The sequence below is a fragment of the Salvelinus fontinalis genome, chromosome 10 (assembly GCF_029448725.1).
Source record: "Salvelinus fontinalis isolate EN_2023a chromosome 10, ASM2944872v1, whole genome shotgun sequence".
NCBI classification, from domain to species: domain Eukaryota; kingdom Metazoa; phylum Chordata; class Actinopteri; order Salmoniformes; family Salmonidae; genus Salvelinus; species Salvelinus fontinalis.
The window spans coordinates 23,957,118-24,029,206 of record NC_074674.1 but is presented as its reverse complement, the minus strand read 5'-3'; the positions used below and the strand labels follow the sequence as shown (position 1 = coordinate 24,029,206).

General features: G+C 43.6%; 2 protein-coding genes and 1 long non-coding RNA gene across 4 annotated transcripts in view; 1 reads left to right on the top strand and 2 right to left on the bottom strand.

Annotated features, from left to right (window-relative positions):
* The window catches only part of LOC129863845 (histone-lysine N-methyltransferase EHMT1-like), a 28,393-nt gene extending 21,097 nt beyond the window's left edge, over positions 1 to 7,296 (bottom strand). Inside the window, exon 1 of one of the 2 annotated variants that reach the window (XM_055936172.1) lies at positions 7,208 to 7,296. In XM_055936172.1, coding sequence (XP_055792147.1) covers positions 7,208 to 7,228 — 21 coding nt within the window. In that variant the 5' untranslated portion in view covers positions 7,229 to 7,296. Of the gene's footprint in view, positions 1 to 3,972; positions 4,137 to 7,207 lie in introns of those variants that run through there. The other variant, XM_055936170.1, reaches the window with a different exon arrangement.
* A 10,902-nt stretch (positions 7,297 to 18,198) lies between these two features.
* Positions 18,199 to 20,921, bottom strand: LOC129863226 (uncharacterized). The gene is made up of 3 exons (XR_008760948.1): positions 20,542 to 20,921; positions 18,896 to 19,893; positions 18,199 to 18,766 (listed from the first exon to the last, which is right to left on the bottom strand). It is a non-coding gene; the product is annotated as an uncharacterized LOC129863226 (long non-coding RNA).
* A 3,224-nt stretch (positions 20,922 to 24,145) lies between these two features.
* On the top strand, positions 24,146 to 63,577 carry LOC129863844 (rhotekin-like). The gene is made up of 12 exons (XM_055936169.1): positions 24,146 to 24,474; positions 35,921 to 36,120; positions 36,210 to 36,271; positions 45,470 to 45,523; positions 46,328 to 46,445; positions 46,687 to 46,938; positions 47,080 to 47,174; positions 47,255 to 47,355; positions 47,820 to 47,948; positions 53,992 to 54,160; positions 57,258 to 57,362; positions 62,939 to 63,577. Exons 1-12 carry the CDS (start codon positions 24,367 to 24,369, stop codon positions 63,088 to 63,090), a joined length of 1,545 nt encoding a protein of 514 aa, XP_055792144.1. The 5' UTR covers positions 24,146 to 24,366; the 3' UTR covers positions 63,091 to 63,577.
* Positions 63,578 to 72,089: the final 8,512 nt, after the last annotated feature.

The window sequence follows — 72,089 nt, the reverse complement described above, 5'->3', positions numbered from 1 at the left end:
TATAATGACGAACGAGCCATAGGAGAAAGCTTGGGGGTGAGGACAATCTCTGTGAAAAATTAAGCTAAACTATAACCAAATCAAAAAGGCGTCGAACTGTGTGGACTGCCGATGATGTCGCTACCTTTTGGCACAATCATTTTTCTGTTTGGTTCATAACAGAAAACAAATTCATAACAGAAAAAAAGGATCTAATCCAATCCCATTGCTTCAATAGCTTGTTAAACACTTCCTTAGGCAACAGTGACTTGGATCTTGTTTCAGTGGTGGAATCTTTTGGCATAGAACTACGTCAATGCCTATGTCACTACTTTATCCACTTGAATAAAATACGAAATAGCAGCAAGCAAGATTGATAGCAAACTTTGGTTTTTAATCCCAACGTTCTGGCATGTCTGCCTTCTGATTTGTTGGGAGTCGCCAGGATAGTTTTTTTTCTTATCGACATAGGCAATGACGTAGTTCTTTTTGGCCAAAAGAGTCAATCATTGAAACCAGACTCTAGTCACTGTGTCGCCTGGAGGGGGGGGTTCGAGAATATTGATTTACACTGGTGAGTGACTAGTCCACCTCTTCTTTTGAGAGGTGAAATACATTATCTGTGTAGTCAGGGTCTCTCCCTCTCCCCCTGTTTTTCTCCCTTGCTATCTGCACTTCTCCCTCTGAAAGGATGGGAGGTATCAAGGCTTCCTCTCTGACCACTGAATTAATTCCTTATATTATCCTCAGGCTGAAGACCATAGGGCAACACCACACAGTGCCTCCCCAGAAGAGTCAGGGAAACTAGCACACATATCACAATAATACAGGCCAGGGTCCTTCTCTGATTTGATATGCACACATCCACTATTGTTTTCCCATCCTCTCCAGAGTGATGTATTTTAATTTGTTGTGGTAAATGAAAACACAAAAATTAATTGTTTAACTCCAAGCTGAAGTGGCAAGGATATCAAGGGAGGATATGAAAATAGGCTATCAATTTATCAGAGATAGTTTGATAAGGACACTCCAAATCTGGCACATAAGCCTTTCAGAATGTTACGTTTATTAGCTACATAGGATGGGAATCACGCTGCCCTATTGTCAGGCCCTAAACATGGCACCACAAGGCAGTGAGGCAGTCTACCGGGCATGCTCAGTAGGCATCTCAGCCATTTTGAAGCTCTATGAACTAACTAAGTGGCAGGCAATGGAGTAAAATCTGAGAAACCTCAGCAGTCCCTTTCCACAAAAATCAAACAATGATCTTAAACCCACACCATATTTCGAAATCTTACATCCCACAAAGAAAAATCTGTTTCATGTTTTCTGTTGGACAGAAATCAATGTATTTTCTTATGCCACGATAGAGCTGACGCAGGAAGAAAGCGAGAGCAAGAAAGAAAGAGAAAGAATTCAGTATTATAGAAACTGAGGCCATAATAGGAGTTCTTTTAGTCTACTCGCAGCAGTGTATGCTACCACACGCCCACGGAAAGCCGGGGCCCACTGCCAGTGAGACATTTAGTCCTCATCTCTTCTGACTATGGCCACTAAAATTAGTACAACCTATGCACACACACACGACGAGAGGCTATCAGAAGTCACTAGTACTCTACAATAAAATCTCCAAAAACTGGTGACTGGTGTCATGCTAACAGCCTTCAAGAAAAGGGCTTGACAAAGACTTCTACATTCAGACAATTTCCATCCCACTCTAGTCTGCCACCACCCAAGTTAGTTAACCCCTCAACTCCAACAGAATACCTCACAATTGGTTGATTCTCAGGATTACAATGTTCAACAGACTGTATTTGAGGACAGCGTACAATTCGGCTAGATTTGTAAACAACATCAATGCTGTTCACTCGGAACTAAGGCCTTTCCCAAATCAACCCGACTAATACAAAGACAGAATGCCTGATGTCCTCATTAACTAATTCAAAGAGTCAGAGGGGAACACAGGGCTTCCACTTCCCTGTCCCTGCTGAGCTGAGCTCCTGGGGGTGGATATGGATTTGAGGCCCCTCTACATGTACATGGAGCGTTCAGAGGATAGTCCCTCAGTCATTCACAGGAATATGGCTTAGCCAGACACATACTAGTCTACCGCCAGCTGATCAAGTCTTGCCGGGCATCTAGTTCTCCTGATTGATAAACCTGAGCGTTTCTGGTCTACAGGTAAAAGACATGGCCAAGTCTGTGGAACCTTGACACAATTCAATCGATTAGCTTAATTAATTAACCAATCAATCATGGGGCGTAGCTTTCAAAAAAAAGACAGAAATTAAGGAGGCTGTCAATTCCCAAACTATTTGAAAAGACAACTGAGATCCATCTGGGCAAGCCCCATTAGAAGAGACATAAAAAAAAATGGAGATTGTAATAATCCCATCCTTTTCTTTCAAGTTCGCCCCCAGGCAACCATTGAAGTACATGGATAAAGCAGTGAATCACCATCGATGGGGGAGGAGGAAAAGGGCGAAAGTAGAGCTCCACACTCAACATCTAGCTTCCCACACATGCACTGTCCCAGCTCAGGTCACATGACCAACTCTCTGTAGAAAGCTCTGACATGGCCTTTACTGGGCATGCTCAGATGGAGCCCTGCTTTTTTTCATGGTGAAGGAAGAGGGAAAAAAACATTGCAGCCATTTCGTGAAACGATATCAAGAGACAACAATGGGCATTGGGAAAACTGTCAAGGGGTTTACCACATTTCAGAATGTGAATGTCTAGTTATAAAATCATCACATTTTACTGGATGATTTCAATCACTGGCATCAACCGGTAACACAATCCAAAATATTATTTACTGCAAAGGCCTAATCACATCAACAAGATTTAGGATGTCAGAAAATATTTTCTTTGTCGAAAATTAGGGAAACAGTTTCTCTGGCCAAGTCTCTGATACTCGGCCTAGCGTACATTTGTAGATAGCATAAATATTAAATCACGTACCTAACAAGAACAGATTATTTTGGTGCTGCACCGTACTAAAACAGTAAGCTATTACCTTCTTCGGAACAATGATTTCCCTTTAACAAAGCACAAAGATACTAAATTATACCACCCTACGTCAATCTTAATGTAAGAACCACTTTCCAGTCACAAACTTGAACTCCTCACCCACCAGGGGCCAAGAAGTTCCCAATTCTTCATTATTTAAAAAAAAACACTGGATAAGCTGTTCTGAGGTAGGCCTAAAACTAAGGAGTCCATATGGGTCATTGTCTGTTGTTTTGTACAGTTTAACACTAAGTGGATTTATCGCCCACCAACAACCTGAATGGTGTTGGCAACAGCATTATGATCTGTTCCGACTGCATCTAACTCAAATGACATTGATGAAATTGTTTGCATTGTAATACAAATAATCTGTAGAACACAGCAGTATTCACTTTCCATTCAAGTGTTGCACTGCTGCTGGACTTATTTAATCAGAATAGCCTGAACTAAAGAGGCCTACCCATCAAATAAGTGTTCCACCGAAAAGAGGCATCACATGTTTTCCCACCAAGAGTAGGATCTTTGTAGATGATAAGCTGCATGCTCCATCATGACCCAAAAACAAGGAAGATCAGGGTTTTTCCCATCACAGTCTTCTATCCAATGAGAGAGAGCACAAGACACATCCCAAATCGGCCAGTTCACCCACTCCTTCGCCATTTGAGAGATAAGTCAAAGGCACTTCAGCCACCACACTGGAACTAGCTAAACCCATATCTACACATATCCTACCTGCACATCGCAAACAATAGGCTACATACATACAGCTTGAGGCCAGGTGGCTATTCAATGATTTACCAGTTGTCTGACAAATTAAAAATAGAGATGAAAGAAATACTGTGATAACTACAACATGAGTGATGCATAGAGAAATAAAGAGCAATAATTCCCCTATTATACTAAAAAAAGATTCAGAGGCCCAGTGTAAGGTTGCAGTAATGTCGCCCCCACCATGTTACTCCCCCTCACCACAGTGCACCATACCTTTGTCAGCAACAGAGATGCCGTGCCTTCAAGAAGCCGAGCTGACGCCATAAAGAGCCGGTCGTTCCTGTTAAGGCCAGAGGCCTAGTTGTCAGCTCTGCCCAGTACCCTGTCTATCCAACAGGAGCAGCAGAGCTCAGCTCAGTGCTGAGCATGCTCACTGATGCCCAACAACTGACAGAGGGAGAGGGAAGACTGCAGGGAAGAACTAGCTTCCGTGGCTAACGATGAGCAAGAAGTGGAATTTGCCAGTCCAGAGGCATTCACGTTTACCCACACCGCCGCAAGTCAACAGTCCGACCATCTTGTATCATCAAACCGCTTCTCCTTCAAACATTTTTGACTTCTGTAAAGAACATTTGGGTTGAAGAATAATTTGTTTTATAATTCTTTCCACTAATGTTTCCCAATGCTCTCCTCCAAAATGCCTGCTAATGGCTGCAACAACTACCACAGGGTCAAAATAAAGTCAATTTGGGATACATTAGGTCAGGCTCTCCCTTATCTGGCTCAAACAACAAAGCAGGCTGTGGGACTCTTCTTAGAGTGCCATCACCAGCGACTTTAATCACAATTTAGGTCTACACACTCACAATACTAATATTCAAAGAAAAGTAAAAATAAGGCAACACGTCAGTAAACCATGAACTATCTATTTGATTCAGAGGCCAGTATAAACAAACATTAACAACATCCATTCCTCCGTGTTCCCTGCCAAAGCAAATGCAATGGGCATGGTGTGTGTGGTTATTACTGGCATGTGTAGGCTATTGTCTGCAAGAAAAAAACATATGTTGGCTATGTGGCTCTGGAGCTATAATGAATGGATCTTTGGGTGCAGAAGGCGACAACCTCAAATTAGAAGATTCCTCCCTGTCAACAAGCCAGATGCATGTTGTCCCTCGCAGAATTGACATTGGCATTTTCAAACAGATGGAGAGGACTGAGGAGTGCTACCTCTCAATGGAAGGAAGCTGTCAGGGAGTGTTGAAGGAGACTGTCCTCGAGTGAAACATAATTCGAACTCCCTCTGTCGGATAACAGCGGACTGTCACAAAATTGCAAATGAAATGTACATGAGAGTTCTTGAGTAGATATTACCAGTGGTGTAGTGGAGGGTATACACAGGTACAGGCCGTATTCAGTGGGCATTGCGTATACTCACTTCTTAATCCCCACTGATATGTATCAAATTAGTGTAGTGGCGGTAAACACTATCACTTTATAGGGCTGATGAAACCGAGTGGACAGTTTAGCTTAAAAAGTTGATCAAATATTATTTATTCAAATTTTAGGCGCAGCAATGTACACATGGCAGTAGACCTACGCAAATGCAATTTGCGGTAAAACACATTCATATAATGCGCACCGCACATGCAAGCGGTTTCAGGCAGAGATGGAAATGTCCATATGAAAGAGGGGGAATTTAAAGATGCAATAACTATCATGGGTTGCTAATATGATTAGGATAATTCCTTTGGCTGCTAGACAATGAAAGACAGTTGAAAGTAAACCAATAGAACACATCCCTATCTGTCAGAATGATATAATTATTTTCATTAATCCAGTGGCCATTTATTTTTGCAAACTCACTCCAGCTACAAAAACACTGCTAGCCAAACAGTGCTAGATGCCTTCACACTAGAATTAAAGGGTAACTGTACTAAAGTCTAAATGTCTTAGATGTTTCCTTAAAAGTGGTCTCCTGATCTGGTTTAAGCATTGCTATGGACTTAAACCAAATGGTATGTTCTTTCTATAAATAAATAGTGTGACTAAGAACAAAGTCTAAATATTGGGGGGGAAATCTGAAACCGGTGAATTTCTGACTCAGTTTATCTGTTTTAATAATAGGTACTACTATTAGCCTACTGCACAGTGCATCTTGGGTTGGCCTGACTAAGACCATCATGGGATATATAATTTTAGGTCAGTCAGAGTGTCACAGAATTTTTCACACAGTGAAAAAGGAGGATTTTGAATATACCCACTTCTCCAGAGACCACTTGATATTACCGAAGTCTGTTTACATATTGATCAAATTACATTTCTACGACCCGTGAGCTAATCATTCGACCTTGTTGGTTGAGTCAACACCGAGGGTGTTGGGAAGTGCGTGCAACAATGTTTCCAGCTGCAGTCACTTCTGGCTTTATTTTAACAAATCCGTATGCTTATGCTTGTTACTTTGTTTCGTTCCGCAACGAGCCACTCACTGTCTGCTGGACCAAGCAACTTGTTACTGTACTCAAGTTTATTTGGCTACACTGTACATAGCTAGCTAACGAACCCGTATGCTTCCCTGTGCATACTACAAGCGTTGCTCTTCTGTAGCGTTACCTTAGCTATCCTTTTAAAAGCAACTAGATTCCTATCATAGTTGTTGTATTGGATCTCAAATGTACTAGCTGGTTAACTGGGGATTAGCAGGAGTTCCAAGCTAACGAGCTCCATTGTCGAGCTGTAGTCAACTTTTGATGTCTCGTGCAGCCAACACCAGCTATGTTAGTCGCTTGATTTGAGAAGGAATTTGAAATTTTACACTAACCAGAATAATGCTAGCTACTTCGTTAATAAACGTGAAAAACAATAACGTATATCAACGATAACTACATCCTTGGACCAGATCCCTGTTTGGACCCCAATACACGTATCCAAGTTCGATTCATATAACGTTATAACGTTAGGCAGCGCGTTAATATTACAAAAAGCTAACTTGTTAGCTAACGTTAAGCTAAGCAGCTACCTAGCAGCTCACTGCATATTGTGGGAAAATAGATTACTCTCGCAATAGAAAATGCCCCAAAAAAGGTGTAGAAAAATCATTTCAATAGTTATGCAAGAGTTAAACCAATTGAAATAATGTGAGTTTGTGGTTTGCACAGGTAAAACACTAGCTAACTGGAGAGCCGGATGGCGACAAGGCCCTGGAACTTGTATGACTGAACAAAGCTGAATGCATCAACATGCACAATTCAGATTCCGGGGCAGCGCATCCTCCTAGCGATACAAGCACATTCAATTGCCCTACCGACACAAAAGCAGGGTTTCAAAATTGACAGTACCGGGCGGGCAGTTTGAAATTTGCTGAAAGCAGAGGTCTCACAACATTTATCCTCGTTTAAGTTTTTTGTCCTAAAACTACAACATTTGTTGAAACGGGCAAGCCCACACAGTCATACAAAAACACACAGCTGCAGGAAACCATTGATGTAAATATGCCCCTCTTGCTTACCTCGGCTTGCACGGAAGCCATGGTTCCTTTTGCCTGACCAGTCTCCGCCCACTTAACTCATTGCGTCATCACATTCATTTCTTTGACGTGCTCAATAGCGGTCTGCTATAATTGAATTCAATGTAATCGGTATTAGTGATGCTTACATTTTAATCAAGCAGGCTACATATCCGTTCTGGGCATTGCATCCTATGTGTGCACTGTATAGTATGAGCGAGATTTCGCATTTCCACTTGCAAAATGGGACTATAGAATAGTCGTATTGAACCGCTTTTTAAAATGTTCAACATCATGAAAATACGATGAAATGTCATTTGTGCAGTCAAAATACAAAAATAATCACTATTTGTTTATCAACGCCATCAGAAATGTATCAAGGCAATTAAATGCACTATTTCTAGAGGTGCATTAAATTGTGAAATCAAAAAGGTGAAGGATCTGATCTATCTTCATTGTATTGTTCAAACAGAAAATACTACGAAGGTAAGAAACTATGGTCTCTTGGATCCAATAACAACTCAAAGGCAAAGCATCTCTCTCTCTCTCTCCTCTCTTCCTCTCACTCTCTCCTCATCTGCTCTCGCCTCCTCTCGTCTCTCTCTCTCTCTCTCCTCTCCTCTCTCTCCTCGCTCTCTCCTCCTCTCGCTCTCTCTCTCTCTCTCTCCTCTCCCTCTCTCTCTCTCTTCTCTCTCTCTCTCTCTCTCTCTCTCTCTCTCTCTTCTCTCTCACTCTCTCTCTCTCTCTCTCTCTCACTCTCACTCTCTCTCTCTCTCTCTCTCTCTCTCTCTCTCTCTCTCTCTCTCTCTCTCTCTCTCTCTCTCTCTCTCTCTCTCTCTCTCTGACTCTCTCTCTGACTCTCTCTGACTCTCCCTCCAACCCTTGGCAACAATTTTTTCCCCACCTTTATTTAACCAGGTAGGCTAATTGAGAACAAGTTCTCATTTACAACTACGACCTGGCCAAGATAAAGCAAAGCAGTGCTACACAAACAACAACACAGAGTTACACATGGAATAAACAAACATACAGTCAATAACACAATAGAAAAAGTCTATATACAGTGTATGCAAATGAGGAAAGATAAGGGAGGTAAGGCAATGAATAAGCCATAGTGGCGAAATAATTACAGTATGCGCAAATTAACCACTGGAGTGATAGATGTGCAGAAGATGAATGTGCATGTAGAGATACTGGGGTGCAAAGGAGCAAAAGGAGAACAAGTATGCAAGCAGACACAGAGCGACTGATAACAGATCAGCCGTTTCTACAGGGCAAAATAGGAAAATTAAAGCTGAAGTAAACAGCCGGAGGTGATATCTCTACGGGCTGGCTACTCGCTCCTTTCACATTTTCCCCTGTTGCTGCCATTATCATCATGGCTACTGGCCACAATCTTTAGGCCATGCGCCATGCCATTGACAATACAGTATAACTAAGGAAGGCGGCTGCTGTCAGTCACACCAAGGCATGAAGGATGGGAAATGTCACAACTCACTGCATGCACTCACCCTTTCTCCTTCTGAGTAATTGTTAGGCCTATTTCCTTTAACTATTCCTATTATCCTGATCAGAAAGTGTCCTATAAGACCAAACAGACAGCGTATGACTTGCGGACCAAAGACGATTATGAAGGGGATACAGGGCCGGCTCCAAGCATATTTTTGAAATATTTTTATTTATTTAACCTTTATTCAACTAGGCAAGTCAGTTAAGAAACAAATCTTATTTACAATGGTGGCCTACCCCGACCAAACCCGGACGACACTGGGCCAATTGTGCGCCGCCCTATGGGGCTCCCTATCACGGTTGTGATACAGCCTGGAATCAAACCAGGGTCTATAGTGGTTGTCCATTACCAGTTTTTTTCTTGTTTGTCAGTCACTGACAGTCACTCAATTAGCCATGTCAGCTAACAATTTTTAGACTGGTAAGTTAGTTATCTAAACTTGAGGCTAATCATGGCTGAATACTGACCGGGCACACAGGGCATGTGCCCACGGGCCCTAACTGGCAAAATATGTAGATTTGTAGAAAATATGCTTTAAAACTGCACAAACATTATCTCCCTCCCATGGAAAAATGGGTAGAATTACAGAAAATCAGCTGTAAGTTTTGAGGGAGCATGCAATTGGCATGCTGACTGCAGGAATGTCAACCAGAGCTGTTGCCAGATAATATAATGTTAATTTCTCTACCACAACGTTGTTTTACAGAATTTGTCAGTACGTCCAACCGGCCTCACAACCGCATACCATGTGTATGGCATCATGTGGGCGAGTGGATTGCTGATGTCAACATTGTTAACAGAGTGCACCATGGTGGTGGCGGGGTTATGGTATGGGCAGGCATAACCTACTGACAACGAACCCGATTTGCATTTTATCTATTGGCAATTTGAATGCACAAAAATACCTTGTGACCAAGAAATGCATATCTGTATTCCCAGTCATGTGAAATCCATAGATTCCTCACATGAACTGTAACTAAGTAAAATCTTTGAAATTGTTGCATGTTGCGTTTATATTTTTGTTCAGTGTTGACCACTTCCAGACGTATGCCCTCGATCCCAGTCCCATCATTGATATGATTAGTTGAATATATTAAAATAGAATATATTAAAAACAATATATATACATAAGTATGTGGACACCCCTTCAAATTAGTTTCCAACAAGTAACATTTCTGCCCTGCTAGAGCTGCCCCAAGCAACTGTAAGTGCTGTTACTGTGAAGTGGAAAAGTCTAGGAGCAACAACGTCTCAGCCGCGAAGTGGTAGGCCACAAGCTCATAGAATGGGAATGGTTTGTCGAGATCGATGTGGAAGAACGTGAGTGGCCTGCACAGAGTCCTGACCTCAACCCCATCAAACACCTTTGGGATGAATTGGAACACCGACTGTGAGCCAGGCATAATCCCCTAACATCAGTGCCCGACCTCACTAATGCTCTTGTGGCTGAATGGAAGCAAGTCCCAGCAGAAATGTTACAACATCTAGTGAAAAACCTTCCCAGAAGAATGGAGGCTGTTATAGCAGCAAAGGAAGGACCAACTTCATATGAAGGCCCATGATTTTGAAATGAGATGTTCGATGAGCAGGGGTCCACATACTTTTGGTCATGTAGTGTATCACAAAGTATTGGGTTTGCAGTGAGGGAGATGTGGCAGTCAAAACCTGCACCATGATTCCACCTAGTGGTGATTTCACAGAACATACGTCTCATATTCAGTTCAAGACCGGCAGTATTTCTTGACACTGACAAGGACTTATGACACAGACTACTGTCAGGCCAGGACAGAAGGGGTGGATTTCTGAGTTTGTGGCCATACTGATGTGGCACACTGCCCAATTTATGTGGATAGTGTATCTCTTGGGCATAAATCAGATAATAATGACTGACGATAGGAAACTCGTCCCAGAACATTTGGCACTATACATTATGTTGTAGGCTAACGTGATCTCACAATTACACAATAGAAAAGGGGGTTCTCTCTCAAAGCACATATAGAAGAAGCCTGCTTTTTTTTTTAGCAGATATCCAAAATACGGATTCTTAATCCACACATGATTTGCCTCACAAGTAATTTGTATTTTCTGGTGTAAAAATACATGTTTTGAAAAGAATATCAAACAAATATCGACATCAGCTAAATTTACTAGATATAGGCAAAGACACGGAGAGAAATCCTACACTTTGAGACTCACCACGATTCTGTTATAGCTCTCTATCTCTCTCCGGTGTTTTAAAATGACACATAAAGCTTGGAGTCAATCACACTTCTGTGAAATCAAACTGTCCACTTAGAAAGCAACACTGATTGACAATAAATTTCACATGCTGTTGTGCAAATGGAATAGACAAAAGGTGGAAATTATAGGCATTTAGCAAGACACCACCAAAAAAGGAGTGATTCTGCAGGTGGTGACCACAGACCACTTCTCAGTTCCTATGCTTCCTGGCTGATGTTTTGGTCACTTTTGAATGCTGGCGGTGCTCTCACTCTAGTGGTAGCATGAGACGGAGTCTACAACCCACACAAGTGGCTCAGGTAGTGCAGTTCATCCAGGATGGCACATGAATGCGAGCTGTGGCAAAAAGGTTTGCTGTGTCTGTCAGCGTAGTGTCCAGAGCATGGAGGCGCTACCAGGAGACAGGCCAGTACATCAGGAGATGTGGAGGAGGCCGTAGGAGGGCAACAACCCAGCAGCAGGACCGCTACCTCCGCCTTTGTGCAAGGAGGTGCACTGCCAGAGCCCTGCAAAATGACCTCCAGCAGGCCACAAATGTGCATGTGTCAGTATATGGTCTCACAAGGGGTCTGAGGATCTCATCTCAGTACCTAATGGCAGTCAGGCTACCTCTGGCGAGCACATGGAGGGCTGTGCGGCCCCACAAAGAAATGCCACCACACACCATGACTGACCCACCGCCAAACCGGTCATGCTGGAGGATGTTGCAGGCAGCAGAACGTTCTCCAGACTCTGTCACGTCTGTCACATGTGCTCATGTGCTCAGTGTGAACCTGCTTTCATCTGTGAAGAGCACAGGGCGACAGTGGCGAATTTGCCAATCTTGGTGTTCTCTGGCAAATGCCAAACGTCCTGCACGGTGCTGGGCTGTAAGCACAACCCCCACCTGTGGACGTCGGGCCCTCATACCACCCTCATGGAGTCTGTTTCTGACCGTTTGAGCAGACACATGCACATTTTTGGCCTGCTGGAGGTCATTTTGCAGGGCTCTGGCAGTGCACCTCCTTGCACAAAGGCGGAGGTAGCGGTCCTGCTGCTGGGTTGTTGCCCTCCTACGGCCTCCTCCACGTCTCCTGATGTACTGGCCTGTCTCCTGGTAGTGCCTCCATGCTCTGGACACTACGCTGACAGACACAGCAAACCTTTTTGCCACAGCTCGCATTGATGTGCCATCCTGGATGAACTGCACTACCTGAGCCACTTGTGTGGGTTGTAGACTCCGTCTCGTGCTACCACAGAGTAAGAGCACCGCCAGCATTCAAAAGTGACCAAAACATCAGCCAGGAAGCATAGGAACTGAGAAGTGGTCTGTGGTCACCACCTGCAGAATCACTCCTTTATTGGGGGTGTCTTGCTAATTGCCTATAATTTCCACTTTTTGTCTATTCCATTTGCACAACAGCATGTGAAATTTATTGTCAATCAGTGTTGCTTCCTAATTGGACAGTTTGATTTCACAGAAGTGTGATTGACTTGGAGTAACATTGTGTTGTTTAAGCGTTCCCTTTATTTTTTTGAGCAGTGTATGAACCTGGTGATTATCACACAGTACTTTAAAACAACTGTTACATATAGAAATGTTTATTTCGACATTTATAAAGAATAACTTTGATCAACAATAGCAGCTATTTTGACACTGTCATGTTGATCTGAGCCTTGCTGTTGGCTCAGCCATAGGAAGAGGTAAAGAGAGGCCCAACTCATTGGAAAATCTGTCTCCCTCCTGCAGATGGTGAATTTTCGCTCACCAAGCAAGGAGTTTTTATATGGAGGTCAATTTGGTCATCAACAAAAATTTATGGCTTATCTGCTACCTGACATTTATTTGATTGTTTATACGTTTCGTAATGCTTAAGTTGTTACGAGTGTACTGATATAAGAAGGACGGACACGTGACATCCCCGCAACTTTGAGAAAAGGCTCTTCATATTGAAGTTGTATAAAAATGGCTATTCATGGCATGAAGCGAGTAGCATAGCACTGCTCCATTGAATACAGGTGGTCGACGTCGACAACCCTCATCAAATATTCCAAAAAGTATTCAAATACTGAGATGTATCCACCAATCCAAAGAAAGAATAGGCGGGAGCTAGACAGCACGCCATGCTGCTTTGTGGACGACTCCCATTGTTAGTATATTGTCAGTATATGCATAATCTTTGGCTCAGATCAACAGATGTACCTCCCCCGACTTCACTCGTCAACTTTCGTCTACAGTCAGTTTCGTTAACCTTAAAGCCAATTTATGCTTGCTCTGGAAATGCAATCCGGAGTCTCTGTAAGGAGGGTGTGGTGAAATTGTGGAGGCTTGCGTAGGCCACATTGAGCTCCATACCGCATTGCCAAATTTTGTAACAATGCAGAGGGCTCCATATAGGTCCACATTGACATGATTGGTTGATGGTAGGTGGGAGCGGTACATCAAACTCACTTCCTTGACAACAAACATAGAGAACTTTGAGGAAAGGCTATCAAAACAAGTGAACAAATTAAAAAAAACATCTTTATGTCGTAGGGATTTCAAAGATACAAAAATGTGTTTGAACTCCTGGAAAGAGATCAGGGAGGTAATGGGGATAGATGTGGTACTGTACAGAAGTCAATGGTATGCAGACCAAGGGGGATTGAAGGACGCTGGATTGGCACACATTCAACAAATTCGATCTAACAAAGTGGATATTTGTCAAATCCGTCATGATTGATGTTTTGTAACAGGCCCACAAGGTGGTTACTAATATCAAATATGGATATATTTGGCTATTTTTGCTGCCTAACATTTAGTTGTTCCTTTTCAGGTTTAGAAAACGTGACTGCTAAATGCTAACTCCCATTCGTATAAGCTGGTAGCATACAGAAATTGGTGGTGGTAGTCAGTTGATTTCTGAAGATGACATGAACATGTATTGGGGTTGTCATCCATATAAGCATTATACTCCGATGTTTACCTCAACATAGTGTGAAATACACATATAAACAATAGTCTAAATATAGGTTAATTTTGCTATGGGGAGATTCGGAATGGAGCTGCAGGTGTGAAAACGGTGCAGTCTTTTCACTTCATCCTATCTTAGCTGAGCTCCTATGTCAAGCACTGGAAAATGGACTCCAACATCTCAGAATAGGTAGGATCTTGTCTTTTCGTTTAGCCAGTTGCTTGTAATTAGCTGGATGGCTATAGAGATTAGCCCTGAATCACTACAAGTGGTGTAATGCTGACATTTGTTGGATGTGTATGACAGCGCCCGGAAGCCTAAGAGGTATGGATGCTCTGGCTTCTGCTCGAATGCGCCCAACTTATTCTCCTTCTCTGGTATAATATCATTTGCACATTGAATGTGCATGCCGCCACCTGGAGAAATTGTTTTAAAGATGCACTATGCAGATATCGCTCTGTCATTTCCTGGTTGCTAAAATTCAAATAATTCGCCTAATTTCAGTTTGTGACAAAACAAGCAAGTATAATGTAGAGAATCATCGTTTCATCTAAACCGTTGTGAAATATATTTTCCATAACCAATAGTATTCTATTTGTAGCTGTTTGAAACTGGTGTACAAAACTGAAAGTAAAAGATGCAAAAACAAAACTTAAAAACAGGAAGCATAGAAATAGAGTACATAGAACAGATCTACCGCTTCTTAGACTTGCTTTCAATGCAAATTACAGAGTTAGAACTTTGTTGGGTTCCCAAAAAAGTTACATATTGCAGCTTTAAGTCCATTGTGGAAAAAACACACAAAAAAGACACAAAAAGATAGATAAATTAAAACCCATCCCACTCCTTCAGTCATAGTCCAATTGAGATCTCATTCCTACACAGGCTCAGAGACCTGTGAGGGCGGAAAAGTTGTTATCAGGATTCCTTGCAAGGCCTAGGCTGTGAAATCAAGGAGACCCAAAAAGCTTTCAGCAACACTCACAATGATGCTGATTTTCTCTGATTTCTTCTCCGCTTGTGCTGTACAGTTTTTGACCGTTGCAGTAAATTATACAAATTCCTCTTTTCATATGCAATATGTCAGGATCCCTCGCTTGACGAGAAACATTCACTGGTGGCTTTACTACCATTGTTTTTTCAATGCCACTTGCCCCTTCAACCCTTCTAACCAACTCCGGCCTCCTGATAGGACACACGTTGAAGAGCCCTTATTCTTGCTAACTCTGTCTCCTTCACCCTAACAGGTTGCTTCAGGAATTTGGGGCGCATATTCACCACCACATTTGCAGCATTTTACCTCAGCTGGCATATGATACTCTTCCTGTATGCATACACTTGACACATGACCAAATCTTTTGCATTTATGACACTGGAGGTGCTTGGGTACAAAAGCTCTTACAGGGTATCTCACAAAGTTTAACTCTACGTGAGAAGGGAAAGACTCTTCATCAAAGAACAATAGTATGGATGAAGTACCACTCCAGGTACTGTCAAAAACTAAAGGTATATCATTTGCATCCACTTCATGCGCCACCCCAGAGATAATCAGTGAAGGTAGCTCAAAGTGGACTTGTTATGATTTTCTGTGTTGAGGGCGGCGTTAAGGTGGAGCATCTGAAATAGAAAATTCCCTGTGTGTGTGATGCCCAATGTGCGAGTGTGGTGAAACTGAGAAGACACTCTGTCCTTTTTTAGTTTTGAAGCAGTCTTTACCTGACAAAGTAATGGTAGGATATGTCAGGTATCCCGTCAGAGATTTTGTGCCGAACCCACTAAGGTGTTTCAGATGCCAAGCTTATGGTCATGTTGCAGCAGTGTGTAGGGGGGAGATTCCGAGATGTGGGTGTGCAGGAGGGCAAAACTGTGTGTGTCAATTGTGGGGGTGCCCATGTTGCTGAGAATCAGAAGTGCCTGGTGCGAGAGAGACAGGTTAAGGTTGCCAGGGTTAGAGTAGAACAGAAGGCGTTGTTTGCTGAGGCAGTGAAGAGAGTAGAGGATGATGGGTCAAGGGTAAGGGAAGACCCCATGAAATGGACAAAAATGAATGGCAACTTATTGGCATTGGGCGAACCATATACACAATCACAAATACCACTCAAATGGACGGCAGTTCATCAAAACCATATTGCAAGCAGAACATGGCAAATGCCAAGTGTCATACCCCAGAAATCCCAAAGATGGCAAGCACGCTCCACCGTAGATTTTCATATGGCAAATGGTCACAAGTCAGGTCCCAAGGGTGACATTTTGAAAATCTAAAAATAAAACCCCCTTTTTTTTGTCAATTATTCATATGTAATAACTGTATGGACATACATTTGTCTTATTTTGTTGAGTTTGTCCATAAGGTCCATCAGGTCCATAAGGTCCATTTGCCATATATGATCATAGGATGTTGGCTTCCGAACCCAAAAGTCAGTGAACCATGTCCAAATGGCATAAGAAAGATCCACATTCCATACATACGTATTAAAAGTACCAAATAAGGATGTTATGTTCATTTGCCATATTTGATCATAGGATGTTGGCTTCCAAACCCAAAAGTAAGTGAACCATGTCCAAATGACATAAGAAATGTCCAAATGGCATATATAAGTATTGAAAGTACCAAATCAGGATGTGATGTCCATTTGCCATATGTGATCATAGGAAGTTGGCTTCCGAAACCAAAAGTCAGCGAACCATGTCCAAATGGCATAAGAAATGTCCAAATGGCATTTATACTGACCAAATTATATTTATCACTATGTTAAGCCCTGAATCAACCTAGAAGGTCTATTTGTCATGTTTGATCACAGGAAGCCATAGGAAGTAAGAATGTCTCATTGGTTTTGATTTTAGCCTGTCTATTTGGTGATGGAAAATCCCTCATTAAATACATTGGAAATGGACAAATGTAAACTGTCAATTTGCAATGTCTTACAATGGGCATTTACCATCGCGAATTGGACATGGTCTAATATACTGCAGAAATGCCCAACTGACTGGCTCGTTGAACGGACGAGTAGTGATAGTGGTTCCTCTCCATCACTCGTTGGTGCAATGAGAGAGAAGTGGAACTTTGTCATTTGAATCCTACAGACGAAGAACCATATATGTGACAATTTTTCCATTTTAAGATAATCAGTTATTTTTATATTATTAATTGTGTGTACCACATTAGGTGTTTTATGGTTGACAAGTAATTCACCATACCCATATCTTCCAACAACAATTGATATTTTTTTGTTATTTCAAAAAATACTTTTTTTATTGTCGTTTTAACTTTTAGAATGTGGAAGAACTGTCACGTCCTGACCATAGTGCTTATGTGTTTTGCTTGTTTTAGTGTTGGTCAGGATGTGAGCTGGGTGGGCATTCTATGTTGTGTGTCTAGTTTGTCTGTTTCTGTGTTCGGCCTAATATGGTTCTCAATCAGAGGCAGCTGTCAATTGTTGTCCCTGATTGAGAATCATATATAGGTGGCTTGTTTTGTGTTGGGATTTTGTGGGTGGTTGTTTCCTGTGTCAGTGTTTGTGCCGCACGGGACTGTGACGGTTAGTTCGTTTGTTATTTTGTATAGTGTCTTGTCTTCGTGTATATTAAATCATGGAAACTTACCACGCTGCACATTGGTCCTCCGATCCTTCTCGCCTCTCCTCGTCCGAGGAGGAGGAAGAGCTAGACTGCCGTTACAAGAACAGTATATCTCCAGTGAGGATTTCAGTTTGTGGAAGAACAGTATATGTGACATTTTGCATGACTCTTGTAAGATGTCCTTTTTTAACACCTGATATGATGTTTTAAGTACAGATGCCCTTCATGTAAATAACTTAACTGCAATATGTAGTTAATTCATTTGTATGGAGGTTCATTTAAAGGTGGTCTATCAACTTCAGCACTGAGGACTTTTCTGAAAAGTTGAGTCATGAAATCTTAGTCTCATTTAAAATGAAGCCCTCAATGTGAACACCATAGAATAACTACAAAAATAGAATACAATTAAATTAATTCAATCAAAACAAGCACAACTTGTACATATCAAATATGGATCAATGTGATGTGCCAATATGCATGTCCATTATGCAGGTCCCTACGGTCAATATTACAAAACGTTCATAAAACCGTTCACTTTGCGTTTAACACTATGACCAGCAATTAAGTTTTGAATTCCATTAAACCCATGCTAAAGGCAAGAAATGTCCTTCTGTACTGAGGTGACAGCAGTAAATAAGTAGTTAATGCTAAATGTGGTGACAGAGAGACGTACTGTATATTGTAACGAATAAAAAAGGGAATCAAGATCAAATGAATACTCACATACTGTATGTGATGACTTATTTGTTTTTAATTAATTCAGATTTTTTTTAAATCTAATGATCACACGCAAAATAATTCTCAACAGAACACATTGTACATAACATTTTCTACACTAGGAACAACATCTTAAAATTTAATTAATTAAATATATTGTGCTGGTTCAAATCCTACACAAATTGATTCACATAGAAAATACGTACCATACATTTAATTTCCTACAATAGGGGTGACATCTCTTCTGAAATGTATTCAGATTCAACATACTATACAGGTTCAGGGGATCATAAACTCACAGAAAAAAACTGTTAATTATGTAGCTTGGTTTAACAACAAATTATTCACTCTACAGTGATTAATAAAAAGAGCGTGCAGCAGCTGGCAAGTAGTTGAGCATGGTCATCAGATCTTGGTACTTGTTTCTTTTGATGGGCAGAGGACTCTCATATGCTCTAGGGTAGTGGCTTGCAAAATAGGGAGGTTGTGGTGTAGCTCCTTGTTTTGGTTTGGAGATCAGCCACGATTTCCATCCCTCAAATAGACTGTGGCTCTGTCTGGCGTACAGATTCCAAGGATCAACTGAAATTAGAACAGAAACATTTTAAGTTCCTGACATCAATAAACAACTTTCATAGTCAAGCATTAGGATATTTTATTGTTAGAACAACATATTGATGGGATGTTAGTAAACTATTCTCTGTGCAATACCTGTGACTTTTAACCACCTCACTGAGGTGATCTGTAGTCCAGCTGGTCGCTTGAGAACAGAATCTGGGAGGTGCCTGAAGTCTTCACATTGCATCCTCATCACCTTGAATGGTTTTGCTGGTTGTGCTTCAAGTATCATCTTTGAAACATCATCAGGTGTATGAAGGACTGACACCGTGCGCCTCTTCTCGATGGTGGAAAAAGATCGATCACAAGGAAGAAAAGAATGACCAGACCATGAACTTCTGCTCAACTAGGGTAAAGTAACCCAGAGACGAGCATCGACATCAGATTGAGCATCCGCCAGTTGTTATTCTGCCCACAGCATCTGTCACTGAAGATGATCAACTTGCGCACCTCTGGTTTGGTGAGCGGCGTGAATTTTGTCTTCACCCAGTTCAATATGCAGCTTGCCACCTCAATGAACCCTCGGTGTGCAATCCCCTCATGCCAAACACACATGTATGCAGGATCTTCTTTTCCAAGTTCCTGGATGCAAAGGTTAAAATTTGACAGCTGCCGCTGGTAGTAGACATTGGAGTGGGCCAGATTAGGGGTGTACATCACCCCTGTAGATCCACAGAAATGACATGACAGTCAGCATTGGCTTTAGCCCACTCAGTGTCACTTTGAAGCTGTTTGTAGGCCTTTTCGGCTTTTCGATGGTGCAACTCACTTTCAACTGCAATCTTCCTCTTCTCCTCTTCAGATGTTGCTGCTGACATCTTAGTGAAGAATGCGTCACATTTGCCACAGGTGTCACTCCTGGGTTGGCCGAAATTGAGACTCTGCTGTTTGAAAATGCTGTGGTATTCTTCTCTTCTCTTCATATTTTCACTTGCCTGAAGACGGCTGTTGGTTAGCTGGAACACAGACATGAAAGTGACCTTGCACACATTCAATCTCTGGCCTGCTTGCTCTACATGGTATTTGAAGGTTTGTTTCTGTCGTTTGTTCTCCTTTGTATCCTCAGGTTTACGTCTCCGTTTCACCTCATGCTGCAATAAAAATTGACAATGATAAATAAAGAATTGAATATACTGTAGCACATTCAGGGTATTGCTTGATCAGGACCTCCATCTTTCACACACTCCCAACCTATACACAGAATGAGTTTGTATTGCACCATTGTGTAACACTGCACTTTTAGAGTTAATTCATGTACGTATCATTACTGTCAAAGTTAAACTATGCAAATGTTCAATATAGCTATTATAATAATAGGTGTTTTGTCTTATTTCTAACCTGTTCTAAGCCGGAGAGAATCAACGCTTGTTGTTTCTCGTATGGGACAGTGTAGAAACTGTTGAACAGATGCAGCTTGCGCTCATCAGTCAACTTTTCACAATCCTTTCTGCACGTCGTGGAACATGCTCTTCCCTGCAGGATACAGTGTAACGTTACCTATAACTAGCTAGCTACTGTAGCCATGTCGAATCATCCGGTGGATGGAGAAAAATTAGCTAGCTATGTTTCTTCTATAATCTAGCAATAATATTTGTAACGATAATGTATAAGTTAGTAGCCAACGAACTTTAGCTAATATGTTTTCTCTATAGTTACAAATTAGACAACCCAGAACATACATGTTAGCTACTGTACTCTATAGCTAGCTTGATTGTTTGATATACGGTTCTTCCACGTACCTCTTTTGGACAGCTTTTCCCAGTTTTTTCTTGACCCTTACGATTTTTATAGGGTTTTCCCGCATCCCGTAAGATCTTCCTTTGCCTGTCTTTCCATTATTTTAGTTTTGTTTTACGTTTCTTTTCCACATTTTGGCGATTTTCATCAGCAACAGAAAAGTTGTGCGCTTGTCCGTCCATTCTGAGTGGTGCACATAAACGGTTATTCCACGAGAGCCTATCTTGAAATTTAAAATGATTGTTAATTAGCGCATGGAAAGCTTGTGAAACCGGTTCACTATAGAAAAAGGGTGTCCAATAATGATTTTTCATGTATATCTCTTTTTTTTTTGTCACATATATGGTTCTTCGTCTGTAGGATTCATTTAAAAAAACTTATTTTTTTGAAAATGTCCAAAATGACCAGGGGCGACCCCCATTGGCAGGACCCGGGTGCTCCCTGCCTGGCCATGGACCCCTAGCACCTCCCTGAAGCCATTTAGAGCCATATTAAAAATACGCTCCTGGTAACCTGTTCAGATTACCAGGTGCACGGCTGTCTATTTGCAATGTCTTACAATGGGCATTTACCATCACGAATTGGATATGGTCTAATATAATGCAGAAATGGCCAATTGACTGGCTCGTTGAACTCGGGATGGTCGAGCAAAGATAGTGATTCCTCTCCATCGCTTGTTGGTGTTGATTTCAGCATGTTCATTTGGTAATGGTAAATCCCTCATTAAATACATTGGAAATTTACACTGTCCATTTGCAATATGAAATGTACAATGCCAATATATTATACTGCCATGAAGTCAGCCATCAGTGAATAAGATATCATACTGACACCAAACTTATAGATACTGACACCGAACCCACTTTGTCCAACATGTTTAAAAGCCAACTATCACATATTTCAGAGCAGGCTGTCACGCTCGTCGTTGGAATGAGAAGAGGAGGACCAATGCGCAGCGTGGTAAGTGTCCATATTGATAATTTATTATCATGAACACAAAACAAGATAACGAGAACGAAACAGTCCTGAACGGTGAATACAAAAAAACACTGAACAGAAAATAATCACCCACACCACACAATGAAAAACAGGCTACCTTAATATGGCTCCCAATCAGAGACAACGACTGACACCTGCCTCTGATTGAGAACCATACTAGGCCAAACACATAGAAAAAGACAACCTAGACATACAACATAGAATGCCCACCCACATCACACCCTGACCAAACAAAACATAGCAACATACAAAGCAATCTATGGTCAGGGCGTGACACAGGCTCAAAATATGTGGGACGCTAACGTCCCACTTGGCCAAAAGCCAGTAAAAATGCAGAGTGCCAAATTCAAATAAATTACTATAAAAATCAAACTTTCATGAAATCACACATACAATACACCAAATTAAAGCTACACTTGTTGTGAATCCAGCCAACATGTCAGATTTCAAATCGGCTTTTCGGCGAAAGCAAACGATGCTATTATCTAAGGATAGCACCATAGTAAACAAAGAGAGAAGAAGCATATTTCAACCCTGCTGGCGCGACACAAAACGCAGAAATAAAAATATAATTCATGCCTTACCTTTGACAAACTTCTGTTGTTGGCACTCCAATATGTCCCATAAACATCACAAATGGTCCTTTTGTTCGATTAATTCTGTTATATATATCCAAAATGTCCATGTCACGCCCTGACCGTAGAGATCCTTTTTATGTCTCTATTTTGGTTGGTCAGTGTGTGAGTTTGGGTGGGCATTCTATGTCTGGTGTTCTATGTTGTCCTTGTTTTGTATTTCTATGTGTTTGGCCTAGTATGGTTCCCAATCAGAGTCAGCTGTCTATCGTTGTCTCTGATTGAGAACCATACTTAGGTAGCCTGTTCCCACCTGTGTTGGTGGGTAGTTGTTTTCTGTTTTGTGTGTCATCACCTTGCAGAACTGTTCATTTGTCATTTTTGTTGTTTTGTCAAGTGTTTCGTATATTTATTAAAAGTAATATGAACACTTACCAAGCTGCACCTTGGTCCTCTTCTCCTTCTCCCGACAACGTTCGTTACGGTCCATTTATTTGGCGCATTTGATCCAGAAAAACACTGGTTCCAACTTGTGCAACGTGACTACAAAATATCTCAAAAGTTAGCTGTAAACTTTGCCAAAACATTTCAAACTACATTTGTAATACAACTTTAGGTATTTTTTAATGTAAATAATCGATAAAATTGAAGACGGGACGATCTGTGTTCAATACAGGATTAAAACAAACTGTAGCTAGCTTTCTGCTCACGCGCCTCTATCTAACAGTACACTTCAAGTACTATGGTGTTGAAGGCTGAGCTGTAGTCAATGAACTACATTCTTACATAGGTATTCCTCTTGTCTAAATGGGATTGGGCAGTCTGCAGTGCGATGGCGATTAAATTGTCTGTAGATCTATTGGGGCGGTATGCAAATAGAAGTGGGCCTAGGGTGTCAGGTGGTGGAGGTGATATGATCCTTAACTAACCCCTCAAAGCTCTTCATGATGACAGAAGTGAGTGCTCCCTGGTGATTGTCATTTAGTTCAGGTACCTTTGCTTTCTTGGGTACAGAAACAATGGTGTATATCTTGAAGCAAGTGGGACAGCAGACTATACATTGATTGTGAGGTATTCTAGATCCGGTGAACAAAAGGACACAATCACACCTTTCTTCTTCCCGGAGAATTCTTTATTCCTGTCTGCGCAATGTACTGAGTACCCAGCTGGCTGTATGGATGGGGACAGTATATCTGGAGAGCGCCATGAGTCTGTAAAACAGAGTATGTTACAGTCACTGATGTCTCTTTGGAAGGATAAGTCAGTTATCCTGTGAGAGCATTTTTGCCGAACCTACTAAGGGGTTTTGGATGCTAAGCTTATGGTCATGTTGCAGCAGTGTGTAGGAAGGAGATTCCGAGATGTGAGAAGTGTGCATGAGTGCATGGGAAAATGGAATGTCTAGAATTGGTGGAAAAAACGGTGTGTCAATTGTGTGGGTACTCATGTTGCTGGAGATCAGAAGTTCCCGGTTTGAGAGAGACCGGTTGCCAGGGTCAGAGTAGAACAGAAGGTGTCGTATGCTGAGGCAATGAAGAGAGTAGAGGATGATGGGTCAAGGGTGAGTAGTAGTCCTAGGCCAATACAGAGTGATACAAATGTGTGCTTCGGTAATGTTGGCCTCTTAGCGTTCATTGTCATGGTTATCAACTGTACCGCAGCAATGGAATGTAAATCACAGAGAATAGATGTGGTGGTGGCAGCTGCAGAGAAGTACTTGGTTGTATGAGGTTTTACTGCAGAGTTGCAAGGTGTGTTAAACAAAAGTGTCCCATTGTCCCAGGCCGTCGGCCTGGTGTAGGATCAGTTAGGGTCAAAGTAGTGGAATGGGGTGTTTTTTTAAAATGGTATTTTATTTGTAATTATTTTTTATTTTTTTAAATAGTGCTATTATAGGTGTAGGATTAGTTGGTAGTGCCAATTTGCTTTTTCATTTCACAATGTGTAACGTGATCAATAGGTGGCGGCATGCACAAACAAATGTGCGAACGCCCTGATACCGAAGAAGAATTATTCTCCTCCGCGCCCCCAACCCAACCGCACCCCTGGCCCCTTGGATAGTAGTAACGTCACCAACACGCCGATGACCCACGGTCCTTACTATAACTCTTGAATGACTTATTACTTACTTTTTCAATAGCTTCTACTATAAAATAGTAGTCATAGTGCGGGTCTTCGCATTTTCAGGCTACCATTTCTCATAGCTTTTCAATAATCCTTTCGATTTATAACTGTACATGGTAGGTTATTAGAATGTTTTGCCGAAATCAGGTGTCGAGAAGCACGATAGCAAGGGGGTCAGCATTGGATCTGGAAATACGACGACTGGGGCATTTCAACACTCTTGGGGACTTGGCACAGGTGAGTGGAGACCTAACGTTTCACTCCACAAAGTGATCCTCCCGGCCTGTGTTAATGCGTTATACCATATTTTCCTGTTTTCTGCTGTTGGTGCGGTGTATTTGAGTTCTCTATGATAAATTGGATCATCATAATCAGGCTATTTGAAATAAGTAATGTGCTCTGCTCATAACAACTATAATGTAAAGGGCCAACTTGCATTTGAAACAATAACAAAGGGCACCGCCGACCCCTGTTTTGATCAAAAAGGGATGAACCTGGAGAAATGTTAGTCTTAAATTCATAGACAGAGCTATTGATTGAAGGACTGACCATCCAATATATCAAAGTTATAGTTCTAATGGGCTATGTCAGTTGAACTAAGCTCATGAGTCATTTAGAAGTTATATTATTCAAGAGTCAATGAGTGTATATAATTTATAAGCCCCGCAAATATGTATGTAGCAAAAGCGGATTGAAAAAAAAGTTTACAATATTGCGTAGATTTTCTTTTTTCCCTGAGAAAAAAATTATTGTGGCGATTAATACAATGACATCACATACTGGAAATGACATAAATCCTAAATGGTTCTCAGAACTTGTGAAATGACTCATACCTGTGTAATCTAGTTGGAAGGTACATATTGCTTCCTGGCCTTGAAATGATATTGTTTGTCTTGAGTAACAGTAACTCTTTAAGTGACTGATAAGAAGTGATACGATGTTTGAAATAATATATAGTTCATATACACATTCATTCTCTCGCTTCCCATTCCTCCCTCCCATGGGAAATGCAACGCTTTTATTCCGACGTTATGTCATTTCCCCCCCAAGCTCTTTGCCCTCTACTCTTTATACTTGGCACAGCCAGATTTATTATCAGACTCATTTAACACTTTTATCAGCTGCATAAAAACATGGAATGTTTTTTCAGACTCACAGAATCAACTGATTACATAATAAAGTCCCCACCAAGACTAGACCAAGGGGCATCTTCAGGTGAATTGAAGAATAGACGGAGGGGAGAAGGAGATATAGAGAGATGGGAGATGAAGAGCTGAAATCCCAACACACAAACACCCACACACCTGACCTAACACCAGGGAGTGGGAGGAGAGCAGACCAGACCGTGACTCATATCATTGCTCAAGTGCCGGAAGTCCAGACAGCTCCATTTGTCACAGTGGATGATTGATCCATAACTTCTGTTACCTCTCTAACTATGCGGTCAGTCTCAAACAATGACTGTTCTGTCTGAGAGCAGCTTGGGGTTTTCCTTGGATACTGCTCAGTGGGTTGTAGCCTGCAGTATGTGATGCTGCCATTGGGGAAACCACCCTGTGTCCGCCTGTGTAGTAAGCCTAATATTGACCTAATCATGACCGCCCATGTGTGATGTCCACAAGTTGGTTGCTGGCTCAATTATTTTTTGGTCACGGCTTAAGACATGGGTCTTGGTTAAAAACATTGGTTGGGTTCAAATGTAGCTTAAAACTACATCAGTTTTAAGCTAGCTAATTAGCATAGGTAGTCCACTCTGTCTTCCATCTGTTTTCCATAAACAAATGCTGTAACATGGAAATATGGCTGCTGGAACCCTAACCCTATTTATGTTTAATGTAATGGAACTGAGTCATGATCAAGGGCTAAAATAATCCATGTCCTGTCCTCCTGTGCAGTTGACTGACCTTAGATCAGTAGGCCAGAGTGAGCTAGCTTTACCACCCATTAACATCTCTACATAGTGCTGCAGTGGAGAGAGCCTTGATAATACTGTGACAGGTTCCAATATCAGATTGGACAGCATTTCATTGTGCTTTTACTGACCAGTAACCCACTAGGCAGTCCAAATCCTTTTATACATTATTGGCTCCAACCCCCCCCCCCCCCTGGAGTTGAATGGATTTGACAATGCTGTCACACTGCATTGTCAATGCCTGAGGTCTGTAACCATGTGCTCTATGAACTACGAATAGAAAGGCAATTGGATGTAGTACAAAACAGTCCAGGAGAGGGCACTGTTGCCTAAAATGTACTCAGTCATGTTACAGTACAGTACATGCAAAAAGTTTAATAATACTTTGTCTGAGCCATGATAAAATCTGCAGGCTGACAATAGGTCAGAGCAGATGGTGTTAAGATATCTGTTTATATGACTATGGCCTGTATATTACATGTCAGGTAAAGCACATCCAGGTATTAAGTTAGTCTCCCCAGAGGTGGGACTCGTCTGGGACTTGAAATAACAAGGCATACTAATCCATGTAAAATCCCTGCCTCCACTCCCTGTTGACTGGACCTTCTCGCGTCTCTCTGGCTGACTGTAGCTTTAATAACTCAAACTAGACTGGACTGTATATTCGGCATTATAAAACTGGTGGAGTCATTCACAAAGTAGATGGAGCTCTTTGAAGGATCGAGGAACATGAACATCTTTGAAAATAACCAGGTGAGTGTACAAAACAGTGTTCTGCCTCAGAACAGAGGCAGCACAAGACCTTTTTACTAAGGGGTTGCTTGGTTGTTGCGTAGAGATGGTTGTAATATATGGGGTACATGTGTGAATATACTAAGAAAATCTTTCTCAGGAGCGCCCATGATCACGCATTTAGGGTCATGTATTTATGTATGTACAAGATGGCTAGTGAATAATCTGATTAATGTATTGGAAGGAATGTGGACTCTAGTTGGAATTTGGGCTTTGTAGACATCTGTTAGAAGGTAAATTTGGCCTGGATAGGAATTTTTATGTTTCTGTACAGATATGGTAATCAGGGACCCCTTGTCAGGTGTGCTACATCCTGGTAGGTAACTGGTAGATGTTCGAGGAAAGAGACATCAGACATAACACAGTTCATTTGGACATGCTTGGACAAATTATTTTTTTACCTTTTTGGCTCCCGAGTGGAGCAGCGGTCTAAGGCACTGCACCCTGGTTCGAATCCAGGCTGTATCACAACCGGCTGTGATTGGGAGTCCCAAAGGGCGGCGCACAATTGGCCCAGTGACGTCCGGGTTTGGCCGGTGTAGGCCGTCATTGTAAATAAGAATTTATTCTTAACTGACTTGCCTAGTTAAATAAAAATTACTGTCACATGGGGATTTGGTTGTTCAGAGTTAAGTACACTGAACTAAAGGTTAATGGGGCTCCCGAGTGGCGCAGCGGTCTAAGGCACTGCATCTAAGTGCTAGAGGCGTCACTACAGACCCTGCTTCGATCCCGGGCTGTATCACAACCAGCTGTTATTGGGAGTCCCATAGGGCGGTGCACAGTTGGCCCAGCGTCTTGCTGGTTATGGTTTGGCCGGGGTAGGTCGTCATTGTAAAATAAGAATTCATTCATAACTAACTTGTTTAGTTTTAAATAAAAGGGGATCTATCCATGCTTATAGAAACATAACATACCATTGAGGGTAAAGGTCAAAATACTATAATTAAATGACGTAGCAGCAGCACAAAGCATGATCATTAATCTCTTCCAATCCTCCAATCTTAATCTGGTTTGAATGTGTATAGTGATATAGAGTTAAACCAATGTTGCAACAAAACCTAAAATAATACAACACAAGTCACATGGCGAGATAATGTCACCACATTTTGCCCAACAACGTATTGTCTTAGCAGTCTGATCTGATTAATTTATCCTGCCAGGTACCAATGCCAGTGCGCGCACACACATACACATACCCACACACACACACACACACAGCCCAAACCCTGATACTTTAGCTGGGCTGTTCCATGTCATTTCAGTAAGCCATGACACCCACCATCTCAGATTCTTCTGAAATGGTTTTGGTGGTTAAAATGTATAAGTGTAACAGTCCTGACCTATTTATGTTAGTTTTTATGTGTTTTTGGTCAGGGCATGTGTTTTGGGTGGGCAGTCTATGTTACCTGTTTCTATGTTGGTTTCGGTTTGCCTGGTATGGCTCTTGATTAGAGGCAGGTGGTTTGCATTTTCCTCTAATCAAGAGTCATATTTAGGTAGGGCATTATCACTGTGTGTTTGTGGGTGATTGTCTCCTGTGATGTCTTCGTCGTTGTCGATGTATTTCACTTACGGGACTGTTTGGCTGTTCGTGTGTTTCGATGTAACGTTCCTGTCCGTGAGTTTACGTTTGTTATTTTGTAAGTTTTGAAAGTGTTTGTTTTCGTTGTCATCGGTGTTCGTTATAAAATAAAGATGGCATATTTCCCAGACTCCGCATTTTGGTCAGAAGATCCTTCTCTCCTCACCTCATCTGAGGATGAGGAAAGCGACAGCTCTTACAGAATCACCCACCAAAATACAGAGACCAAGCGGTATGGGAAAAATCGACGGAGCAATAAGGACTTTTGGACTTGGGAGGAGATTTTGGACGGTAGAGGACCTTGGGCTCAACCAGGGGAATATCGCCGTCCAAAGGAGGAATTGGAAGCAGCGAAGGCGGAGCGGCGCTGGTATGAGGAGGCAGCTAGGAGACGTGGATGGAAGCCGGAGAATCAAGCTCGTAACCGGAATTATGAGGGGACTCGTCTTGCACGGAAGCCGAAAAAGCCCGTGAGTAACTCCCAAAAATTTCTTGGGGGGGGGCTAAAGGGTAGTGGGCCAAGGGCAGGTAGGAGACCTGCGCCCACTTCCCAGGCTAACCGTGGAGAGCGGGAGTACGGGCAGACACCGTGTTACGCAGTAGAGCGCACGGTGTCTCCTGTACGTGTGCATAGCCCAGTGCGGGTTATTCCACCTCCCCGCACTGGTAGGGCTAGATTGGGCATTGAGCCAGGTGTCATGAGGCCGGCTCAACGCGTCTGGTCTCCAGTGCGTCTCCTCGGGCCGGCATACATGGCACCTGCCTTACGCATGGTTTCCCCGGTTCGCCTGCATAGCCCAGTGCGGGCTATTCCACCTCGCCGCACTGGCAGGGCGACCGGGAGCATTCAACCAGGTAAGGTTGGGCAGGCTCAATGCTCAAGAGAGCCAGTACGCCTGCACGGTCCGGTATTTCCGGCGCCACCTCCCCGCCCCAGCCTAGTACCTACAGTGCCTATATTACGCACTAGGCTACCAGTGCATTTCCAGAGCCCTGTTCCTCCTCCACGCACTCTCCTTATAGTGCGTGTATCCAGTTCGGTGCCTCCAGTTCCGGCCCCACGCACTAAGCCACCTGTGCGTCTCCCAAGTCCTGTACACACTGTCACTTCTCCCCGTACTAGTCCTGAGGTGCGTGCCCTCAGCCAGGTGCCACCAGTGCCGGTACCACGCACCAGGTATAGAGTACGCTTTGAGAGTTCAGTGTGCCCTGTCTCTGCTCCCCGCACTAGTAGGAAGGTGCTTATCATTAGCACGGTGCCTCCAGTTCCGGCACCACGCACCAGGTCTACAGTGCGCCATATCCGGCCAGAGCCATCCGTCTCCCCAGCGCCATCTGAGCCATCCGTCTCCCCAGCGCCATCTGAGCCATCCGTCTCCCCAGCGCCATCTGAGCCATCTGTCTTCCCAGCGCCATCTGAGCCATCCGTCTTCCCAGCGCCATCTGAGCCATCCGTCTGCCAGGAGCCTGCAAAGCCGCCCGTCTGCCATGAGCCTGCAAAGCCGCCCGTCTGCCATGAGCCTACAGAGCCGTCAGCCAGACAGGAGCCGCTAGAGCCATCAGCCAGACAGGAGCCGCTAGAGCCGTCAGCCAGACAGGATCTGCCAGAGCCGCCAACCAGACAGGATCTGCCAGAGCCGCCAACCAGACAGGATCTGCCAGAGCCGCCAACCAGACAGGATCTGCCAGAGCCGCCAACCAGACAGGATCTGCCAGAGCCGCTAACCAGACAGGATCTGCCAGAGCCGTCAGTGAGCCATGAGCAGCCAGAGCCGTCAGTGAGCCATGAGCAGCCAGAGCCGTCAGTGAGCCATGAGCAGCCAGAGCCGTCAAAGAGCCATGAGCAGCCAGAGCCGTCAGTGAGCCATGAGCAGCCAGAGCCGTCAGAGAGCCATGAGCAGCCAGAGCCGTCAGAGCGCCATGAGCGTCGTGAGCCGTCAGCCTGCCATGAGCGTCGAGAGCCGTCAGCCTGCCATGAGCGTCGAGAGCCGTCAGCCTGCCATGAGCGTCGAGAGCCGTCAGCCTGCCATGAGCGTCGAGAGCCGTCAGCCTGCCATGAGCGTCGAGAGCCGTCAGCCTGCCATGAGCGTCGAGAGCCGTCAGCCTGCCATGAGCGTAGAGAGCCGTCAGTCTGCCATGAGCGTCGAGAGCCGTCAGCCAGCATGGACCTGCCAGAGCCGTCCAAACAGGACCTGCCAGAGTCCTTCAGCCGGGATCTGCCCCTTGTCCCGGTGTTGCCCCTTGTCCCGGTGCTGCCCCTTGTCCCGGTGCTGCCCCTTGTCCCGGTGCTGCCCCTTGTCCCGGTGCTGCCCCTTGTCCCGGTGCTGCCCCTTGTCCCGGTGCTGCCCCTTATTCCAGTGATGGTCCTTATCCTGGTGCTGCCCCTTGTTTTTGTGCTGCCCCTTGTCCCGGTGCTACCCCTTGTCCCGGTGCTGCCCCTTGTTCCGGTGCTAGCTGATTATTTAGGGGAAGGTAATGTTTGGGTGGTCAGTGGTAGGGGTAGACAGAAGAGGGGAGTGACTATGGTGGTATGGGGACAGCGTCCGGAACCGGAACCACCACCGTGGTCAACTGCCCACCCGGACCCTCCCCTGGACTTTGTGCTGGTGCGCCCGGCGTTCGCACCTTGGGGGGGGGGGTACTGTAACAGTCCTGACCTATTTATGTTAGTTTTTATGTGTTTTTGGTCAGGGCATGTGTTTTGGGTGGGCAGTCTATGTTACCTGTTTCTATGTTGGTTTCGGTTTGCCTGGTATGGCTCTTGATTAGAGGCAGGTGGTTTGCATTTTCCTCTAATCAAGAGTCATATTTAGGTAGGGCATTATCACTGTGTGTTTGTGGGTGATTGTCTCCTGTGATGTCTTCGTCGTTGTCGATGTGTTTCACTTACGGGACTGTTTGGCTGTTCGTGTGTTTCGATGTAACGTTCCTGTCCGTGAGTTTACGTTTGTTATGTGAGTTTATGTTCAGGTTCCGTTCTACGTCGTTTGTTATTTTGTAAGTTTTGAAAGTGTTTGTTTTCGTTGTCATCGGTGTTCGTTATAAAATAAAGATGGCATATTTCCCAGACTCCGCATTTTGGTCAGAAGATCCTTCTCTCCTCACCTCATCTGAGGATGAGGAAAGCGACAGTTATTACAATAAGATTAGCATTCCTGCAACATTATTTTGTTGAAATATAATTAAACTAATTGATTGCACCCAAATTGGCCATTTTTATTTATTTATAAGATTCGTATAATATTCAGTAAATATATTACACTGAACAAAAATCTAGATGCAAGATGAAACAATTTCAGAGATTTTACTGAGTTACAGTTCATATAAGGAAATCAGTCAATTGAAATAAATAAATTAGGCCCTAATCTATTTGGAATTGTGTATAGATCCTTGCGACATGGGGCTGTGTATTATCATGCTGAAACATGAGGTGATGGCAGTGGATGAATGGCACGACAATGGGCCTCAGGATCTCGTCACGGTATCTCTGTGCATTCAAATTGCCATCGATAAAATGCAATTGTGTTCATTGTCTGTAGCTAATGCCTGCCCATACCATAACCCCACCGCCACCATGACGCACTCTGCTCATAACGTTGACATCAGCAAACCGCTCATTCACATGACGCCATACTAGATAAACCGTCTGTCTACTATCTGCACGGAACAGTTGAAACCGGGATTCATCTGTGAAGAGCACACTTTTCCAGTGTGCCAGTGGCCATCGACGTTGAGCATTTTCCCACTGAAGTCGGTTACGACGCTGAACTGCAGTCTGCAAGACCCTGGTGAGGATGAAGAGCACACAGATGAGCTTCCCTGGGATGTTTCTGACAGTGTGTGCAGAAATTCTTCGGTCGTGCAAACCCACAGTTTCATCAGCTGTCCGGGTGGCTGGTCTCACACGATCGCGCAGGTGAAGAAGCCAGATGTGGAGTTCATGGGTTGGTGTGGTTACACTTGGTCTGCTGTGGTGAGGCCAGTAGGATGTACTGCCAAATTCATTAATTTCTCTGTAACAGCTCTGGTGGACATTCCTGCAGTCAGCATGCCAATTTGCACACTCCTTAAAAAAAAAGAAGAAAAGACATCTGTGGGATTGTGTGACAAAACTGCACATTTTAGAGTTCCCTTTTATTGTCCCCGGCACAAGGTGCACCTGTGTAATGATCATGCTTTTTAATCAGCCTCTCGATTTGCCACACCTGTTAGGTGGATGGATTATCGTGGCAGAATATTTAAATCTTTTGCAGTGACTTTTTCAAACTAAACATGCATGCCGCCTATAGCGAGGGCCAACCACTGGCCGCGCATTCTGCAAGATTGATTGCTTATTAGAGCAATTTAGAAGTAAATGTTAGAGCCTGCACTTCTATGCCAGAGAGGAACTGTTCAATATTTTGTTTATCAATAGATGATTGTGATTTATCTCCTGCCTTGGTATAGGCTGTGAAATTAAATAGGCTATGATGTTGTGCTTCTATCACACAGCAACACCATGCTGTAGCCTTGTATTGTTGTCAAATATTTAAAATAGTCTACCGGTCTATTTCATTTTGAGCATGCTTGAATAAGGGATGGATGAATGGTAATATTTGTTGTCGGCTTCGGCTATAGTAGCGGAAATACTGTAAGTCATGTCAGAAAAGGAGAGAGGTCCTGCAATTTGATTGATTTATATAATGAAAGAAACATATAAGGTCTACACGCCCAGTTATGCGATCTCCTTACCAACGGAGAATGTTCTCAGCTTTTTAAAAAGAAAACAAGGCCCCAGGATTGTGTCTCATATTTCTGTAGCGTGAGGCAGCTTGATGAACAAGTATACACCCTGGACAGAAAGCTAGTCTATAGAAGGGCCTTACCTTGACTCTATCCCCTTAATGCGTGCAAACAGTGACGCACCGGGTCCTATTTTTACAGTCTATGGTATGACTCAGCCAGGGATCGAACTCCCAACCATCCAATCTCAGGGCGGGTACTCAAATCACAAGGCCACTGAGTGGTAGTGTAAGATAGGCATTTTAAGTGTGTGTGTGGGTGTGCCTCTTTCGGATGTCTGACTGTTCTCGGGTGTTCCTCCTGGTTGTCTGACACTGAAGTGCTTGTTTTGGACATTGTGTTTATTATCTGAGTGGACAGGTTTGAAGACTGTGAGGAGAGCTCAGAGACTACATCATGACCGAACAGACAGCGTTCTTCTTGACTTGAGTCTTAATTGCCAATCTGCAGTTCAAACAACAACAAAGCCGGCACCCCGCCACTGTTTTGGAAAACTGCTGAGGAAAGGGGCTCATGAGGCATTTCTAAGTAATATTCATCAAGAAACAATGGATACGAGGTGTATGTACACTGATTGTACCAAACATGAATATTTAGTTCCATAGGGATGCTGACCCATGTTGACTTCAATGCTTCACACAGTTGTGTCAAGTTGGCTGAATGGCCTTTGGGTGGGGGACTATTCCTGATATACACAGCAAACTGTTGAGCATGAAAAACCCAGCAGCGGTGGAGTTCTTGACACACTCAAACCGGTGCACCTGGCACCTACTACCATAGCCCGGTCAAAGGCACTTAAATCTTTTGTCTTGCCCATTCACTCTCTGAATGGAACACATACACAATCCATGTCTCAAGGCTTAAAAATCCTTCTTTAACCTGTCTCCTCACCTGCATATACACTGATTTGAAGTGGATTTAACAGGTGACATCAATAACGGATCATAGCTTTCACCTGGATTCACCTGGTCAGTCTGTCATGGAAAGAGCAGGTGTTTCTAATGTTTTGTACACTCCGTGTATAATTCAATTAAAAGTCCAAAAATGTATGTATAATCACACATCAGTCTGTTTAACCCAAGATGCTATTTTGACTGGGTCTTTCAGAGTGGACATTCCTGCAGTCATCATGCCAATTGCATGCTCCCTCAACTTGAGACATCTGTAGCATTGCGTTGTGACAAAACTACACATTTTGAATTTGGCCTTTTTTTGTCCCCAGCACAAGATGCACCTGTGTAATGATGCTTGTTTAGTCAGCTTTTAATCAGCTTCTTGATATGCCACACCTGTCAGGTGATTATCTTGGGAAAGGAGAAATGCTCACTAACAGGGATGTAAATGAATAGCACAAAACTTAAGAGAAATAAGCTTTTGGTGCATTTGGAGCATTTCTGGGATCTTTTATTTCAGCTCATGTAACATGGGACCAACACTTTACGTGTTGTGTTTATATTGTTGTTCAGTGTAATAATAATAATAATAATTTGGTGGGTGCTTATTTGTCTTATTTCACACAAGTACAAGTGTGTATTATACACGTGTGAATTGGAAATGTGTTTTTTGCATCCAACACCCCCCCCCCCCCCCCCCCTTCCCGGAGACACCCTCAGAGAGTGGAGGTCACGGCTAATAAATATAGTACCAAACCTCCTAGTTGGACCAAACCTTTTCCTGCCAACAAATTCTGCAAAATGTTTAAGGGTCAAACTGCTGAAAATGATATCACAATCCAGCTCTTAGTGGGCTGCAGGATGGCACTGATGCAGCAAACTGGGACAAGATCAAGATTTTTCACATGTTTTACCTAATAGCAGGAATGGCATAATCTAGTGGTCAGAACCTGGTAATGTCAGGATGTCTGATGGGACATAAAATCTAACAATTTAAGACAGATTTCTCTGAACAGTTGGAAAAACCCCACCAAATTCACTGAAAATATATTGCATCATTTGAAGAAACTATACTCAGAGCTGCAGCTCCATACTACTTGTCATACACAGAGAACTAATACTGTATACTTGTCTTTGGGGTGGGATTGGCGGGGGTGTGGGGGGTCCGTGGGAGGATTTTTTTTGGGGGGGGGGATTCCTCATAGTATGTTATTGATTGTAAGGAAAAAGTTTGGACCAAATTGGATGTTAGGTACTATATTTATTGAATACTATATGAATCCTATAAATTTTAAATGGCCAATTTGGGCACAATCAATTATCTTAACTTTTCAAGAGATCAGATTATATTCCATCAAAATGTTGCAGGAATGCTAATTTTATCTGTTTCTAACTACAGACACAATTTCAGAACAAACTGAGATGGTGGGTGTCAATCCTCTTTCTTGTGCTGTTTGAAGTGGAAAGCCCCAGCTGCTTGTTTGTCTAGGGTTTCTGGTAAACATGACAGAATATATCCTTACTGCGCTCATCCTCAACTTCTGTTGAGTCGGGTAGTGTTGGGAGCTGCTGTTAGATATGGCATTGTTGAATGCGGAGGAAGGGTCACCTAGCTGTACACAAACCAATAGTAACTGATGAGTAAAGTAGAGCCACTATCTTTTTTGTAATCTTTCTCTCCCTATTGTTCTTGCTCTCCTCTCTCACTCAACCACTCAGGACGGTGAGGTGCAGCGTCAGATAGACCGCGAGGTGCGGATGCGTGAGGGAGCCAGTAAGCTGCTAGCTGCGTGCTCCCAGAGAGACCAGGCCCTGGAGGCCTCCAAGAGCCTGCTCACCTGCAACACCCGCATCCTAGCACTGCTCAGCCAGCTGCAGAGGATGAGGGAGGCCCAGGTCCTGCAGAGAGTAGGCAACAGGTAGGAGAGAGGGGGGTTGGGTGGGGGCAGTTTGCTGTCATAACAATTTAGTAAATAATTAAATAAAACCACTCTGTTCTCCACTGCAGGTCCTGTATTGGTGGGTCACTGGATGAGAGGCTGCCCTGCATGGGTAATGTGGCCATCTCAGGTGAGCGTGTACGCATGCGCAGACAGACACCATTGTAATATGGCGGCGATAGATGGCAGCTTCGCTTCTAGTCCTTAGGAAACTGTGCAGTATTTTTTTTTTTAATGTATTATTTCTTACACTGTTAGCCCAGAAAACCTTAAGTGTTATTACATACAGCCGGGAAAAACTATTAGATATCAGAGATGTCAACTTAACAGCACAACCAACACTACGACCAGGAATACAACTTTCCCGAAGCGGATCCTTTGTCTGCACCTCCCAGGGCATTTGATCTGATTCCAGAGGCCGACCCAAAACAACGCAGCCGGAGGAGAGGGTGCAGTAGCGGTCTTCTAGGGGGCTTCGGATGCGCGTACACCACCCACTGCTTCCGAGTATATTATTCGCTAATGTCCAGTCCCTAGTTAACAAAGTCGACAGAATTAGGGCAAGAGTTGCTTTCCAAAGAGATATCCGGGATTGTAACATACTCTGTTTCACGGAGACATGGCTAGCTGGGGACATGCTGTCGGAGTCCGTACAGCCAACAGGATTTTCAGTGCATTGCGCCAACAGGAACAAACATCTCTCTGGTAAGAAGAAGTGTGGGTGTGTATGTTTCATGATTAACGACTCATGGTGTAATTGTAACAATAAACAAGAACTCACGTCCTTTTGTTCACCTGACCTAGAATTCCTCACAATCAAATGCCGACGGTATTATCTCCCAAGAGAACTCTTCTCGGTTATTGTCACAGCCTTGTATATCCCCCCGCAAGCGGATACCAATACGGCCATCAAGGAACTTCACTGGACTTCATGCAAACTGGAAACCATATATCCTGACGCTGCATTTATTGTAGCTGGGGATTTTACCAAAGCTAATCTGAAAACAAGGCTATCAGCATATCGATTGCAGTACACGAGTGAGTAACACACTCGACCACTGCTACTCTAACTTCCACAATGCATACAAGGCCCTCCCCCGCCCTCCTTTTGGCAAATCTGACCATGACTCCATCTTGTTGCTCCCCTTGAATAGGCAGAAACTAAAATAGGAAGCGCTCGTGCTTAGGTCTATCCAACGCTGGTCTGGCCAATCGGATTCCACGCTTCAATATTGCTTCGATCACGTGGACTGGGATATGTTCCAGGTAGCCTCAGACAATAACATTGACATATACGCTGACTCGGTGAGAGAGTTTATAAGGAAGTGAATAGGAGATGTTGTACCCACTGTGACTATTAACTATTAAAACATTCCCTTACCAGAAACCAAGGCTTGATGGCAGCATTTGCGCAAAACTGAAAGCACGTACCACCGCATGTAATCATGGCTAAGTGACTGGAAACATGGCCGAATACAGTGTAGTTATTCCCTCCGTAAGGCAATCAAACAAGCAAGGCGTCACTAAAGAGACAAAGTGGAGTCGCAATTCAACGGCTCAAACATGAGACGTACAGTTGAAGTCGGAAGTTTACATACACCTTAGCCAAATACATGTAAATTCAGTTTTTCCACAAATCCTGGTATTTAATCCTAGTAAAAATTCCCTGTCTTACGTCAGTTAGGATCACCACTATATTTTAATAATTTGAAATGTCAGAATAATAGTAGATTGATTTATTTCAGCTTTTATTTCTTTCATCACATTCCCAGTGGGTCAGAAGTTTACATACACTCAAGTTGGGTCAAATGTTTTGGGTAGCCTTCCACAAACTTCCCACAATAAGTTGGGTGAATTTTGGCCCATTCCTCCTGACAGAGCTGGTGTAACTGAGTCAGGTTTGTAGGCCTCCTTGCTCGCACACGCTTTTTCAGTTCTGCCAGCACATTTTCTATGGGATTGAGGTCAGGGCTTTGTGATGGCCACCGCAAAACCTTAACTTTGTTGTCCTTAAGCATTTTGCCACAACTTTGGAAGTATGCTTGGGGTCATTGACCATTTGGAAAACCCATTTGTGACCAAGCTTTAACTTCCTGACTGATGTCTTGAGATGTTGCTTCAATATATTCACATAATTTTCCTACCTCATGATGCCATCTATTTTGTGAAGTGCACCAGTCCCTCCTGCAGCAAAGCACTCCCACAACATGATGCTGCCACCCCCATGCTCCACGGTTGGGATGGTGTTCTTTGGCTTGCAAGCCGCCCCCTTTTTTCCTGCAAACATAACAATGGTAATTATGTCCAAACAGTTCTATTTTTGTTTCATCAGACCAGAGGACATTTCTCCAAAAAGTATGATCTTTGTCCCCATGTGCAGTTGCAAACCGTAGTCTGTCTTTTTTTATTGCGGTTTTGGAGCAGTGGCTTATTCCTTGCTGAGTGGCCTTTCAGGTTATGTCGATATAGGACTCATTTTACTGTGGATATAGATACGTTTGTACCTGTTTCCTCCAGCATCTTCACAAGGTCCTTTGCTGTTGTTCTGGGATTGATTTGCACTTCTCGCACGAAAGTATGTTCATCTCTAGGAGCTCTCTAGGCTGCGTGGTCCCATGATGTTTGTACAGATGAACGTGTTACCTTCAGGCGTTTGGAAATTTCTCACAAGGATGAACCAGACATATGGAGGTCTACAATTTTTTTTCCTGAGGTCTTGGCTGATTTCTTTTGATTTCCCCATGATGTCAAGCAAAGAGGCACTGAGTTTGAAGGTAGGCCTTGTAATACATTGTAACGGTAGTCAAATTCCTCCTCCTCGGACGAGGAGAGGCGAGAAGGATCGGACCAATACGCGGAGTGGTTAGTGCTCATGTTGATTTAATAAAACGAAACTAAACACTGAAAATACAAAAACAAATAAACGAAGTGCAGAAAACCAATACAGTACCGTGTGGTGAAAAAACACAAACACGGAAACAAACACCCACCAAAACACACGTGAAACCCAGGCTGCCTAAGTATGATTCTCAATCAGGGACAACGATTGACAGCTGCCTCTGATTGAGAATCATACCAGGCCGAACACAAAATTCCCAACATAGAAAATAAACCATAGACAAACCCACCCAACTCACGCCCTGACCAACTAAAATAAATACAAGACAAAGGAAAACAGGTCAGGAACGTGACAGAACCCCCCCCTTAAGGTGCGAACTCCGGGCGCACCACCATAAACTCTAGGGGAGGGTCTGGGTGGGCGTCTGTCCACGGTGGCGGCTCTGGCGCTGGTCGTGGTCCCCATCTCACCATAGTCAATCCCCGCTTCCGTGACCTCCTCCCAATGGCCACCCTCCATATACGCAGCACCGGACTGAGGGGCAGCACCGGACTGAGGGGCAGCACCGGACTGAGGGGCAGCACCGGACTGAGGGGCAGCACCGGACTGAGGGGCAGCACCGGACTGAGGGGCAGCACCGGACTGAGGGGCAGCACCGGACTGAGGGGCAGCACCGGACTGAGGGGCAGCTCCGGACTGAGGGGCGGATCCTGGCTGGCTGGCTCTGGCGGATCCTGGCTGGCTGGCTCTGGCGGATCCTCGCTGGCTGGCTCTGGCGGATCCTGGTTGGCTGGCTCTGGCGGATCCTGGCTGGCTGGCTCTGGCGGATCCTGGCTGGCTGGCTCTGGCGGATCCTGGCTGGCTGGCTCTGACGGCTCCTGGCTGGCTGACGGCTCTGGCTGCTCATGGCTGGCTGAAGGCTCTGGCTGCTCATGGCTGGCGGAAGGCTCTGGCTGCTCCTGTCTGGCGGAAGGCTCTGGCTGCTCCTGTCTGGCGGAAGGCTCTGGCTGCTCCTGTCTGGCGGAAGGCTCTGGCTGCTCCTGTCTGGCGGACGGCTCTGACGGCTCGGGACAGACGGACAGCTCTGACGGCTCGGGACAGACGGACAGCTCTGAAGGCTCGGGACAGACGGACAGCTCTGAAGGCTCGGGACAGACGGACAGCTCTGACGGCTCGGGACAGACGGACAGCTCTGACGGCTCGGGACAGACGGACAGCTCTGACGGCTCGGGACAGACGGACAGCTCTGACGGCTCTGTGCAGGCAGGCAGCTCAGACAGTGCTGGGCAGATGAGAGACTCTGGCTGCGCTGGAGAAGAGGAATGCTCTGACAGCGCTGGACAGGTGGGAGCAACTGCGGAGAGAACCCGGAGAGACAGCCTGGTGCGGGGGGCTGCCACCGGAGGACTGGTACGTGGAGGTGGCACCGGGTATACAGGACCGTGAAGGAGGACACGCGCTCTTGAGCACCGAACCTGCCCAACCTTACCAGGTTGAATGATCCCCGTAGCCCTGCCAGTGCGGCGAGGTGGAATAGCCTGGACTGAGCTATGCTGGCGAACCGGGGACACCATTTGTAAGGCTGGTGCCATGTACGCCGGCCCGAGGAGACGCACTGGAGGCCAGATGCGTTGGGCCGGCTTCATGACACCCGGCTCGATGCCCAACCTAACCCTACCATTGCGGCGAGGTGGAATAGCCCGCACTGGGCTAAGCACGCGTACTGGGGACACCGTGTGCTCCACCGCATAACACGGTGTCTGATCAGTACGACGCCCTCTCACTCCACGGTAAGCACGGAGAGTTGGCTCAGGTCTCCTACCCGGCTTTGCCACACTCCGTGTGTGCCCCCCCCCAATAAATTTTTGGGTCTGACTCTCGGGCTCCCAACCGCGTCGCCGCGCTGCCTCCTCATACCAGCGCCTCTCTGCCTTCGCTGCCTCCAACTCCGCCTTGGGACGACGATATTCCCCTGGCTGAACCCAGGGTCCTTTGCCGTCCAGGATCTCTTCCCAAGTCCACGAGTCCTGTGTCTTCTGTTGCTGCTGTCGCTGCCCTTTTCCACTCCGCTTGCTCCTTTGTAGGTGGGTGTTTCTGTAACGGTAGTCATATTCCTCCTCCTCGGACGAGGAGAGGCGAGAAGGATCGGACCAATACGCGGAGGGGTTAGTGCTCATGTTGATTTAATAAAACGAAACTGAACACTGAAAATACAAAAACATAATAAACGAAGTGCAGAAAACCAATACAGTACCGTGTGGTGAAAAAACACAAACACAGAAACAAACACCCACCAAAACACACGTGAAACCCAGGCTGCCTAAGTATGATTCTCAATCAGGGACAACGATTGACAGCTGCCTCTGATTGAGAATCATACCAGGCCGAACACAAAATTCCCAACATAGAAAATAAACCATAGACAAACCCACCCAACTCACGCCCTGACCAACTAAAATAAATACAAGACAAAGGAAAACAGGTCAGGAACGTGACATACATCCACAGGTACACCTCCAATTGACAAAAAAAATAAATAATTAGCCTATCGGAAGCTTCTAAAGCCATAACATAATTTTCTGGAATTTTCCAAGCTGTTTAAAGGCACAGTCAACTTAGTGTATGTAAACTTCTGGCCCACTGGAATTGTGAAACATTGAATTATAAGTGAAATAATCTGTCTGTAAACAATTGTTGGAAAAATTACTTGTCATGCACAAAGTAGATGCTTGCTTAGTCCCCTCCTGTAGTCCCTGTTCACCAAGACTGCGTGGCATTACTCCAACACCATCATTACGTTTCCTGACGACACAACGGTGGTTGGCCTGTGTCATCCACAAATTAGATGTCCTTACTGACTTGTCAAAACTAGAGTTTGTTAACAAGATTTTTGTGGAGTGGTTGAAAAACGAGTTTTAATGACTCTAACCTAAATGTTTGAGTTTGAGTTTATTTTTACAGGGACAGTGCACATTAATCAACGTTTCAGTAAAAGTGCCGGTTTTAGCCAGCCGGCTAATTTTCAACCGCAGTCCCTGGGCAGGTTATTAAAAACAATTACAATATAGACAATAGCAACATAGAACAAGACATAGCATACAGACATAGCAACATAGGACAAGCAAGATGTAGCATACAGACAGAGCAACATAGAACAAAAAGCAGCAAGACAAAATTCATAAAAGCAACAAAGTGTTTCCACACCTCACAAGTTACAGACAACAGACATGGAAAGCGGCAACACACAGCTAGGGACCATGTTCACAAATCTGATTGACCTTTAGCCATGTCTTCAAGCATTTTGTGAAAGTGTGATATGTGGTGCAGTTATGTGTGTCTGATGGCAGAGTATTCCAGACATGGGAAGCTCTCACAGAAAAAGCGGATTTACTAAAGGTGCTTTTCCTTAGGGGAACTACACAGTCACCTCTCATGGCAGACCTTGTGGATCTGCTGCCATATGTTTGGGTTTTCTGTTTAACAAAAATACTGAGTGGAGGGGGAGCCAAGCCATTTAGGATCTTGAATACAAGACATGCATCGGTGTATTGCACAAGATTTTCCCAATTCAGGAGCTCATGCTTTCTGAGGATGTGACAGTGATGATGGCTATTGGGCTTCCTATCAAGCACTTTGAGAGCCTGTTTGTAGACAGACTGAAAAGGTCTTACTGTTGTACAGCAAGCTTGGGCCCAACTAGTCAAGCAGTCTGCTAAGTGGGGGAGTATCATAGATTTGAAGTACAGTTTTGCTACCTCTGTAGTCAAACAATTTCGTATAAATCGGAAATTAGCTAGGTTGAATTTGGTTATTTTAATTACCTTTTTCACATGCTTTTTAAAAGAGAGGTTGGAATCAAGTATGATGCCAAGGTACTTAAAATCAGATACCACCTGGAGCTTCTCCCCTGACACATCGACATCTGGCTCAGGAGCATCTGTTGCCCTCTTTGTGAAGAACATGCAAACAGTTTTTAACACATTGAGATGCAAACACGAGTCACTGAGCCACTTTGTAACCTGGACCATTACAGTAGTGAGTTCTTGTGCAGCTTGTTGTTTGCTCTTTGCATGCACATATATCACTGTATCATCTGCATACATTTCAACTTCAGACCCAGTACAGACAGAAGGCAGATCATTAATGTACAGGCTGAACAGGAGGGGCCCCAGTATTGACCCTTGGGGCACGCCCACATCATAGCTAAGAGTGGGCGACAGCTCATTGCTCACTCTGACACACTGAGTTCTGCCTTCAAGGTATGATTTCATCCATCTCAAGGCATCGGGGGAAAAGTTGAACTTGGACAATTTTGTGATGAGAATCTCATGGTTAACAGTATCAAAAGCCTTCCTTAGGTCCAGAAACACAGCCCCAACAACGCCCCCTTTGTCCATCTTGGACTTCACATTTTCCAGAAGAAAGCAGTTGGCCGTTTCTGTGGAGTGATGTGTGTGTAATGTGTGTAAACTTGTGTGTAAACTTCCGACTTCAACTGTATGTGGCAGGGTCTACAGACAATCACAGATTACAAAAAGAAAACCAGCCCCGTCATGGACATCGACGTTTTGCTCCTAGACATTAAACAACTTCTTTGCGCGTTTGCAGGACAATACAGTGCCACCGACACAGCCCGCTACCAAAGACTGTGGGGTCTCCTTCTCCGTGGCCGACGTGAGTAAAACAATTAACCGCGTTAACCCTCGCAAGATTGCTGGCCCAGACGGCATCCCAAGCTGCGTCCTCAGAAGCATGCGCAGACCAGCTGGCTGGTGTGTTTCCGGAAATATTCAATCAATCCCTATCCCAGTCTGCTGTCCCCACATGCTTCAAGATGGCCACCGTTGTTCCTGTTTCCAAGAAAGCTAAGGTAACTTAACTAAATGACTATCGCCCTGTAGCACTCACTTCTGTCATCATGAAGTGCTTTGAGAGACTAGTCAAGGATCATATCACCTCCACTCTACCCTAGACCCACTCCAATTTGCTTACAGCCCCAATAGGGTCACAGACGATGCAATCGCCATCACACTGCCCTATCCCATCAAGAGGAATACCTATGTAGGAATGCTGTTCATTGACTACAGCTCAGCATTCAACACCATAGTACCCTCCAATTTCATCATTAAGCTTGAGACCCTGGGTCTCGACCCCGCCCTGTGCAACTGGGTCCTGGACTTCCTGACGGTCTGCCCCCAGGTGGTGAAGGTAGGAAACAACATCCTCAACACTGGGGCTCCACAAGGGTTCTCAGCCCTCTCCTGCACTCCCTGTTCACCCACGACTGGGTGGCCATGCACGCCTCCAACTCAATCAACAAGTTTGCTAACGACACTACAGTGGTAGGCTCGATTGCCAATAATGACGAGACAGCACACAAGGAGGAAGTGAGGGCCCTCGGTGTGTGCCAGGAAAATAACCTCTCACTCAATGTCAGCAAAACAAAAGAGATGACCGTGGACTTCAGGAAACAGCAAAGGGAGCACCCCCCCTATCCACATCGATGGGACAGCAGTGGAGAAGGTGGAAAGTTCCTCGCTGTACATATCACCGACAATCTGAAATGGTCCACTCACACAGACAGTGTGGTGAAGGTGCAACAGCGCCTCTTCAACCTCAGAAGGCTGAAAAAATGTGGCTTGTCACCGAAAACCCTCACTACCTTTTACAGGTGCACAATTGAGAGCATCCTGTCGGGCTGTATCACCACCTGGTACGGCAACTGCACCGCCCACAACTGCAGGGCTCTCCAGAGGGTGGTGCGGTCTGCATAACATATCACCGGGGGCAAACTACCTGCCCTCCAGGACACCTACAGCACCCGATGTCACAGGAAGGCCAAAAAGATAATCAACCATCCGAGCCACTGCCTGTTCACCCCGCTATCATCCGGAAGGCGAGGTCAGTACAGGTGCTTCAAAGCTGGGACATAGAGATTGAAAAACAGTTTCTCATCAGATTGTTAAACAGCCACAACAAGCACAGAGAGGCGGCTGCCAACCTACTGATTTGATATCATTGACCACTTTAATAAATGGAACACTAGTCACTGTAATGATGCCTCTTTAAGAATGTTTACATATCTCACATTACTCATCTCATATGTATATACTGTATACTGTATCCTTCACTATCTATTCTTTACTATCTATTGCATCTTAGCCGCTCTGTCACTGCTCATCCATATGTTGTATACTTATATATTCTCATCCCATTCCTTTACTAGATGGTGTGTATTAGGGTTTGTTGTGGAATTGTTAGATATTACCTCTTAGATACTGCTGCATTGTCGGATCTACAGTAGATGTTTAAGCATTTCGCTACTCTCGCAATAACATCTGCTAACCATGTGTATGTGACAATAACATTTGATTTGATTTTGATTTGACCAACAGATACGGGTAGGAGTACTATATTGGACAGAAATGTCTCATTCTCTCTCTCGCTGTCCCTCAATCCATCCATTCTGCTCTTCCTCTTCCACTCCAGACCTGCGTATCCCACTCATGTGGAAAGACTCAGAGTACTTCAAGAGCAAAGGAGGTGAGTCCCATATAACATTAAATGGTGCTGTCACTAACCCTGTCATGACAACGCATCATGTGGCAATGGCTGGAAACACAGGATTTTTTGTTATTAAATCGGTGCTCTTGAACATCGGCCCTGAACATCGGCCCTGAACATCTCGCATCCTTTAACAACATTAGACAGTAATTGCACTTGATAACATCTAGCTCCTAACAATAATGTTTGAATTGAATGGAACAGCTACTGGAAACCCTTTGGTTAGATAAGAATGCAAGTGGTGCATATTGAGAGAGTGGAGTCTATTGGCTATTTGTATTTAAGTGTATCCGGCCGGTACGTCATCAGTTCATCAGAGTTTAATTTGAGCCATATCTTTCCCACCATTACCAGAGTGGCCTGAGTACATACATTCCATTGATGGAGTAAATCTAAGGTCTCAATCTATAATCTTGTCTAAACCAGTTACGTGGCTAATCCATGCAGATTATGACTCGTGCATGTGGGGTAAGCACATTCAATTAACCGCCTCCTGTTTGTTTCTAAGAACACTTGTATTATCGTGGCTCCTCTGAGCGACATCTGAAATCAGGTCAGATTTAAAGGTCACACAGGTTAATCCTGTAAAGGTGTAGTTATTGGACTCTTACTTAACCTACTACGTTCTCACTATTTTTCTGCCGTGTCTGTCCTGTTCTCTTTCTGCTCTCTCTGCCCATCTTCTTTTCTCTAAAACTCCATCCTTTCCATCTCCCACTCTATTCCATTCTTTCTCTATCTATCTTGCTCTTCTCTCTCTATCTTGCTCTCGCTATCTTTCAGAGCTGCATCGCTGTGCTGTGTTCTGTCTGCTCCAGTGTGGCAGAGAGATCTATGACACAGACCTGGTGATGGCGGACAGGACTTTGACTGACATCTGCTTCGAGGACACCATCATATTGCAAGTGGCTGCTCGAGTTGCTCTCATTTTGACTCCTTAACTTATATGACACTATTAGTGCAGGTGATGTAGAATTTTGTCTGTGGTTTTAATATTTGCTTAGAAACGTATAGAGAACTTCTGTCCTCTTCAGTTGAATTATGTTTGTGTCATTCTGTATTTCATTATGCCCATGTTTCTTTGTTAATTTTTGTTGCTATATTCATCTGTGTGCGTGTGTTGGTTCCTGTATATGATCCAGTAAGGAGGCGAGCCCGTGCTTTGAGCTACGTGTGGAGCTGTACAGTACCTGTGTGGTGGAGGACTTCTCTCCGGGCCCAGGGGCACTAGGACCCAGGAGACATAACCGCCTCAGCAGCTCCCTGGGCTGCACCTCTGGGAGGAGGATCAGGGCAGCTCTAGAGTCTGCAGCCTGTGGTACCATATCCAATGTAGAGGGAGGTGATGGAGGAGGAGGGTCTCCACCACCTCTGCTGCCTGCTCTCTGTACAGAGTGAGTGTTGATGTAACAGCTTGCACACGCATGACACACACACAACTGGAATCACATGCAACGGTGATGCACATAATGTCAACTCAAACTGGCCACACAAGTCGTCAAAAGTCGTTGATTGTGTGTGGTTTCTGTTTGCAGGGGGCCAAAGTATCACCTTCTGGCCCACACCACACTGACAATAGCACATGTTCAGGACAGCTTCAGAACACACGACCTGTCCATATCAGCCACAGGTGAGTGGCGACTCCTCTCCTTTGGCTGTTTACTGTCCTTGAATAGCAAGCAACAAACTCATCAACCAATATTGTTCCAGAGGACAGTGCATTCTGGCTGCCTCTCTATGGCAGTGTGTGTTGCCGTCTGGCAGCCCAGCCTCTCTGTATGACCCAGCAGGTTATCAGCGGCAGGATCAAGGTGAGTTAACTCGTAGTCACCGCCCTTAGTATCACACCCACCATCATCATTCACATCATTTGTTTAATCATTCTCAGTTTTAGTTTGATCATTAGAGTCGTAGTTACGGTGCCTTCGGGAAGTATTCAGACACCTCAAGGATGAGCAATGGAAACAGGATGCACCTGAGCTCAATATTGAGTCTCATAGCAAAGAGTCTGAATACATATGTAAATAAGGTATCTGTTTTTTTATTTTAGAAATTAGCAAAAATGTCTAAAAACCTGTCTAAAAACCTGGCTTTTTTTGTCATTATCGTGTATTGTGTGTAGATTGATGAGGAAAACAATTAATTTAAGACATTTAAGAATAAGGCTGTATCGTAACAAAATGTGGAAAAAGCCAAAGGGTCTGAATACCTTCCGAATGCACTCTAGTTTAGTCAAAAGCATCGTTATAATCATTCCTACCATTCTCATGATCAGATTGAGAAGGAGCCTGAGTGTTGGACTGACATCTACGGTGTCCTCAAAGGGACAAGTCTTACCTGTTACCACAGTCAAGAGAGCATGGTTGCCCAAGAGGAGCCGTTATTCACCATCGCCATCAACAAGGTTTGTTACTCTTGTAAACACACAAGACATGTCAGCATATTCACACTGTCATCCATACACACGGCCAAAATGCAGAGACTGACGCAAATTTGCATAAATACTGAACTATAATCCCATTTTGCACCCACAAAAGGACAATATTGTTTTTATTAGAGGTTTACACCCCATGTAGCAAGCTATAACAGCACAACACCACTCTGCATACAGTCCAGTACATCACTGGGGCTGAGCTTCCTGCCATCCAGGACCTCTATTCCAGGTGGTGTAAGAGGAAGGCCCTAAAAATGGTCAAAGACTCCAGCCACCCAAGTCATAGACTGTTTTCTCTGCTACCGCATGGCAAGCGGTACCGGAGCGCCAAGTCTGAGACTAAAAGGCTCCTTAACGCTTCTACCCCCAAGCCATAAGACTGCTGAACAGTTAATCAAATGGCCACTGGACTATTTGCATTGACCCCCTTATTTTATTCAAACACTTGCACAGGCTCGATGTACACTCACTGGACTCTAACCATACACTCACACAAACACACAAAACACACACATGCATATTGACGCCACACACACACACACACACACACACACACACACATAGTATGCGGACACCTTCAAATTAGTGGATTTGGCTATTTCAGACCGAGCCGTTGCTGACAGGTGTATAAATTCGAGCACACAGCCATGAAATCTCCATAGACAAACATTGGCAGTAGAATGGCCACACTGAAGAGCTCAGTGACTTTCAACATGGGACCGTCATAGGATGCCACTTTCCAACAAGTCATTTCGTCAGATTTCTGTCCTGCTAGAGCTGTCCTGGTCAACTGTAAGTCCTGTTATTGTGAAGTGGAAACGCCTAGGCGCAACAATGGCTCAGCCACACAAGCTCACAGAACTGGACCGCCGAGTTCTTAAGCGCGTAGCCTGTAAAAATCATCTGCCCCCGGTTACAACACTCACTACCGAGTTCCAAACTGCCTCTAGAAGCAAATTCAGCATAATAGCTGTTCGTCGGGAGCTTCATGAAGTGGGTTTCCATGGGCGAGCAGACGCACAAGCCTAGGATCACCATGCGCAATACCAAGCGTTGGGATGGTGTAAAGCTCACCGCCATTGGACTAGGGAGAAGTGGAAACGCGTTCTCTGGAGTGACAAATCATGCTTTGTCTTCTGGCAGTCCAATGGACGAATCTGGGTTGGTTTGGCGGATACCAGAAGAATGCTATCACCATAGTGCCAACTGTAAAGTTTGTTGGAGAAGGAATAATGGTCTGGGGCTGTTATTCATGGTTCGGGCTAAGCCCCTTAGTTCCAGTGAAGGGACATTTTAATGCTTCAGCATACAATGATATTCTAGATGATTCTGTTCTTCCAACTTTGTGGCAACAGTTTGGGGAAGGCCCTTTCCTGTTTCAGCATGACAATGCAGAAAGCGAGGTCCATACAGAAATGGTTTGTCGAGACCAGTGTAGTAGAACTTGACTGGCCTGGACAGAGCCCTGACTTCAAACCCACCTTTGGGATGAATTAGAACGCCGACTGCGAGGCAGGCCTAATCGTCCAACATCACTGCCTGACCTCATTAATGCTCTTGTGGCTGAATGGAATCAAATCACAGCAACAATGTTCCAACATCTAGTGGAAAGCCTTCCCAGAAGAGTGGAGGCTGTTATAGCAGCAAAAGGTGGACCAACTCCATATTAATGCCCATGATTTTGGAATGAGATGTTCGAGTGTCCACATACTTTTTCCATTCACAATCCTTCACAATCTTCACATATACTGCTGCTACTCTCTGTTTTTTATGTATGCGTAGTCACTTTAACCCTACCTACATGTACACATACCTCAATTATCTTGACTAAGCCATACCCCTGCACATTGACTCTTTACCAGTACACCTTATATATAGCATCGTTGTTATTTTGTGTTTCTATTTTTGCTATTTTTGGTTTATTTATCGTTAATTTAAAAAAGCATTATTGGTTAAGGGCTCGTAAGTAAGCATTTCACGGTAAGTTCTACCTGTTGTATTTGGTGCATGTGACATAGAATTTGATTTCTTTGAAGTTTGCTGCAGTTTCATAATCAGTCCACTAGAGAGCACTGTCGAGGTGTAACCCAAAGACACTCCTTGCCTGGAGATGTTTATTTTATATTTTATATCACTTTTATTTAACTAGACATGTCAGTTAAGAACACATTCTTATTTAGAATGACATCCTACCAGTAGGCAAAAGGCCTTCTGCAAGGGAGAGGGGCCTGGGATTAAAAAAATAAATATATATAGGACAAAACACCCATCACGACAAGACACCAACACTACATAGAGACCTAAGACAACACAGCATGGCAGCAACACATGACAACAACATGGTAGCATCACAACATGATGTTTTTTGGGGTGAAGTTTAAGGAGCTCCTTTAGCACCTCAGACTCTGACCGCCTGCAGGGAGAAACCTTTTGGAGCGGGGCAGTGGAAAAAGAGGGAGGTGCATTGGGTATAGGCGCATTAGAAGGGATGGGATTTGAGGAAATGTTGGGTGGGCACTAAGACATGGCTGAGTCAAATAGGAATACTGACTTAATGAGTTGGTGATTAAAACTCTGCCAGATCACGGTCCAACCAGGGACTGAACCTGTTTTTTTTGTATTTCTAATTTTCATTATGGGCGCGTATTTGTTAACGATACCACCTGAAAATATTAAAAAAAGAAGGTCCAAGCGTCTTCAACAGAGCGGATCAAGCTGATTCTATACCAATTTACAGAGGCCAGATCATGAAGGAAGGCTTGCTAAAGAACTTTAATGAGCAAGTGTCTATAACAAATCAGGACAGGTCGTTTCACTGAGCAGCCATTACAAACACAGGCTGTAAAACCGTGATCACTGGTGTTTTCTGTAATGACCTATCAGGATTATTTGTGAGGATAACATCAAGGAGAGTAGCCTTTTCTGGGTGTTTGGAGTCATACCTTGTGGGATTGGTAAGTCCCATTGCTTTAGGACTTGCTCAGGTGGTTTAGCATGTCCCAGTTTAGGTCACCTAGCAGGACAAATCCAGACTTAGTGGAAGGGGCCAGGAGAGCGCTTAGGGCATTTAGGGTTCAGGCCGGTGCTGATGGTGGCCGATAACACCCAGCAACAGTCAACAAAGAGTTAGATGAACGTTTAATGTGTAAAACCAGCAAATCAAATTGTTTGGGGACAGACTTGATGGAGACAAACGAGCACTGAAGGTGTTCCTTGGTAAAGATTGCTACTCCACTACCTTTGGAAGATTTGTCTTACAGAAAAAGGTTATAACTAGAAAGGATAACATCAGTGTTCAAAACACTCTTTCTTAACCACGTCTCAGTAATGACCAACACATCTGGATTGGAGCTGTTAACCCACACTTTCAATTGATACATTTTAGGTAATAAGCTTCTAGTTTTAACGTGCAGAAAACCCAGGCTTTTACAAGAGCAGAAATCAGTGAAGCAGATATCAGAGCACAAATCAGAAATGGGGCTAGCAACAGTAGAAGGGCCAGGGTGTGCATGCACATTTCCAGATATAATCAGTAGTAATATCATCAGGACACGGCAGAGGACAGGGAGAGCTCTGCAGTGTTGATTTCTAACATTTGAATGTGCATCAAATGGCAAAAAGATAATATTGTATAGCAATTTTATCAGGTAATATGAATACAAAGCCGGCGAGAGGTGGTTAGAATGGGATTCGAGGCCAAAAGACCGTCTGTCCCACGGTTGGGTAAACAATCAAGTTTAAAGTCCGATCTTGCTTTGAGCATTACTGGAACGGAATTCTGTTTGCTTGCTATTTAACCCCTTCACGCTCATTCTCTCACAATGAAGCCAAGTATTTCATGCAATGTGGGTGCTTATCAGCCTGGCAGCAGCTACAGTACCTGCACATCAGCCATGTGCACATCACAGCAGCTATGTGCACTAGTGGTGCGCGGGACAGCTGTTTGTTCACCCACACCTGCCCATGTTGCTAATAACCCATCCACAACCGCCTGACTATATGTAATAAAGTGAAAATCTAAGGCCCTTACCCGCTAATATAGAAAATGGGCTGTAGGCTACAGTCAGACACGCTAAAAGATTTTTTTTTTGACAGAGGGCAGGATTTTTTGTTGCCTGATTTTAAATATGTTTCTGCTTGTAATTTCCGATATTTTGTTATGCCATTTTTTTGTCAACTTGTCTATAATTAGATACATGCAGCTTCTCTTCTGTCATTAGCCTATATGTTGCCCTAGAAGACTAAATAAAAGCTTGCTCACCAGAATGGCATAAATCGATAGAATGAATGCTTCAATCAAATCAAAATTTATTTGTCACATACACATGGTTAGCAGATGTTAATGCGAGTGTAGCGAAATGCTTGTGCTTCTAGTTCCGACCATGCAGTAATATCTAACAATTTCACAACTACTACCTTTTACACACAAGTGTAAAGAAATTAATAAGAATATGTACATATAAATATATGGATGAGCGATGGCCGAACGGCATAGGCAAGATGCAGTAGATAGTATAGAGTACAGTATATCCATATGAGATGAGTAATGTAGGGTATGTAAATATTATATAAAGTGGCATTGTTTAAAGTGACTAGTGATACATTTATTACATCCAATTTTTAATTATTAAAGTGGCTAGAGATTTGAGTCAGTATGTTGGCAGCAGCCACTCAATGTTAGTGGTGGCTGTTTAATGGCCTTGAGATAGAAGCTGTTTTTCAGTCTCTCGGTCCCAGCTTTGATGCACCTGTACTGACCTCGCCTTCTGGATGATAGCGGGGTGAACAGGCAGTGGCTCGGGTGGTTGTTGTCCTTGATGATCATTTTGGCCTTCCTGTGACATCGGGTGGTGTAGGTGTCTTGGATAGCAGGTAGTTTGCCCCCGGTGATGCGTTGTGCAGACCTCACTCCCCTCTGGAGAGCCTTACGGTTGTGGGCGGAGTAGTTGCCGTACCAGGCGGTGATACAGCCCGACAGGATGCTCTCGATTGTGCATCTGTAAAAGCCATCTGGAAAAGCCAAATTTCTTCAGCCTCTTGAGGTTGAAGAGGCGCTGTTGCACCTTCTTTACCACGCTGTCTGTGTGGGTGGAACATTTCAGTTTGTCCGTGATGTGTATGCCGAGGAACTTAAAACTTTCCACCTTCTCCACTACTGTCCTGGGGATAGGGGGTGCTCCCACTGCTGTTTCCTGAAGTCCACGATCATCTCCTTTGTTTTGTTGATGTTGAGTGTGAGGTTGTTTTCCTGACACCACACTCAGAAGGCCCTCACCTCCTCCCTGTATGCCGTCTCGTCGTTGTTGGTAATCAAGCCTACCACTCTAGTGTCGTCTGCAAACTTGATGATTGAGTTGGAGGCATGCATGGCCACGCAGTCATGGGTGAACAGGGAGTACAGGAGAGGGCTGAGAACGCACCCGTGTGGGGCCCCAGTGTTGAGGATCAGTGGGGTGGAGATGTTGTTTCCTACCCTCACCACCTGGGGGCGTCCCGTCAGAAAGTCCAGGACTCAGTTGCACAGGGCGGGATCAAGACCCAGGGTCTCAAGCTTTATGACGAGTTTGGAGTGTACTAAGGTGTTAAATGCTGAGCTGTAGTCGACGAACAGCATTCTGACATAGGTATTCCTCTTGTCCAGATGGGTTAGTTGACTGTCCAGATGGGTTAGTTGACATCGGTAAAGTTGCAATTGTCGTATCTGCTTTTTTCACGAAGCAAAGACGTTTAGGGAACGAAGATCAAATGCAACAACAACAACAAATGCCTGTGCAAAATGTCCAAATGACATCGGTTTGACCGGTTGTGAGAAAATAGAAAGCTGTGAATATATTTTTTTACTTTATTTAGTAAATATTTACCTAACCAACAATGCAGCTCAAGAAATAGAGTTAAGTAAGAATTTCACGCTTAAGGTCCTGTTGTATTTGACGCATGTCACAAATACTATTTGATTTGAACATGCTTCTGTTAAGATTTCAGTATGGCTTGTGTGTGTTTCTCTCCTTCTCAGGAGACCCGCATCCATGTGTCCGAGAGAGGGCCTCTCCACCATACCCAAAGTATATCCATCAGCACACACACCCGAGGTGACGAAGCTGTCACACACACTCTGGTCACACACACACCCCAGGACACACAGCGCTGGATGGAGGCCTTCTGGCAGCACTTCTATGACATGAGTGAGTCATACTGATTCAATTTAGTTACATTTGATTGGATTTGATTAAGTTTGATTAAATTCTATTTGGTTATTTATTTGATTGAATTTAAATACTTATCGATTTGCTGTATACTAGTGGACACAATCCCTGGTCCTGCATACTCACAGGCTGTGCATGTTTTTGTTTTGACCCATTACACGCTACTAGCCCACCCTTCTTAAATCCGACAAGGACAGATAGAAGTGACATTACCAGTTACATGATGATCATTACTGTTAAATTGTAATGTTAGGTTTTATCATTCTTGTCTTCATAAGATGGTCATTATATTATATACACATATACATACACAGTTGAAGTCGGAAGTTTACTAATCATTTACTAGTCATTAAAACTAGTTTTTAAAGTTTACTAGTCATTATAACTAGTTTTTCAACCACTCCACAATTTTCTTGTGAACAAACTATAGTTTTGGCAAGTCGGTTAGGACATCTACTTTGTGCATGACACAATTAATTTTTCCAACAATTTTTTACAGACAGATTATTTCACTTAAAATTCACTGTTTCACAATTCCAGTGGGTCAGAAGTTTACACACACTAAGTTGACTGTGCCTTTAAACAACTTGAAAAATTCCCGAAAATTATGTCATGGCTTTACAAGCTACTGATAGGCTAATTGACATAATTTGAGTCAATTGGAGGCATACCTGTGGATGTATTTCAAGGCATACTTTCAAACTCAGTGCCTATTTGCTTGACATCATGGGGAAATCAAAAGAAATCAGGCAATACCTCAGAAAAAATATTGTAGACCTCCACAAGTCTGGTTCATCCTTGGGAGGAATTTTCAAACGCCTGAAGGTACCACGTTCATCTGTACAAACAATAGTACGCAAGTAAAAAACACCATGGGACCATGCAGCCGTCACACCGCTCAGGAAGGAGACGCGTTCTGTCTCCTAAAGATGAACGTACTTTGGTGTGAAAAGCGCAAATCAATCACAGAACAACGGCAAAGGACCTTGTGAAGATGCTGGAGGAAATGGGTACAAAAGTATCTATATCCAGAATAAAACAAGTCCTATATCGACATAACCTGAAAGGCCACTCAGCAAGGAAGAAGCCACTGCTCCAAAACCGCCAGCAAAAAGCCAGACTACAGTTTGCAACTTCACATGAGGACAAAGATCGTACTTTTTAGAGAAATGTCCTCTGGTCTGATGAAACAAAAATAGAACTGTTTGGCCATAATTACCATCGTTATATTTGCAGGGAAAAAGGGGAGGCTTGCAAGCCAAAGAACACCATCCCAACCGTGAAGCACGGGGGTGGCAGCATCATGTTGTGTGGGTGCTTTGTTGCAGTGGGGACTGGTGCACTTCACAAAATAGATGGCATCACGAGGGTGGGAAATTATGTGGATATATTGAAGCAACATCTCAAGACATCAGTCAGAAAGTTAAAGCTTTGTCGCAAATGGGTCTTCCAAATGGACAATGACCCCAAGCATACTTCCAAAGTTGTGGCAAAATGACTTCAGGACAACAAAGTCAAGGTATTGTCATGTGGAAGGGAATTTGCAACACAAACAAACATGGAGAGTGAACGTGACACAGAGCACGGAGACACAGAGCTCGTACCTAAAAGAGGGGCTACTTCGGTCGCATGGACGTGGTTTGGATATGAAAAGTCTGACGCGGACCAGAAAATCGTCCTCTGCAAAATATGCCGCAGGCCGGTCCCGACCAACAGGCTCAAACACCAATAACCTCTTTTACCACCTAGGCAAGAATCATGTGAAACAGTACGGAGAGAGTCTACGGATGATACCCAAAACAGTACAGTCGAGTGCTCAAAACAATTTCAGACTCAGACGTTGCAAGAGGCTTATCTATTTATTTTAGGCCTATATTTATTTTGTTTGCAACTATAGTTGAAGTGTTTTCTATTTACCTTTTTAGATTATATACATTATTTTATATTTTGTTATTTGCACAGAGGTTCAAAATTAAAGGAGAAATAATCTAAGTTTAATTCAAAATGTAAACTATTTATTCATTGAAAATACAGAAAATGTGCTGTATCGTGATATGTATCGTTATCGGGATATGAAATGACCTAAATCGGGATATGAGATTTTGGCCATATTGCCCAGCCCTGTGCGGCAGCGTAGCCTAGTGATTAGAGCGTTGGACTAGTAACTGAAAGGTTACGAGATCAAATCCCCAAGCTGACAAGGTAAGAATCTGTCATTCTGCCCCTGAACAAGGCAGTTAACCCACTGTTCCTAGGCCGTCATTGAAAACAAGAATTTGTTCTTAACTGACTTGCCTAGTAAAATAAAGGTAAAATACAAAATAAACATGCTGCTTATAGCGAGTGCCTAACACTGGCCACGCATTCTGTAAGATTGATTGCTAATTCAAGCATTTTAAAAGTAAATATTACAGCCTACATTTCTATGCCAGAGAGGAACTGTTCAATATTTTGTTTATCAATAGATGATTGTGATTTATCTCCTGCCTTGGTATAGGCTGTGAAATTAAATAGGCTATGATGTTGTGCTTCTATCACACAGCAACACCATGTATTGTTGTCAATATTTAAAATAGTCTACCGGTCTATTTCATTTTGAGCATGCTTGAATAAGGGATGGATGAATGGTAATATTTGTTGTCGGCCTCAGCTATAGTAGCGGAAATACTGTAACTCAAGTCATGTCATGTTCTACACGCCCAGTTATGCGATCTCTTACAAACAGCGAATGTATCTTTTTTTAACATGCTGAGAGAGGCCTGACTTCTGGAATACAGGGGCAGTGCATGCACAAGGCCATGCCGATGCATATAAATTAGAAAAACCTGTCTGGAGAATGTGGCTTGATTTGGCATTATACTGAAATTAAATAATCTTGCCAAACTACTCACTCTTTTCTTCCTTCTTGGACAAAGGGATGGATTATGTGGGGTAAAGAACAAGTTAAGATCATGTAAATTAACAATATTTAAATTGAAGTGGGTTAGGGTTCCATTTCACCAAGAAGCTGAACATAATTATAGTAACATTTCAATAAATCTATTTTACAAAGACATGTCGACTTTTCACTCTACAGGTCAGTGGAAACAGTGTTGTAATGGCCTGATGAAGATCGAGGTACCCTCTCCTAGGAAATCCCATTTGGTCACAGCGAAGCAGGGGTCGCTTTACCACGAAATAGGTAACTATTCAATAACACACACCACCATCACATAGGTCTATACACTCACCTACACTTACAGTTTGAATGATTATAATATTAGTTTGCAGACCTGCTAGAATTCTCTCTAAATTATTAGACAAATTGGATGCTTTCGCAACTGTAGGGAAATAAGATTGCTCTCAAAGGATTATATTGTTGTCATCAATATTGTAAGTAGTCCTTCTACAACAGCGCAGTAGTGTGACCTCTTAGTAAATAGATATTTTGTGAATCATCTAAACTAACTTTCCCCACACGCTCTAAAGAAGTGAAAATACCGTTGATCACCATTACCACAAATTTCGGGCTTTAAGATAAAGCGTGGGATAAAATAATCATTAAAAGGTGAAAGGCTCCATATGCCTCCTCTCTACCTTTCAGGAAGATGGACTGAACGAAACCTGCTCTGATAGACTGGGATGAAAAAGCTGTTTTGAAAGCAAATGACAATACATTTATTTTTTATTACTTGAACCATAACGACAGCATACATAGAAGCACAATGGTGGCATTATCGCCAACACCTGTTATGTATACCACAATGACTCAGATGGATCAAGGCACTATTCAGGAATTTGAGAGCGAGACAGAAATAGATTGACGAAGAGAGAGAAGAAAAAAATAGGAGAAAAGGAGAGGAACCAGATGTGAAAGATGATGGGTAGAGAAGAATCCAGGAAAGAGGGGTTATTTCAAGGAAATGATCGAGGGGAAATGGATCAGAATTTCTTTGTTCCTTCCGCATGCCTGAGTCGAACCAGAAGAAAGTGATAATAAGTTCGGGGCTATTTTACACCTTCTCTCCTTTCTTTCACAATAATCCATCTATCATATTGTCCTTTGTTTATACAACTCTACTATACATCACACACTCCCACTCTACTCATCATCCCCTTCCTCCTCCTCCTTCCTCTCCTCCTTTTCCTCAGTCACTCCATCTTCCCCAGGAGAGTGTGGTAATCCAGGATAACTCTGTCTGCTGAAGTGTGGGCCTGCTCTCCTCTTACTGTAACCACAGGTAGAGTACCACCAACAGTAACAGCCCCACCCACGCACGCACGCACGCACGCACGCACGCACGCACGCACGCACGCACGCACGCACGCACGCACGCACGCACGCACGCACGCACGCACGCACGCACGCACGCACGCACGCACGCACACACACACACACACACACACACACACACACACACACACACACACACACACACACACACACACACACACACACACACACACAGACAGAGGAAACCGGCACTTCAACTTCACAACATGAGTCACAGTGATAGTGTAAATGATGTCCCCGGAACAATATACAATTTTCGCCTGCTAAACCACAAAGGACTAATGGGTTGATTATAGTTGGGACTTGTGCCAGGGGAACCTGCCATAGCCAGGCCTCATTAGGACACTCCATTGACACTCCCAAATCATATTGATATGATCATCAATGTTTCTTCAACTGTCTGATCCGTCAGCCTAGCAGATTGACACTAATCTCTAGAATATTACTACCGCTTTGTGAGACAGCTACTGCACTGGGCAGGTTCATAGTTCAGTTTGAGTTCTACTGTAGTGTTCTTCCCTGCTAGTCCTGGAGAGCTTTTATTTCAGCCCAGCGGTAATACCCCTGATTCAGCTAATCAAAGTATTGGTGATCAGTTGATCAGCTGAATCAGTTGGTATCGAACATTGGCCCGTAAACAGACGTACACCTTTGACCCGCATTGAACCAGGTCAGGTCAGTAGCAGCTGTGGTTTCCTACAGTCATCTGACAGGAACCATAACAAATAGCTCTACGGTCAACAAACCCGAGACACACTGTCCCTGGGAGACGATGTACAACATCAAACGTCAACTGTTCTGGTTGGCAGAGTGTTTGACTGACTCAGTCCTGGTAAACACTAATTAAGCCAGGGCATAATCCATGTCAATGTGCCAAACGCTCCAAATATCTCACTGATGGGTAGCTGATGGATGTTTATAGAGAAAAGCCAGGGTTGGGTAAAAATGGTTACCAAGTCTTAATTACGTCATAGTCATAGCGTCTGTTGCGTTGGCGTGTTATACAGGAGTTGATGTAATGCATACGAGACCATTGTTGCACCCGACAATGGATGGCTGTGTGTAGGCTGTGCGTTCTTTATATTGCATCATGGATTTCAACAGTGTCATATGGTACCTTATTGTTGTGATAGATTCAAATTAAGATATACAAATATTGGAGTCAACACACTTCTTAATTCCTTAATCCTGATCGAATCACATTAACTATAGTTCTGAGCTCTGTTTTACTTGTCTGTCATCTGATTATTTATGTACTACCTTGTCTACCTTGAGATGTGCCATCTACCCTGCCTATCTGGCAGGTTGCTTGGCATGTTGGCTGTTTCTCAACATCAGTAATCACTGTAACTGGGGGAGTCAAAAGAATGCTGCTGATCTGAAATCTTAGACAGGTACTCCACTGTGTGTGTTAGCAGTTGTGTTGCGCAACGTTCCCATGAAGCCGTTTGGCGAAGTATGTGTTGGGCAGAGTGGGGAGTTGGGTGAGTGCATGCTTGTGGGTGTATGGAGTGTTTTTGGAGTTGGGGCATTTTTGAGATTGCTGTGATATTCTCAGCTGGATTTAGAGCTCTCAACATGAAGAAATACTAAATAATTTTGTAGAATCGAAACACCACCACTTTCTGAAGTTTAATTTTGAATGAGTCAGCAGACATTAAAATTATCTTTCTGCGTCGCCCAGAGAAGGTTATATGAAAGGGGGCTAAATTTGTACTATAACTAAATAAGATCATATTTATTTAACAGTTATAAGACAGGTGACATCTAATAGAAAGCTGTTTATCATTTGATTGTTACTATATTTAGAAAGAATTTCAGTCATTTCAAGCCCTATTGCCCCGCTTTCGTTGAATAGGGAAAAAATCATATACAGTGCCTTCAGAAATTATTCCCACCCCTTGACTTTTTCCACATTTTGTTGTGTTACAGCCTTAATTTAAAATTGATCAAATTTAGATGTTTTTGTCACTGGCCTACACACAAAACCCCATAATGTCAAAGTGGAATTATGTTTTTAGAATTTGTTTTACAAATGAATTAAAACTGAAAAGCTGAAATGCCTTCAGTCAATAAGTATTTAACCCCATTGTTATGGCAAACCTAAATAAGTTCAGGAGGAAAAATGTGCTTGCCAACTCAAATAATAAGTTGCATGGACTCGCTCTATGTTCAATAATAGTCTTTAACATTATTTTTTAATGACTACCTCATCTCAGGCGAGCACTGAATTTCAGAAACAGATTCAACGACAAAGACAAGGGAGGTTTTCCAATGTCTCGCAAAGAAGGGCACCTATTGGTAGATGGGTAAAACATTTAAAAAGCATACATTAAATATCCCTTTGAGTATGGTGAAGTTATTAATTACACTTTGGATAGGGTATCAATACACACAGTCACTACAAAGATACAGACATCCTTCCTAACTCAGTTGCCGGAGAGGAAGGAAACTGCTCAGGGATTTCACAATGAAGCCAATGGTGACTTTAAAACAGTTAAGAGTTTAGTGGCTGTGATTGGAGAAAACTTACGATGGATCAACAACATTGCAGGTACTCCACAATACCAACCTAATTGACAGAGTGAAAAGAACGAAGCCTGTACAGAATAATAATATTCCAAACATGCATCCTGCTTGCAACAAGGAACTAAAGTAATACTGCAAAAATGTGGCAAAGCAATTATTTTTTGGTCCTGAATACAAAGTGTTAGGTTTGGGGCAAATCCAATAAAACACATTACTGGGTACCGCTCTCCATATTATCAAACATAGTGGTGGCTGCATCGTGTTATGGGTATGTGTAACCGATGTGAAATGGCTAGCTAGTTAGCGGTGGTGCGCGCTAATAGCATTTCAATCGGTGACGTCACTCGCTTTGAGACCTTGAAGTAGTGGTTCCCCTTGCTCTGCAAGGGCCGCGGCTTTTGTGGAGCGATGGGTAACGATGCTTCGTGGGTGACTGTTGTTGATGTGTGCAGAGGGTCCCTGGTTCACGCCCGGGTCGGGGCGAGGGGATGGACTAAAAGTAAACTGTTACATATGCTTATAATCGTTGAGGACTGGGGAGTTTTTCAAGATAAAAAAGAAACGGAATAGAGCTAAGCACAAGCAAAATCCTAGAGGAAAACAGAGTTGTCTTTTTTCCACCAGACACTGGGAGATGAATTTACTTATCAGCAGGACAATAACTTAAAACACAATGCTAAATCTACACTAGAGTTGCTTACCAAGACGACATTGAATGTTCCTGAGTGGCCGAGTTACAGTTTTGACTTAAATCTACTTGAACATCTCTGGAAAGACATAAAAATGGTTTTCTAGGAATGATCAACAACAACCAATTTGACAGAGCTTGAAGAATTTTGAAAAGAATAATGGGCAAATGTTGCACAATCCACTTGTGGAAAGCTCTTAGAGACTTACCCAGAAAGATTCACAGCTGCAATCGCTGCCAAAGGTGACTCTACAAAGTATTGACTCAGGGGTGTGAATACTTATGGAAATTAGATATTTCTGTATTTAATTTTTATTACATTTAGGTGAGAAAAAATCGATTTGATACATTTTGAATTCAGGCTGTAACACAACAAAATGTGGAACACGTCAAGGGGTAGGAATAGTTTCTGAAGGGACTGTATGTTTAAAAATATATATATATTTTTCATAATATTTGGACTATGTATTTGAGCTTGTGTCCTCAAAAGGGAAGTACACCTCAGCAATGTATAACTATTTTTACCAGAAAGGGGAGTTCCAAAACTTTCTAGAACTATGCAGCTTTACTAGTCTACTTAGGCAAAAATCTCAATTTTGAAGTAACGTTCAAGAGTTTAACGTCAGACAGAGATGTTTAGCCTTCTGTTTGTCTTATTCTTTCTTACATGTAATTGAATATTGGTGTGCAGCCACCCTCAGAGCTGCACCTGCTATTGTGATAAAGCATGAACCTGTACTCTCCACAGGGCTGGCGTTATGGGTGGGACCTGGGGGTACTGGCCCGCCCTACCATACCTCCTGCCTGTCCAAATAAAATATTTTAATATTGATAATTTATTTGTCCGACATGCGCACTGACAGAAAGACACATCAATCTCTGATAAAGCATCTGAGCGAACAAAACAGGCCCGTGTATCTGATTCTGTCTGGCACCAAAAAGTACGGCAATGTGCACACATAGGCGGACCCGTGAAAATAAATTGTCCCCCCTATCGATGTCAAATGCCCGTGCAACTGATTTATTCTGGCACCAGCCCTGACTCTCTGTGAAGACCCTTCACAGGTCCCCTTTGGCACGTGCAGCTAGATGAATCAGGTGGCCAGCCAATAGTTCTTCTCGGTGGTATAACCGTACTGTTACACATTAAATGGAGGAGAATAACAGGATTTTGATCATTTGTTGGTATAACGGATGTCTTTCTCTTTGTCTCTCTCTTTCTCGCTCTCTCTATCTATATATATTAATTCCTGTGGTACCGGTATAGTTGAAGGACCCTCCATGAATGCCAGGTTGTCCCAGTCAAGGGGACCAACATCAGGCAACTGCATCATCCAGGACAGTATCCACCTCTTACCAAACTACAGCACCCCCCCAACCCCCAATTGTACTCCTGCTCTTGGGAGTGACGTGCAGTGACACTCCTCTCCCATGACACAGTGTCTCTGTACTGTACCTATCCCTGTCCTATAATAGCACGAAACAGCCACAAGAGCTAGCCACTCCTCTCCAGGAACACATACAGGAATGCCACAAATTGAGTGCTGCAATCACACACTTTTGCTAATTGTAGCATTCCACACTCTTGAGTTATTCTGGTAATGCAGCCTTGACCTTTTCTAGTCCAGACTCAATGTTTTATAGGATACTTGGCTCTTCTCTTTACTTGTCCAAAGTCCAAACCCAATCGGCTCTTAAATGCAGTTAATTGATTTTAAAGGGTAAAAATATGTTGGTATGATTTTGGTGCTTAGTCTTACTTTTATTCTTTAGCCTTCTCTCAACCTATTTAAATGAGACCGTTTTGTTTCGGACACAAAAATTCAGGACAAGATAATCAATATGATTGCAATGCGGAGCATGTAACTCAAACTTGAGGATTGCAATAAAAACCTAAAACCCTTTATTTGTATGTCTTTCGGTCATGATTGTTGTCATGAACTGTCATCTCCTTCAGTGGCGTGTCAACTCTGTCATTGATGGCTACCCAAATTGTTGTCTATATTCACTGTTCTGCAGTTCATGCATAAACTAATTAGGACCAGTGCAGTCAAAATGTGATTTTCATGTGCTTTATATATACAGTACCAGTCAAAAGTTTGGACAAGAGTGTGCAAAGCTGTCGTCAAGGCAAAGGGTGACTACTTTGAAGAATCTCAAATATAAAATATATTTAGAAATGTTTAACACTTTTTTTGTTACTACATGATTCCGTATGTGTTATTTCGTGATTTTGATGTCTTCACTATTATTCTACAATGTAGAAAATAATCAAAATACAGAAAAACCCTGGAATGAGTAGGTGTGTCCAAACTTGACTGGTACTGTAATTCATAACTATGAGGTTGGAATAATACTGAGGAGTTGTGAAAATGATAATGCCCTTTTAGTGTAAGAGCTATCTGAAAAGACCGCTTGAAATTTCAACCTGTGGTGGGATGGAGTTTTGGTCTGCCTGGTGACGTTAATAGGCTAATAAGAAAGAGTTCCAAATCTCTCTGCCAATAACAGCAAATATTCCGTTTTCTCCTACTCACTCAGAACACTCCCAGACAGTCCTGACAAAATTCTTGCCGGAGAAAAGCATAAATTTTTTTTTTTTGACCATTTTAATTGAAAATAATCACTAATGTACTTCATTGTTAACTGGAAATTATTTGATACTGAGGATAAAAAGGCTGCATTGGATCTTTAAAGTATTTACTGTGCTAGACCTAGGGATACTCTTTGCTATATACAGTGCAATCGGAAAGTATCCAGACCCCTTCACTTTTTCCGTACAGCTCCGAGACAGGATTGTGTCGAGGCACAGATCTGGGGGATGGTACCAAAAAATGTTTGCAGCATTGAAGGTCCCCAAGAACACATTGCCCTGTATCATTCTTAATTGTTAGAAGTTTGGAGCCACCAAGAGACTTGGTGCTAGTGCTGGCCGTCCGGCCAAATTGAGCAATCGGGGAAAAGGGTCTTGGTCAGGGAGGTGACCAAGAACCCGATGGTCACTCTGACAGAGCCTTCCAGGTGGGAGAGCCTTCCAGAAGGACAACCATCTCTGCAGTGCTCCACCAATCAGGCCTTTATAGTAGTGTGGCCAGATAGAAGCCACTCCTCAGTAAAAGGCACAAGACAGCCTGCTTGGAGTTTGCCAAAAGGCACCTAAAGGACTCTGAACATGAGAAACAAGATTGAACTCTTTGGCCTGAATGCCAAGTGTCACGTCTGGAGGAAACCAGGCACCACTCATCACCTGGCCAATACCATCACTACGGTGAAACATGGCAATGGCAGCATTATGTTGTGGGGATGTTTTTCAGGATCGAGGGAAAGATGAACGGAGCAAAGTACACAGATCCTTGATGAAAACCTGCTCAGGACCTCAGACTGGGACTAAGATTCACCTTCCAACAGGACAGTGACCCTAAGCACACAGCCAAGACAATGCAAGAGTGGCTTTGGGACAAGTCTCTGAATGTCCTTGAGTGGCCCAGCCAGAGCCCGGACTTGAACCCAATCGAACATCTCTGGAGAGACGCTCCCCATCCAACCTAACAGAGCTTGAAAGGATCTGCAGAGAAGAATGGGAGAAACTCCCCAAATACAGGTGTGCCAAGCTTGTAACGTCCTACCCAAGAAGAATTAAGGCTGTAATTGCTGCCAAAGGTGCTTCAACAAAGTACTGAGTAAAGGGTCTGAATATATGCAAACATTTCTAAAAACCTGTTTTTGCTTTGTCATTATGGGGTATTGTGTGTAGATGTATTATGTATTTATTTGTGTCCATTTTAGAAGAAGGCTGTAACATAACAAAATGTGGAACAATTGAAGGGGTCTGAGTACTTTCCGAAAGCACTGTACCTGTTGTTAGTGGTATCATAGTGGTTACGAAATTAGCGCTGGAGCATTATATAGTGATTTGTTTTTTAAAGAGAGAAATTTGGAGATTTGCTTTACATATTTGAACATTGTGTTCGAATTAAACAAGCAAGGCCTTTAAACACTTGTTGGACAATACATCGAAATCCCTTTATCGAGTCTTACAGAGTTGACATAATTCCAGTTAAGTTAATTTTAATGTAAAGCTTTTTTTTTATTAACTTGTTGCTCCTTTACATGTGGTAGGTGATACTTTGGTCAATAAAAATATCAATAAATAAAATGCAAATATTTCACATTTTGTTTATATTATGGGGAAATGTGATTTTTGTCCCGGCTTTCAAGAATGTCTATAATTTAACATTGCGTGTATGTTAGGTGCTCGGGAGTGTGTTCATATGGTTGGCATAAGTGTTCTAGGAGGCAGGTTAACCAGTTATTCCTGCTAAAACTGTAAAGTCCTGGGGGGGGGGGGGGGGGGGACTGTGGGATTATTTAAAATACTCTTTGAATAGTTAAGGTTTCAGATGTTTTCTTAAGCTGGGCAGGGACTCTAGTGTCCTAGCTTCAGGGGGAAGCTGGTTCCACCATTGGGGTGCCAGGACAGAGAAGAGCTTGGACTGGGCTGAGCGGGAGCTGCCCTCCCATAGGGGTGGAAACCAGAGGTGGCAGAACAGAGTGCTCGGGTTGGGTTGTAGTGTGTGAGCATAGCCAGAAGGTAGGGAGGGGCAGTTCCTCTTACTGCTCCGTAGGCAAGTACCATGGTCTTGCAGTGGATGCGAGCTTTGACTGGAAGCCAGTGGAGTGGGCGGAGGAGCTGAGTGACATGGGTTGGAATTTTCACAATGTTTGATATCTGAAACTGGTGTACCTTAATATGACAGCATGGGATTGACTATAAACCGGTCTGTCTTCTTGCAGTCAGAGGATTGTGTGTAGATCTGTGATGCTGTTTGGTGGTATTGCTCAGTAAAACTTACGAGCAATGATGATGTTATGTGCCTAGACCTTCCTTCCAGTAATAAGGCTACTCACTTGTTTGTGTGTGCATGCACAACTACACATGTACAGTTGAAGTCGGAAGTTTACATACACATACACACACAACTAGTTTTTGCAAGTTGGTTAGGACATTTACTTTGTGGATGACACAAGTAATTTTTCCAACGATTGTTTACAGACAGATTATTTCACTTATAATCCACTGTATCACAATTCCAGTGGGTCAGAAGTTTACATACACTAAGTTGACTGTGCCTTTAAACAGCTTGGAAAATTCCAGAAAATTATGTCATGGCTTTACAAGCTTCTGATAGGCTAATTGACATAATTTGAGTCAATTTGAGGTGTACCTGTGGATGCATTTCAAGGCCTACTTTCAAGCTCAGTGCCTCTTTCCTTGACATCATGGAAAAATCAAAAGAAATCAGCCAAGACCTCAGAAAAAATATTGTAGACCTCAACAAGTCTGGTTCATCCTTGGGAGCAATTTCCAAATGCCTGAAGGTACGACGTTCATCTGTACAAACAATAGTACGCAAGTATAAACACCATGGGACCATGCAGCTGTCACACCGCTCAGGAAGGAGATGCGTTCTGTCTCCTAGAGATCCCAATCCCAGAACAACAGCAAAGGACCTTGTGAAGATGCTGGAGGAAACAGGTACAAAAGTGTCTATATCCACAGTAAAACGAGTCCTATATTGACCTGAAAGGTTATGTTTTGTCTTGTTTTTTTACACACCTGGTTTCCATTTCCATCATTAATTGTTATATATTTAACTCGCTGTTCCCCCCATGTCCTTGTGTGGAATTGTTTGCTTGTAAGTGCTTGTAAACTATGTTACTGGTGCGCGCCGGGTTTTGTACCCATGTAGGTTCTTTTTGTATTGCCGTGGGTTTTGTAATTAAACTGCTCCGGCTATTACCTATCTCTGCTCTCCTGCGTCTGACTTCACTGCCACCTGTTTCGCAACCCTTACACACAGCTCCAAAACCGCAATAAAAAAGCCAGACTACGGTTTGCAACTGCACATGGGGACAAAGATTGTACTTTTTGGGGAAATGTCCTCTGGTCTGATGAAACAGAAATGGCCATAAACACCATTGCTATGTTTGGAGGAAAAAGTGGGAGGCTTGCAAGCCGAAGAACACCATCCCAAACGTGAAGCACGGGGGTGGCAGCATCATGTTGTGGGTGTGTTTTTCTGCAGGAGGGACTGGTGCACTTCACAAAATAGATGGAATCATGAGAGAGGAACATTATGTGGATATATTGAAGCAACATCTCAAGACATCAGTCAGGAAGTTAAAGCTTGGTTGCAAATGGGTTTTCCAAATGGACAATGACCCCAAGCATACTTCCAAAGTTGTGGCAAAATGCCTTAAAGACAACAAAGTCAAGGTACTGGATTGGCCAACACAAAGCCCTCAATCCTATAGAAAATGTGCTGGCAGAACTGAAAAAACTTGTGCGAGCAAGGAGGCCTTACTATCCTGACTCAGTTACACCAGCTCTGTCAGGAGGAATGGGCCAAAATTCACCCAACTTATTGTGGGAAGCTTGTGGAAGGCTACCCAAAACATTTGACCCAAGTTAAACAATTTAAATGCAATGCTACCAAATACTAATTGAGTGTATGTAAACTTCTGACCCACTGGGAATGTGATGAAATAAATAATAGCTGAAATAAATAATTCTCTCTACTATTATTCTAACATTTCACATTGTTAAAACAAAGTGGTGATCCTATCTGACCTGAGATGGGGAATCTTTACTTTGATTAAATGTAAGGAATTGTGAAAAACTGAGTTTAAATGTATTTGGCTGAGGTGTATGTAAACTTCCGACTTCAACTGTAGATAACGTACAGCTGGCTGGGTTTTCGGTCCATCGGCAAGATAGAAAAGCTGCCTCCGGTAAGACAAGTGGTGGCGGTCTATGTCTATTCGTAAATAAAAGCTGGTGCACAAAATCAAATTTTTAGGAAGTATCGAGGTTTTGCTCGCCTGAGGTAGAGTATCTAATGACAAGTTGTGGGCCACACACTTCAACTGTAGCTTGCATTGGCCATTATTAAACTCAGCAAATAAATAAATGTCCCTTTTTAAGGACCCTGCATTTCAAAGATAATTCGTAAAAATCCAAATAACTTCACAGATCTTCATTGTAAAGGGTTTAAACACTGTTTCCCATGTTCAATGAACCATAACAATAATTGAACATGCACCTGTGGAACGGTCGTTAAGACACTAGCAGCTTACAGACGGTAGACAATTAAGGTCCCAGTTATGAAAACGTAAGACACTAAAGAGGCCTTTCTACTGACTCTGAAAAACACCAAAAGAAAGATGCCCAGGGTCCCTGCTCATCTGCGTGAACGTGCCTTAGGCATGCTGCAAGGAGGCATGTGGACTGCAGATGTGGCCAGGGCAATAAATTGCAATGTCCGTACTGTGAGACGCCTAAGACAGCGCTACAGGGAGACAGGATGGACAGCTGATCATCCTCGCAGTGGCAGACCGCGTGTAACAACACCTGCACAGGACCAGTACATCAAAACATTACACCTGCGGGACAGGTAACAACACCTGCACGTTTAACAACATCTGCACAGGATCAGTACATCTGAACATTACACCTGCGGGACAGGTACAGGATGGCAACAACAACTGCCCGAGTTACACCAGGAATGCACAATCCCACCATCAGTGCTCAGACTGTCCACAATAGGCTGAGAGAGGCTGGACTAAGGGCTTGTAGGCCTGTTGTATGGCAGGTCCTCACCAGACATCACCGGCAACAACGTTGGGCACAAACCCACCGTCGCTGGACCAGACAGGACTGGCAAAAAGTGAGGTTTTGTCTCACCAGGGGTGATGGTCGGATTCACGTTTATCATCGAAGGAATGAGCGTTACACCGAGGCCTGTACTCTGGAGCGGGATCGATTTCGAGGTGGCGGGTCCATCATGGTCTGGGGCGGTAGGACTGAGCTTGTTGTCATTGCAGGCAATCTCAACGCTGTGCATTACAGGGAAGACGACATCCTCCCTCATGTGGTACACTTCCTGCAGGCTCATCCTGACATGACCCTCCAGCATGACAATTCCACCAGCCATACTGGTCGTTCTGTGCGTGATTTCCTGCAAGAGGAATGTTAGTGTTCTGCCATGGTCAGCAAAGAGCCCGGATCTCAATCCCATTGAGCACGTCTGGGACCTGTTGGATCGGAGCATGAGGGCTAGGGCCATTCCCCCCAGATATGTCCGGGAACTTGCAGGTGCCTTGGTGGAAGAGTGGGGTAACATCTCACAGCAAGAACTGGCAAATCTGATGCAGTCCATGAAAAGGAGCACTGCACTGCAGTACTTAATGCAGCTGGTGGCCACACCAGATACTGACTACTTTTGATTTTGACCCCCCCCCCCTTGTTCAGGGACACATTATTCAATTTCTATTAGTCACATGTCTGTGGAACTTGTTCAGTTTATGTCTCAGTTGTTGAATCTTATGTTCATATAAGTATTTAAGTTTGCTGAAAATAAATGTAACAGTTTAACTTTAGTCCGTCCCCTCGCCCCGGGCGCGAACCAAGGACCCTCTGCACACATCAACAACTGACACCCACGAAGCATTGTTACCCATCGCTCCACAAAGGCCGCGGCCCTTGCGGTGCAAGGGGAACCACTACTTCAAGGTTTCAGAGCAAGTGACGTCACCGACTGAAAGGCTGCTAGTGCACACCACCGCTACCTAGCTAGCCATTTCTCATTGGTTACATTCACCCCCCTTTCGATCTCCTCCTTTTCCGCAGCAACCAGTGATCCGGGTCAACAGCATCAATGTAACAGTTTAACTTTTTGGCGTCCCCTCGCCCCGGGCGCGAACCAGGGACCCTCTGCACACATCAACAACAGTCACCCACGAAGCATCGTTACCCATCGCTCCACAAAAGCCGCGTCTCTTTACGTCCGTCCCCTCGCCCCGGGCGTGAACCAGGTACCCTCTGCACACATCAACAACTGACACCCATGAAGCATCGTTACCCATCGCTCCACAAAGTCTGCGGCCCTTGCAGAGCAAGGGGAACCACTACTTCAAGGTTTCAGAGCAAGTGACGTCACCGACTGAAAGGCTGCTAGCGCGCACCACCGCTACCTAGCTAGCCATTTCACATCGGTTACATTAACATGGTTGACAGTGAGAGGACGTTTCTTTTTTTGCTGAGTTTAGTTTATCTAGGATAGTTTCTGTCAAAAAAGTGTGATTAATGAGAGGGTGGGACTTAGGGTTATGAAACAGGGTTATTTAAAACATTATGTAATTTCAGGTAGATCTTGAGGCAGGATTTATTATTGTAATGTTTTTTTTTTTACCCCTTTTTCTCCCCAATTTCATGATATCCAAATGGTAGTTCTTGTCCCATCGCTGCAACTCCCGTACAGACTAGAGAGAGGCGACAGTCGAGAGCTATGCATCCTCCGAAACACGACCCTGCCAATCCGCACCAATGTGTCAGAGGAAACACTGTACAACTGGCGACACAAGTTAGCGTGCATGCGCCCGGCCTGCCACAAGGAGTCGCTAGAGCGCAATGTGACAGGGACATCCTGGCCAGCCAAACCCTCTCCTAAACCGGGCGACACTCGGCCAATTGTGCACCGTCTCAGGAGGCAGGATTTATGACCACAGATGTCAAATCTGTGATCATGGGCAAATGTATATAGAATGATAGGTATATTTACACCTACATTCGGATGGGATTAGTTTTACTGGGGGAGGTTAGGTAATGTAATTATGTGCACAAGCACAAAACACCACATCTGTAATTTTTGTCCCATCCGAATGTGCCATGTCAGTAATTATTAATGCGTGTCACATATCAGTTTGCAAACAATGTAAAAAAGAAGAAAGAGTAATTGAGTTAATAATGTCGCATTTTTGCTTTCTTGAGTAAGGCAGTTCCAAAATGCAGGTGTTTCAGCCTAGCTCAGTGCTTTCTGGGGTGTTGGGGCAGCCAGCGGAAAATACAGAGCGTAGGTGTTGGTTATGTTCTCTAGTTGCGCCGTTATTGGCTCAGTGTTCTGTCACTCATAAAATTATAAAATTCAAGCCCCTTGGGTGCTGCCGTAGAGTAACATTAGAAGTGCCCATCCAAGAAGGTTTAAGTTCATTGGCCACTGATAAAAGGACGTCAAATCATGTTATATCTACAGTAGCTATGATTGGACTGATCATGTTAACATTATACTTTCACAATCTTAGCTAGCAGTCATCACCATGAATCAAGTAGACAATCTACTGGCAAAAGCTTTTTAATCCTTATCATATGAAAATAAATAATGAAGAGACGTCTAGAAATGGACGACTAGAAAAAGCTGAAACCAAGTTTAGTCATACAGCTGCGAAGACAAGGTATAATTACACAAGCACATATATTTATAACATTCTAATAGGCGGGGTCAACTCCTTACACATTTACACAGCCAATACTGTACATCTCTGTTGCTAGGCAGGAACGTAATTGGTTCCCCTCACTGGTG

Bases quoted from the DNA above. Each gene is read 5' to 3' on its own strand.
- LOC129863844 (XM_055936169.1), top strand. From the start codon at position 24,367: ATGTTTTGCCGAAATCAGGTGTCGAGAAGCACGATAGCAAGGGGGTCA. The intron at 45,524-46,327 runs GTGAGTCCCATA...GCTATCTTTCAG, and splicing joins GTACTTCAAGAGCAAAGGAG to AGCTGCATCGCTGTGCTGTG. The intron at 47,175-47,254 runs GTGAGTGGCGAC...ATATTGTTCCAG, and splicing joins CCTGTCCATATCAGCCACAG to AGGACAGTGCATTCTGGCTG.